The 72,089-nt window shown below is 36.9% G+C and overlaps 4 protein-coding genes across 5 annotated transcripts in view; 2 read left to right on the top strand and 2 right to left on the bottom strand.

Annotated features, from left to right (window-relative positions):
• The first annotated feature begins 20,168 nt into the window (after nt 1-20,168).
• Nucleotides 20,169-25,201, top strand: LOC109168564 (branched-chain-amino-acid aminotransferase 3, chloroplastic-like). Of its 2 annotated transcripts, none has more exons than XM_019317624.1 (10): nt 20,169-20,428; nt 20,556-20,641; nt 20,940-21,117; nt 21,221-21,397; nt 21,484-21,615; nt 22,197-22,295; nt 22,407-22,523; nt 24,109-24,204; nt 24,563-24,675; nt 24,900-25,201. In XM_019317624.1, exons 1-10 carry the CDS (start codon nt 20,288-20,290, stop codon nt 25,015-25,017), a joined length of 1,257 nt encoding a protein of 418 aa, XP_019173169.1. In that variant the 5' UTR covers nt 20,169-20,287; the 3' UTR covers nt 25,018-25,201. The 2 variants fall into 2 exon arrangements, with proteins under 2 accessions (XP_019173169.1, XP_019173170.1); XM_019317625.1 differs by having other exon boundaries at nt 20,943-21,117.
• An 11,436-nt stretch (nt 25,202-36,637) lies between these two features.
• On the bottom strand, nt 36,638-38,518 carry LOC109168460 (1-aminocyclopropane-1-carboxylate synthase 3-like). Its single transcript, XM_019317484.1, has 3 exons — nt 38,209-38,518; nt 37,938-38,098; nt 36,638-37,838 (listed from the first exon to the last, which is right to left on the bottom strand). The coding sequence occupies exons 1-3, from the start codon at nt 38,485-38,487 to the stop codon at nt 36,866-36,868; spliced, it is 1,413 nt and encodes a 470-aa protein (XP_019173029.1). The 5' UTR covers nt 38,488-38,518; the 3' UTR covers nt 36,638-36,865.
• Nucleotides 38,519-68,276: 29,758 nt separating this feature from the next.
• On the top strand, nt 68,277-70,687 carry LOC109168514 (pentatricopeptide repeat-containing protein At3g49710). Its single transcript, XM_019317556.1, has one exon. The coding sequence runs from the start codon at nt 68,387-68,389 to the stop codon at nt 70,547-70,549; it is 2,163 nt and encodes a 720-aa protein (XP_019173101.1). The 5' UTR covers nt 68,277-68,386; the 3' UTR covers nt 70,550-70,687.
• Nucleotides 70,688-71,308: 621 nt separating this feature from the next.
• Nucleotides 71,309-72,089, bottom strand: part of LOC109168517 (uncharacterized protein At3g49720-like) — a 3,687-nt gene continuing 2,906 nt past the window's right edge. Inside the window, exons 6-7 of the mRNA XM_019317558.1 lie at nt 71,951-72,006; nt 71,309-71,667 (exon numbers count right to left, since the gene is read on the bottom strand). Coding sequence (XP_019173103.1) covers nt 71,515-71,667; nt 71,951-72,006 — 209 coding nt within the window. The 3' untranslated portion in view covers nt 71,309-71,514. The remainder of the gene's footprint in view (nt 71,668-71,950; nt 72,007-72,089) is intronic.

Below are 72,089 nucleotides of genomic sequence, written 5' to 3' on the forward strand. Positions count from 1 at the left end.
AAAAGGAAAAAAACCGAGATGTGGTATGAACTAAGAGATTTCACCGGAAATATGGACATGAATCTTGGAGAAGAAAGAAGCTTCGAAGAATGTGTCTTATGGTGGGAAAACGGAGTTCTTCCGGGCAACAATATCAAAGAAGCTTATGGATACTATATGGCCGGACAGCTTACAAAGAAATTTCAGAATGCAAAGTTCAAAGATGATTTCTTCAAGCTCAGAGAACATGTCAAGGAAATCTTGAAGAAAGACTTTGGTGTGAAGAAACCCAGAAGGTAATCTGAAAATTCTCTTAAGCTGATATATTCTCTATTTTCGAACCTCTGTTGCGTTTTTTCTCTAAAAATTCGAAATATCTCAATAATAATTTCCCATGGTCTATTTTGAGTCTTTAATTTTATTTGTTTAATGTAATTAGACTTTTGTGAATTAAAAGACAAGAAATATGTCAAACGCACGACAAAATTAAAAATTGATGATGATCAAAATAAAAAATAATTCAAGATGCGTTTAGGAGCTTGTCTAAAAATTTAATTCACAAGTTTCTTTTGATTGTGTCTAGAAAACCATTTGTTAAACTCATCTTGGCTTTGTCAAATAAAATTGAGCAAAAAGATTATTTTTCAAAGACTTAAAGCCAATGACTGAGTATAGGTTTTGGCATTATCAAAAGGGGGGAAATTGTTAGGAATAAAGTGTAATGGTTTTGATATGCCAAATTTGTATTTGTAGATCTCCCAATTTTATTTCTAGGTCTAGTAGAGTCTTAGACCATGATCGGGAAATTATTTAATTATCAAAAGAGAAAAACAGAGGAAAATTGATGAAAATAGAAGAAGAAGATATAAAGCCGAAAATCAAGAATTTGTCTGGAGAAAATGACAAATTGAAGAAGAAGTTGAATGATATGAATTCACGTCGCTACTACTCAAAGAAGATATCCCAGAAGAATTTTCGTGAAGAAAATTAATATTGGAAGAATGCATGAAATTGACTTAGAGATCAAGCATCTATGGAAAGAAAGAAGTACATCAAATGTGATTGGAGATTTAATCAAAAGCTGTACGGACGAAGTGGATGATGCTTGATATATTATCCGAAATGGCTCAAGTTTGAAATTCATCATCAACAATTTTACAAGGTAAAATTTGAGAAGTCAAATTAAATTAATCTGATGGAGTTGGGCGCTAATTTAAGCTTTGGGCGCCGATTACAAGTGGAAATTGGGTGGCAATTGAGATGCAATTGCACTTGGGAGCCGATTTCATAGAAATTGAAATTGGGAGCTAGTTCGAAGCAATTGAAATTGGGAGCCAGTTTCAGAGAAATTGAGATCAATTGAAATTGGGAGCCAGTTTCAGAGAAATTGAGATCAATTGAAATTGGGAGCCAGTTTCAGAGAAATTGAGATTAATTGAAATTGGGAGCTAGTTCAGAGAAATTGAAATTGGGAGCAAGTTTCAAATGGAATCAATTCAAGTTGGGAGCCAATGAAGAATTGAAATTGGGAGCCAATTCAAGTTGTAGTATGGGATGCAATTCAGATTGGGGACCAATTAAAAGAACTCCAATTCAAGTTGGGAGCCAATGAAGAATTGAAATTGGGAGCCAATTCAAGTTGTAGTATGGGATGCAATTCAGATTGGGAACCAATTAAAAGAAGACATTGAGGAGCAATTGAATTGAGATGAAATTCAAAGAGAAGTCTAATTTCGAAGTCAACATTGAGAAGTAATTGGAGCACCAGGAGATGTTGGGAGCCAATTGCAAGTAAAAGTCAATTGGGAGCCAATTACAAAGGAAAAATTCAATTTGGGTGCCAATTACAAGCCAATTGAAATTGGGTGTCAAGTCAAAGTCAATTGGGAGCCAATTACAAAGGAGAAATTCAATTTGGGTGCCAATTACAAGCCAATTGAAATTGGGTGTCAATTACAAAGGAGAAATTCAAATTGGGTGGAAGTTCAAAGCCAGTTTGAAGTCTGAGAACACCCAGGCGTGAGAATGAAGAAGATGAAGCAGAACTTACAGTGAAAAATATTCTCACAAGGAAAATACTAGTCTAACTAGTATGGGATTAAAATAAAGATTATTTTTTGAATCCCAGAGATACAAGGACCACTTCAGAGCTAATCAGAGAAGCCATTCTACACCAAAACTGAGACCCAGATATTTCCATTCAACGTTAAACCAGAGGAATATCAGATGAAGTTTGGGAGCTCATTTACATGGAGATGAAACTCCATCAACGGCTAGCTTATCTCTTTCTGACATTTTTGCAGAAGATAAGATAAGATCTCTGACAAAAGATACAAGATTTCAAAAATGAGAGCATCTCTTTCCAACGGACAGATTCTCATTACCAGCTATAAAATGATGAAGATATGAAGACTTGAAGAAGGGGAACTTACGAACAAGAGAGCAGAAAATTCGAATCCATCAAAGGATCGAATAGAGCAATTAAGCTTAAAAGAGCTAAAATCTTCAAGTGTGAGAAAAAGAACTCAGAGAGCTTCAAGAGAAAAATATTCTGAGAGTTCTTAAACAGAGCAAAGCAGAGCAAAATATCAAGTGCTTTACTTGATATATTCAGAGAGAAAACACTCAGAGCTGTCAAGAGAAATCTTTCCAGAGTGTTTATCTTCATCAAAGAGACCTGCGCATCATTGAAGATCATCTACAGAGTCTCAGAAGTTGGAAGCAAGACAACACTTGTTTTGGAGCAAAACAAGAGAAGGGAGGAAAGTAGCACGGAGCTGTGAAATCCTGGATTGTCACACGGAGCTGTGAGATCCGAAGCAGCAGTGTCGGAGGCACTGGGCGTGATTGGTGTGGGCTTGGTGATCAAAGCACCAGATCACGGGATACGTTTCTACCGGAGTGTGGAAGACGGGGGGAAAGTAACGCGGAGTCGTGAAATCCTGGGATAGTAGCGCGGCGACGTGAAACCCGAAGCAGCAGTGTGGTGTCACTGGGCGTGATTAGTGCGGGCTTTGTGATCAAAGCACTAGATCACGGAAATTCATTGTATCTTGGAACCAAGGAGTGGTAGATATAGTGAATTGGCTCTTGGAGAAAAGAGCAAGTGGAGTAGGAGGATTACACCACCTCGCGAACCACTATAATTGTCTTGTGTTCTTTACTGCTTTCTTTACATACTGCTCTTTACATATTCGCTCTCACGAAGATATACTGCTCACACAATCTCACACACACTTTATGTTTAATTATTTCCGCTGTGCACCATACTCTAACAATCTAGTTATGAGTTTTGGTTTATCTCTGTCTTAGCAATTGTTGTGCTGTGCGAAAAAGTTTGAAAGTCTATTCACCCCCCCCCCCCTCTAGACTTTCACCTTACCTCTTTTGGGACCAACACCGCTTCATCATCCGGACGTTTTGTCAAGTGGGCATTAATGCTGACGCAATATGCAATAGACTACCGACCGCGCCCGGCGATCAAAGGCCAGGCTTTGGCCAATTTTTTGGTTGAGTGCATCGCTCGGGATATCCAACCTCCAGTTGAAGAAGATCCTGAAGCGGCTTGGTGGACGTTGGCTACTGATGGTTCAAGTAGCAAGAAGGGAGCGGGCGGAGGAGTTGTGATCAAGAGCCGGGAGGGATTTAAGGTGTACTATGCCCTGATGTATCAATTTTTCCCGACCAATAATGAGGCAGAGTACGAAGCATTCGTCAACGGGTTACAATGCGCTCGGGATTTGGGGGCTGAGTATATCCGGGCACAGACCGACTCAGTGTTGGTGGTCGGGCAGGTTCTCGGTTATTACGAGATCAATGGAGAACGGCTACAAACCTATCGCGAAGGGAGCGGGCAGAGGAGTTGTGATCACGAGCCCGGAGGGATTTAAGGTGTACTATGCCCTGATGTATCAATTTTTCCCGACCAATAATGAGGCAGAGTACGAAGCATTCGTCAACGAGTTACAATGCGCTCGGGATTTGGGGGTTGAGTATATCCGGGCACAGACCGACTCAGCGTTGGTGGTCGGGCAGGTCCTCAGTGATTACGAGATCAATGGAGAACGGCTACAAGCCTATCGCGATTTTGCGATAGAGAAATTGAATTTCTTACGGGCATATACTATCCGTCATGTTCCCCGACTGGATAATGCTAATGTAGACATCCTGTCGAAGCTAGCACAAGACGCACCCGAGCATATGTCCAAAATTGCTCGGATTTTAGTGATCCCGAGGCACAGTATTCACCGCTTACCGGTCGCCCCTATTCAACCGGCTGAGGAAACATGGATTTCCGATTTGATGGAATACTTGCAGCATGACCGGTTGCCGAATAATCCACAAAGGGAGCGAAAGGCGAAATTGAGGGCACCGAGATTTCAGGTGCAGGAGGGACGGTTATATCGACGATCGTATGGGGGCCCTTTGTCACGATGTTTGAATTCATTTGAAGCGGATCTGGTTATGAACGAGTTGCACTCGGGCATATGTTCGTCGCATCAAGGGGGTCGACCGTTGGCTCGACGTATCATGGTGATTGGGTACTATTGGCCGTCCATTCAGGTAGATTGCGAAAAGCTTGCTAAGAGCTGTGAAACATGCCAATTGTACGCTCGCATGCCTGGTTGACTGGCAACCTTTTATCAACCGGTCACGACCGCCATCCCGTTCGCTCGTTGGGGGGTGGATATCTTGGGGCCCTTTCCGCAGCTGTTCGGGCGACGGCGTTTTGTCATTGTGGCTGATGGTAAATATGTTACCGGATAATATTATTTTGTATAACGGATTGTAACAATAGTTGTATTGCCTTAGTGTCTCAGTATAGAAAATACAGTGTGCCCTTTGTTAACTGAGGAGAGCCCCATTTATACTAAAGTCCTAACGGTAACAACATGGGACATAAATGGGGAGCCTAAGCCTTTAATTCACTCTCATCAATGGTGGCTGCAATGGCAGTAAAGGTGGCACCTGTTGGAATTCTGTCCGTTGGAGTTTTGCCCGTTGGGTTTCCATGTGGTGCCGGGTCAAATATGGCGCCGGGTCAGATGCCCACTTTTGATCATGGTCGGGTGCCAGCCCTATTATCCTGTCACCAGTCCCCCCTACTCCTGAGTCAACGGATGTGTTTGAGTTGACTTGGGAGTAAGGCTGAATCTATCTTGATAATGTGTAGAATCCTGATTGATTTAGGATATGTGATTTTATTTTCCAAATCATTGATTACCTAAGATTTGTGCCTTCCAAATCCTTCTCTGCCTGAGCACATCTCTATCAGCTCCAGTCACCCTCTGTAAGTATCTACGGTTTATCGCTACAATTTATTTATATACATACATGTCTGCCTTGGCCGAGGCGATATGGCCGAGGCGCATTTTGTTTTTTTTTTTTTTGTTTTTTCATTGTTTTTTTTTTTGTGGCGTTGCCAGCGGCGCCCCAGCCCGGCCGAGGCACCTTGCCTCAGCCATTAGCCGAGGCGAGTGCCTCGTCCTGCGGCTGAGGCACATTGCCTCAGCCATTAGCCGAGGCGTGCGCCTCGGCCAGACCACGCGCCTCGGCCCTTTTTATTTTTTTTTTTTACAACGCGGCGTCGACTGACTTTTGGTTGAGGCGTCGCCTCAGCCGCTGGCCGAGGCACCGCGCCCCGGCCATTGGCCGAGGCAGACTTTGGGCTGAGGCACCGTCTCAGCCATTGGCAGAGGCGCGTGGCCTCGGCCCGTTTTTTTCTTTTTTCTTTAATCTCTTGTAGAGTGTAGTGACGACCGTGGTTGATCGAAGGTGGTATTGAGAACCTTTTTATTTGAGCAAAGTAATCTGGGCAGACCATGATTACAAAATATTATAACTTTGAGAAAATAACTTTGAGCCAAGTAACCTGGGCGGACCATGATTACTAAATACTGTTTACAGGTCTGGGCGGACCACAACTACAAAGTATTACTGATAATATCTAATTAAATGTTCTGAGTTCCATACCCGATCGATCATTCTTGCAGATGGTATGGACTTGCAGATACTTTCTGCCAATCTTTTTGCATGCTTTTACGTAACAACTGTGGGTTGCTCGCTGGTCTCCTCTGACGACTCCTATCCCATTCGGAGTAGGGAACTTCATACACAAGTGTTCCACCGACACTATGGCCTTGAGGTCCTCCAGTGCCGTCCTCCCCAATATGATGTTGTGCGCACAAGTGAGTCTTACCACGATGAATTCCACGTCAAGTTTGCGAATGTTAGGGCTCGTGCCTATCTCCACTGGTAAGACCACTGACCCCTCCGTCTCCACTGAATCACCCATAAATCCAGAGAATGGGGTACGTACCTCTTTGAGCTGGTTCCTAGGTATCCCTAACTTAGTGAAGGCATCGTAATACATCACATTGACTGAGCTTCCCGTGTCAACTAAGATGCGGCAGACAATGACATCGTTAACGTCCATCTTAATCACCAGGGCGTCACGATGGGGTAACGGGCCCCTAGGAGGTCATCATCAGAGAAGGTGATGGCCTCCTGTCCCTGTTTCTTTCCTCTGAGAAGACTCACCACTTCTTCCACGTATAACTGTCGGCTCCACTTCTTTTTTTCCGTGGGCGTGTCGCCCCTGCGAGTCCACCATAGATAAAGTGTATGGTGTGCTTCTTTTGTCGTTTGGGCGCCACCTCGGTTTCTTTCTCGCTATCATTTTGCTCAGATATTTGGTCGTGTTCTCTTTTTTTTTTTTTTTTGGCGTTCGAGGTGGATGGCTCGGTGCCATCTTCATTCCTCCAGACATTTTTTGGTGGATTGTGTTGCGGCTGTTGCTGCTGCTTGGATCGCTTGACGAAATGTCAGAAGTAGCTCTGCTGGATGAGTTCTTCTATTTCTCTCTTCAAAACGTGACACTCATCCGTATCGTGGCCGGTTTGCCTATGAAACCTGCAGTACTTTGTTTGGTCTGCCTTTGGGGAGACCTTCATGCACTCCTCGGGGAATTCTACCATTCCCATCTCCTTAGCTTGCTTTAGAATGACACTCACGGGATGGGTAAGAGGAGTTAAATTACGTAAGGGGACCAGGCGAGGTCGTTCGTGGTCTCGGTCTTTCCCTGCGGTCGGGTGGTTCGAGAGTGGTGCCTGGCTGGGCGGATCAGCTTTCCCAGGCTTCCCACCTTTCCTACCATCCTCTTCGTCCTTCTTCTTCCTGTCGACGTCCTCTGCTTCGGCATAGCGGCTAGCCGTCCTCATCAGATCTTCGTAAGAGCGGGGGTGGTGGGCATTCAGCTGCTTGTGGAAATACCCTGATCTTAAGGCATGGATAAATATCGGGATCGCCGCCTTGGAGTCGAAGTCGTAGACATTATTGACTTCCTTTTTCCATTTGGTCAGGAAGTCTTTGAGGCTCTCGCCTCTATCTTGCTTTACTACACAGAGGTGAGAGAATGGTTTCTTACGTTGTATGCTACCGGAGAAGTATGTCAGGAAACTCTTGGACAACTCACCAAAGTTTTGGATCGACCCATCCGGGATGGTGTTAAACTAGTCTTGGGTCGCTCCATCCAGGGTGGACAAGAACACTCAGCACATGATGGCGTCCCCTGCCCCGATCATTACCATAGCAGCCTTGTACCTCGTCATGTGGACACGTGGGTCAGTGGCCCCTGTGTACTCCTTGATGGCGGGCAACCTAAAGTCCCTCGACAAAGGTAGGTCCATGATGCTTGGGGAGAATGGTGCTGTCATCCGTACCTCGGGTTCAGGCGACTGTTCCCGTGCCTCCACCCTTCTTGCTAACTCCTCGATTGTTCTCTGTAGCCTCTCGACCAGAGCCGACTCGTCAGGGTGCCAGCGCAGGGCCGGCTGTCGCTCCTCCATGTGTCGGCGTGGAGCTAGTTCATCGACGTGCCGTCCATCTGAGTGTCGACGCGGAGCTGGTTTCTCGACGTTCCGTCCATCCAAGTGTTGGTGTGAAACCCGCTCATCAGCGCGTCGCTCCTCTAAGTGTCGACATAAGGCCGACTCATCAACGTGTCGGCGTGGGGTCGACTCCCGAGACTCACCCACCTCCTCTGTGGGTGATCTCTCGACTTCTCTGTTTTCATGTTGGCGAGGGCCTCTGGTAGAGGACCCCTCAGCCCGTAATCCTAATCTCTACTGCACGGGCGCCCTCTGTCCCAATCGTTCTGGTGCATATTGGGAAGGGCCTGGTTGTCATCTGTCCGGTCCACTTCTTTGGGTCTCTACCCCTATTTCCTAGGGCCGCTGCGGGGGCACTTGGCCTTGCAGTCCCACCGCCACCTGATTTAGCGCCGCCGTCACTGCTTGCTGAATGGTCACCTGGATGTTCACGACTTGGTTCACCCCTCCATTGTTGAGTTGGTCTAGAAGGTCCCCTCCATTGTTGAGTTGTTCTCAGAGGTCCCCTCCGCGATTGTTGGTGAGTTGGTCCCGGAGGTCGCCTGAGGCATTGCCATTGTTCACGTTGCGGGAACGGTGGGAGCTGCGGGACACCATTCTTTCAAGCTTGCTGTTGAAAGAGGAATGAGTTGTGTGTGTCGTCACCTGCTTGAGTGTGGGACTCAGGCTCTCAATGAAAGCACCAATGATGGTAAATATGTTACCGGATAATATTATTTTGTGTAACGGATTGTAAAAATAGTTGTATTACCTTAATGTCTCAGTATAGAAAATACAGTCTGCCCTTTGTTAACTGAGGAGAGCCCCATTTATACTAAAGTCATAACGGTAACAACATGGGACATAAATGGGGACTCTAAGCCTTTAATTCACTCTCATCAATGGTGGCTTCAATGGTGGCTTCAATGGTGACTTCAATGGTGGCTTCAATGGCAGTAAAGGTGGCACCTGTTGGAATTTTGTTCGTTGGAGTTTTGCCCGTTGGGTTTCCATGTGGTGTCGGGTCAAATATGGCGCCAGGTCAGATGCCCACTTATGATCCGGGTCGGGTGCCAGCCTTATTATCCTGTCAGTGGCGATCGACTATTTCTCCAAGTGGATTGAAGCCGAACCCTTGGCCACGGTCACTTCTCAGCAATGTGCCAGATTCTTGTGGCGGAATTTTATCTCACGGTTCGGCGTTCCCGTTCACTTGATAAGTGATAACGGTCGACAGTTTGTGAGCCAGTATTTTCAAAACTTCTTGGCGACGATCGGGACAACTTCGATCCGATCATCGGTAGCTTACCCGCAGGGAAATGGCCAAGTGGAAAATGTCAACCGCACTATCTTGGAAGGGCTGAAGAAGAAGTTGCACTCAGCTGGTCGTAGTTGGGCCGAGGAACTCCCATATGTGCTCTGGACATACCGCACAACCCCTAGAGAGGCAACGATGGAAACGCCATTCGCTCTAGTTTATGGCGCTGAGGCGCGTCTACCGATCGAGGCGTGGATCCCGATGGCTAGAGAACGGTCATTCAACGCGGAAGAGAAAATTGCGGCTCGGCGCATGGCCGAATATCAAAAGAGGGTGAAAAGCACTAAAGACGTACGAGTTCACCCGAGATACTTCCAGGTAGGGGATTACGTGCTACGACGACGGGAAGCAAGTCAACCCCTGGAAGGCGAAAAATTAGCTCAGAATTGGGAAGGGCCGTATGTAATCACAGCAGTCGTTCGCCCGGGTACTTACCGATTGGAAACAACAACCGGGAAAGCGATTTATGGCACTTGGAATTTTGAGAATTTAGTCCTATTTCTACACTGATGTAACTTCGGATGGGGTGGGGGCTCCACCTGCGAGTAGACATGCTCATCTTTTGTTGTATATATGTATAATATGTATTAGAATGTCCGTCTGTGAACGGGAATAAATTTGTAATGTCGATCAATGATTGCTCGCTCGTCTTTGCACGGCGGCTCGACCGACTATCAATATATGTAAATAGCAAATAGTTTGGTTAAATTCCAAGCTATTCTGATCGTGGTTTCATCTGATCAAGATTCAACATCAACGATTCAGTCGGGCAAAAGCCCACCGACCACAATGTCGCTAAAACTTGCCCGAGTATCCCGGGATCAAAAATACGGTTATAACCGTTATAGGTTCACCTCTACCTTGGGACCAACCAATAGGGGTAAAAGCCCTATGGATTCTAACATCCTCTACATTTCGTCCGGGCGAATTCTAACGTCCGGGGAAACGCTCATCTTCGGCGGACGGTCGTGTCACGCTAACACTCGAGAGAACAGAACACCCGGGAGAGCTGAGCCCGATCAACCTACCTTAACTACTATCGCACTCATTCGTTCATCATGTGTTCAACAGTGGGGGCTAAGGAGGGTTATTAGGTTGATCGATGGATTAGTAGGTTGGTCGATTGATTACAGATCGATCGATCGCAAAAATTGAAAACTTTCATGTAATTTTCTGTATTCGTGTTATTAGGGTGTCTAGATAATATTTCAGTATAATTCTGTTTGAGTGATTGACTTAGTACTGTCGTAGATCAGTCAGTAGATCAGTGAATAGTCTTGGTGCGGAAATTAAATCAAACAGAAGTAAAAGACACAAAATATTGTTTACCCAGTTCGATACAGTGTGTATCTACGTCTGGGGGACGATCACCGTTGCGTCCAATCCACTAACTCATAATCCAATGTACAAAGGTAGAGAAAAAACGATCTCACCCAAGTGCCCCACACAAGGTCAGTACCCAGTCTACAAAGGTTTAGTGGATTGTTGAAGTCGAAGAGCCGCGCATCCAGAAGTCCAATGAAATCCCTTCAATGGAGAGCTAATTCTGATGCAGTCCGCTTCAGTGACGCACTCCCACGTTGTTCCCACAACTGAGTGATCTTCGCGTCCACTGGTTTAAGCATGATTGATTCTTCTCAAGTTCATCTTCTTAAGCACCATGAACTGTATTTCTTGAGAAGGAATGGAATAGCCAGAGCTGTGTATTCTTTTATTATTGAGAGTGTTGGCTTCAAAAGCATTCAACCCTAACTTGTGAAGGCTTGTATGCATAAATACTTCTTGTCTTTTATTCTCTCCAAAAATAGCTCTGGTTGTAAAAGGTAGGACTTGTATAGCTAATCAATCTTGATTCTTTAAGGAGATTTCGTCCATACCTAAGGAGAGATGATTTAATGATATTCTTTCTTGAAATATCACCTCAAAACCGCGTTTGCCAGCTCATACGCGTCTTCAATAGATGATCTCCAACGGTTTTAATTCTGAGACGCTCTGTCGGAATATCTGATCAAACAGAACTTCAGTCTTCAAACTCTGACAGACTCTAAAACAGAAAACCTATCTAATTTGCCATAATAATTTTGCCAATTACATGTTGGGGTTTTAGACTCAAAACACTAACAAACTCCCCCTTTGGCTATTATTTGGAAAAACAACTTAATAAAAACGAAAGTCATGATTTAAAGCAATTAAACCAAAGATATACCCTTTCTAAACACGCTAAGCAGCACACAACCTACTAGAACAATTAAAGCAACAACCCCCCCCCCCCCAACACTTCACACACACTCCTCTTGAATATCAATTACCAACACTTCACACACACTCCCCTGAATATCAACCACTCCCCCTGAGACCACTACTCACCCTTTTTGCGAAATGATAGACAAAGAAGCATTAGGCTGACGGAGGATCTCCACACTCAGCCAGTAACACAGAAGTATGATTACATATCACTTCAGATTTTCTGACCCAGATCTGTCTCTTGAAAGGAGTAATGAATTTATTTCTAAATTTTTCCTCTCTTTGATCCTTATAGAAGTAGTAACACTCTGGTCTGGTGTGACCTCTAATCAGGCAATAATGACATGTAGGGGTATCGTTTCTGAATTTGAAATACTTGCCTTTCATCTTGGAGTGAAGAGATTGAAATTTAGTGAAGACTGGTTCAGGCTCAGTAGTGGAAGTAGAAGTGTTTCCTTTCACGAACACAGGAGCAGACCTAAACGACTGACCCTTTTCATAACCAAGACCAGTTCTACTGTTAGACTTTCTACCTGAGTCTAAAATCTTGTCCAAAGTAGAAGTAGTATCCATAATCTTGATGTTTTTCTTCAAATCTTCCAGTTCCTTTACCCGCTTTCCTTCTCTAGATCTGATATGAGTAATAAGATCATCTTTCATAACCATATCAGCATTTAGTTTCTTCAACTGTTCCTCACGCTGTCTAAGATTTTCATTCAAATTTTTGTTGACCTTCACCAATTGTTCCCAGCTAGAAACAAGCTTAGCAAACTCCTTTTCTAACTAAGTATGTCTTTCTTCAAAATCGTCTAAAGACATGTAGGCTTCATCATCCTCATCGCAATCTGAGTGAACTTCTGATGCAGTGAAGAGTGCAACAGAGTTCCTAGTATTTTCATCAAACACTTGGTCTACACTTTCCTCTTTGTCACCACTTAGGGTTAAAGCAGACATGTATTTCTTCCTCTTTAGGTATGTTGCACATTCTGCCTGAGTATGACCAAATCCTTCACATTCCCAACATTGAATTGACCAATTTAGGGCTTTACTTGTACTGTTTGATGCATTCTTGGACTGACCAAACTTCAAAACTGAAGGAGTTGACTCAAATTTCTGATTTGTTGAGTTTCCACCCTTGGATTGTTTCCTGTTAAACTGTCTAAGGCCTTTTTGATTGAATCCCTTTGAAATCTTCTTAACCATCTTCATGAGCAAAGCTAGGGATTCATCATCAACATCTTCAGTGTTAGATTCTTGATCAGCGTCAGTAATGAACGCCACTGATTTTCTTTTTTTTCTGACTGACCTAGGGTTATCATCAGTCAGCACTTGAAGTTCGTAAGTGTGTAGACTACCCATTAGTTCACCAAGACTCTTCTTCTCCCAGCCTTGATTCTCTTGAATTGCTGTAACCTTCATACGAAACCTCTTGGGCAGTGAGCGAAGAACTTTCTTGACCACCCTTTCTTCAGAGAATGGTTCGCCAAGAACGGATGCCCTATTCATTAAATCTTGTATCTGACTATGGAAATCTGAGATAACCTCTTCTTCATTCTTCTTCAGGGCTTGGAATTCTGAAAGAACCATTTGTAATTTTGACTGCTTTACATCATCAGTTCCTTCATATCGAGTTTGCAAGATCTCCCACGCCTTCTTGGCTTCTTTCACACCAGTGACTTGGGTGAATACAAACTCATATAATGATCCCACAATTGAATTCAATGCTTTGCTATTGTAACCTGAGAGAGTTAATTCATCAATTGACCATTCCTCTACTGGTTTACGGACTGTCGTACCCATCGGTCCGTCTTTTGTAGGGGGTGTCCAACCAGTAATCACAGCATACCAGACTCTAGCTCCCTGGGCTTGAAGATAGATTTCCATTCTGGCTTTCCAGAAAGAGTAATTATTACCATCCAACAGAGGTGGCCTATCCATCTGTCACAAAAGACTCAAACAACAGTTTGTCCACCAGAAAAGTAAAAGCACACGAAAGTACAGAAATATAGTTCCCTTTCGGATCAAGTCACTTTAAAAGCTCTGATACCACATGTAATTTTCTGTATTCGTGTTATTAGGGTGTCTAGATAATATTTCAGTATGATTTTGTTTGAGTGATTGACTTAGCACTGTCGTAAATCAGTCAGTAGATCAATGAATAGTCTTGGTGCGGAAATTAAATCAAACAGAAGTAAAAGACACAAAATATTGTTTACCCAGTTCGATACAGTGTGTATCTACGTCTGGGGGACGATCACCGTTGCGTCCAATCCACTAACTCATAATCCAATGTACAAAGGTAGAGAAAAAACGATCTCACCCAAGTGCCCCACACAAGGTCAGTACCCAGTCTACAAAGGTTTAGTGGATTGTTGAAGTCGAAGAGCCGCGCATCCAGAAGTCCAATGAAATCCCTTCAATGGAGAGCTAATTCTGATGCAGTCCGCTTCAGTGACGCACTCCCACGTTGTTCCCACAACTGAGTGATCTTCGCGTCCACTGGTTTAAGCATGATTGATTCTTCTCAAGTTCATCTTCTTAAGCACCATGAACTGTATTTCTTGAGAAGGAATGGAATAGCCAGAGCTGTGTATTCTTTTATTATTGAGAGTGTTGGCTTCAAAAGCATTCAACCCTAACTTGTGAAGGCTTGTATGCATAAATACTTCTTGTCTTTTATTCTCTCCAAAAATAGCTCTGGTTGTAAAAGGTAGGACTTGTATAGCTAATCAATCTTGATTCTTTAAGGAGATTTCGTCCATACCTAAGGAGAGATGATTTAATGATATTCTTTCTTGAAATATCACCTCAAAACCGCGTTTGCCAACTCATACGCGTCTTCAATAGATGATCTCCAACGGTTTTAATTCTGAGACGCTCTATCGGAATATCTGATCAATCAGAACTTCAGTCTTCAAACTCTAACAGACTCTAAAACAGAAAACCTATCTAATTTGCCATAATAATTTTTCCAATTACATGTTGGGGTTTTAGACTCAAAACACTAACAGTTCATAATGGGCGAAGTATAAAAGAAGCAAACATTTTCATTCAAAAGGAAAAGTTGCCCTGCACAAACGTGACCGGGCTCCCGACTGAAATAAGTTTAACAAAAAACTTAAATTTTTTTTACAGAATTGGTCAGAGCTACACGACCATTCCTACGTCCTTGTCGCCGGCGTTGGTGCTGGGTTCCGCTGGGGCGTCCGGGGTAGATGACTCGGTAAAAGGCATCAGGCCCGGATCGGGGACCTCGTCCGGGAGAGTTGTCAGCACGGCCTTCAGATCATCGCCTTCGATGACCTCTTCCATGATGGACCGGGTCTCTTCCCTCGTGGCCCACTGGACGGACTTGTAGGCCCAGTGCCCGAACGACTATATCTTCTCCTCCCCGAGCTTGGTCTTCATCAGCTCACGGAAGAGTTTCTCGGTCGTAGGCTCATCGCGGCACAAGAACTTCGCTAAGCTTCCGAGATTACCCAACCGGGTCTTTAGCTCGTCCGCCTCCCTCAGCGCAACCCGGGAGGCCTTTTCCGTGATCGCCTGGGCTTCTTTGGCCGCCTTCAGATTTTCTTGAAGGTCGGCATTTTCCTTCTTGCGCCGCTCGGCGACTTTCTTCAGGGCCTCGGTCTCATTGGCCTGCAACGCCCGGTACTGAAGACTCTGGATCGCTCAGGATACCTACAAAAGTAACACGTTAGCCCGATCGGTTAAAGTTAAGGAAATAAAGGATAAGGAGGTAGTAAAACGAACCTCGATCAAGTCTTGGGCACCCCGCTCGGCTATCTGCGCCGGCGTCCATTTGCTCTTGTCTTCCCCGACTGGCTGTAGATTGGTCAGCTGGGTGAGGAGAGCCTCTTCCCCGCTCGAGACGACCCCGGTCGGAGGGCCTTGCTTGCGACGGCGCTTAAGAGCGCCCGTCTCCTCGACGTCCTTCTCGGACGCTGGCTCTTTGCCCTTTCGCCCGGCAACTCGGGGGGCCAGCAAATAGTAGTGGTATCGCTCGGGAGAGCGACGGATGTGCCGATTGGTTGAGCGGTCGGGACGTCAGCGTCGGCGACCTTTTGCCCGGCCGATGCCTCGGCCTCAGCTTTCTTTTTTGAGTTTTTTCCGAGCGTTAGTTTAGCTCGGGGGGCTTGCAGGTCGCGGGTGGTTGGGAATCGACTCATCTCTGCAAACATCAAACACAAGGTTAAAATAATTACAATCAATCGATAAGAAATGGCTGGGAAAGTATGGTTAGTGTTAGACCTTCATCGGCCGGCTCGGCCTGAGGCGTCGCTACGGCGACTGATACACCCGTCGGCCGGGGTTTGTATTTTCACTCTTGATCATATCGAGGTGGCGGCAACCGGGCGTTGTCGTAAGCTTCCCGTGTCCGGAAGATCTTGTACTCATAGAACTCGCATGAGATCCTGAAGGTTGCTACGCGGAGTGCCCGGGTCTCGGTTGGTTGCACTTGTTTTCTGTAATGCGTACTCCAAGTCCGATCGACCGAGAGGATCCAGGGGTCGTACTTGACGGAGAATATCCTATTCTTCCATCCCCTATTGTTTCCCGGGAGGTCATCGATCGAGCAAAGGTGGTGTCTTGACTGGATCACCAAGAACCCGCCCCCCTACTTGGCTGCTAACGGCTTGACCGTGTAGATGTAGTTGAAGAGCTCCATCGAGCATGTGACGTTGTGCCGAGAGCAGATCTGTGGAAAGCATGCCAAGATCCGATGGGCGTTCGGGCATATCTGGGCGGGCAGGACCTAGTAATACCCTAGGAAGGCGGTCAGGAGGGCGGTGAACGGGAACGTGATCGGGGCTTGCAACGAATCGTAGTGCATCCCGATCCATTTCCCCTGGTGACGTTTCTTAATCCCTCCTAAACTTCTACGGGTATCGAATTTTACTCAGTCGCTTATCCTTGCCGAGATTTTTGCCGCTTCGTTGGTCGTCAGTAGGCATTCCTGCTGATCAACAATCTCGCTGTTGAGGAAGATGAACTCTGGCTCGGCGGCTGCGGCTGTGGTTGGTTCTTCGTCGACCGGGTCAGGTGTAACTTCCCGATCATGGGAAGGAGCAGGGGCCCCATGATCTGCCCCGATAGTTCTCGTAGGTGTCTCTCGAGCGTCCTCGGTCGGAGTTTCACGACCGCTCGTTGAGGTGTTGCTGCTGCTTGAACTGCCCAACCCCGATGAGCTCTCTGAGCTAGAAGAGCTTTGTGGATTGGGGATTTTACTCGGTCGTTGGACGACTTCAACGACTTCAGGCGAAGATTCCTCGATCTCTATTTCCTCGCTTATTTCTTCGACCGCGTCGTCGTAATCCGCTCCTGAGATGTTCTGGCAATCCGAGTTTGACATATTCCCTTCACAAAGGAGATGGTCGGTTCAACGGAACGGGTCGGTTACTTTGGTCGGGGTCAGTAAGTTATCAGGGCCGGTCGTTATGCGAAGAACAAAGGGAAGAATTTAATAGAAGAAATAAAAGGCGAGAAAGAAGTGGCTTACCAGTTTAGTGAAGCTGATCGGGAGGAAAAGGTTGCTGCTCGGTTGATCTGCTATGCTAATTGCTCGGGAAGCTCCGGTCAATTCTCACGGGGTGGTAAACGTTAAAATGAACCTCAAAGAGGCCTATTTATAGGAAAACTTTTGGCGAGAAACTACCCACTTGCACGATTTGACCGTTGCAGACCCCGAGGCGCCTGCAGATCGACACGTGGCAGGGGGAATGACAGCTGGTCGGTCGGGATTGAAGCCCGAGTGACAAGGACTTTCCATCCCGTCCCGTTTTCTCCCGAGCGGTCCAAAACGCCCCGGGCTGGGGGGCTCTTGGTAGGTATATCCCGACCGACATAGGTTTGGTTCATTTTATTGTTTATGTAGGATCTTTAGGTCGGGTGTCGTTCAAGACAAGGCGGTCGGACCCGACTGCTGGGTTTCCCGACCGGTGTTATTTCCCGGTTATCGTGCCTTTACCTTATGAAGAGACAGGGATGTTGAAGAGAGGCACGTGGCAATGTTATGCGTTGACAGAGAGGGCTCGTCGGATGAAGACTCGTGGAGGCTACGTGGGTTACATGCCGGTAGGCCGGAAGTTTGTCTCCGGCCAAAGGCTATAAGTACCTACGGCGGCTACAGTGAGGGGGACTTTTGGACGATCAATAGGTTATTTACAGAGCTACCCGACCGCAGTCAGTCGGCCCTCGGGGGACTTTTGGACGATCAATAGGGGGACTTTTGGACGATCAATAGGACTACTGTTGATCAATAAAATCCCCTTTTACTATTATTATTCATTCTCAATCAGTACTTTGACCGCATTACGTGGATATTTGTACTATCAAATATTTTAATATTGAGCATGAATTTTCGCGAATCGCGCGTACAAAATGCTAGTATAAATATATATATATATATATATATATATATATATATATGTAGTTTCTATGGTGTTCCATCATGGTGTAATGTAATATAAAATTTATAATGTGACAAGCTGGTTCATACTTCATAAAATAGGTATAAAAAAAAAACAAGAATGGCATTTGATTATTATTTTTTTATAGGGAAAAGGGTCAAAATAGGCTCTTGAACTTTACTTAAAAGTGTAATTAGGCATTTAAATGTTTAAAAAAGTGTAATTAAACACTCAAATTTATCATTTTAGTGTATCTAGACTCAATAATCGGTAATTTACATGAAATAACTTATTATTAAGATTTCGGCAACAAATTCGACGATAAAAAAATTTCGACAACTCTTTGAATTTAAAAAAAAAAAAAAAAAATCGGCAACCGTGACCGGTCGTTTTTTTCACTAGAGAAGACGGCCAATAGTCTCATTCTCCAATGGAGAAGGCGACCAAATAGTGGAGAAAACGACCAGACTAATGTCACCTTCTCCACCGAAGACGACGACCAGTCGGTCGTCCGGTTGTCTTCTCTGGTGGAGAAGATCAAAAAAGGTGTTGGCAATTTTATTTTATTTTTTTTTACAGTCATGAACAGTGACCAACAACCAGAATTTTACCAGTAACTTGTTGGTTACCGGTAAATTAGACTTAATTGATTCATTTTAACAAGTTTGAGTGTTTAATTGCATTTTTTAAAATTCAATGGTTTAATTGCACTTTCGAGTAATGTTAAGAGTCCCCTTTCCCTTTTTTATATTAGTTAAGTTTTTAAATTTGATGGATTATGTGTGAAATAAAATGGAGATACGTGTAAATAACGTGTTTATTATTATTTCTATTGGAGTATTGGCTACTATTTGCAATGGACCATTTCTAACCAATTTTTTTAAAAAATAAAAAATTTGTAATAGATCTACTCACCTTGAGTCAGCTATCACTACTATAGCTGATCTGTGGATCTAGGGACCAACAACCGGACCATGGGCACCAGAATAAATGGTTAATTTCACTATGCCCCTGTATTTAACGGTGAGTAGCATTTTGCCCCTCTATACTTTGCACTATTTTTTTACCCATCAACTTATGTGTATAAAACACCTTTTACCTATACGTTAGTTTATAAAACACCTCATAGCTCCTCTATATAATTTTGGAAATTAACATGAAAAAAATTCATAATATTTTGTTATATCAAATAATTGTAACAAGTAACCACATGTATAGTATGATCTAATAGGATATTATTAATATTTTTAATAACTTTTACTTCATTTATTCTAAGTTTTTTGTGAAGTTCAATTGCGTTTTTTCAAAACTAGCATGAAAATCAATTGTAAATTTTAAGAATAAACTAAAAATTCAATTTAAAATAAAAAAAAAAACTATAAATTAAAAGAGACTTTATAAAGAAAATGTTTATGCACACAAGTACATTTACATCAAATAGTATATAATATATTGTAAATTATAACAAAAGAAGTATGGTTTTGTAAAAATGTAATCTCTCTCTCTCACACACACACACACACACACACACACACACACACACACATATATATATATATATATATATATATATATATATATATTTAGTTTAAAAGTATTACTAATTACTATGTTTGCCAAATATTGATCTTCCATATAACACTACAAAAGAGATGAGCAACTCTATATCTAAATTAACGTGGATCGTAGGTGTTTTGGGGGCAACTCCCAACCAAGTTGGTTAGATAGTAAAGTTTGAAGTTTGACTTTACGTGACAATTGTTTATTATCTTTCTTGGTTTGAGTCGGTCAATTTCGGACAACTAAATTGATTTACGTCATTGTGCTCTTTTGTAAGTTAGAGTCACAAGACCCTATTCACTTTAGAGCATACTTCAAAAAGAAACTACGAGCTTTATGGTAAATCAAAGTTGAGGGGATCAAAATGCCTATTAGGTAAATTCATGGGGTAAAACATTTAATAATTCCAAACTTCAAGGGGCAAAGAAAAATTAGAAAAAAAAAAAAAGAAACGAAAAGAAAAAAAAAAAAGAAAAAAAAAACCACAGGACACGTTATTACCAGCCACTGGTTTCTATCATTAGAAATTCTGAATATTCATTCAAATAAAACAACTTCGTACTGTTATTTTTTAATTAAATATTACATATTATATTAAATAATGTAATTCGTAATTATATTTGTTAATTATAAATTAAAAAATCTCATAACAAGTTCCCATAACAAGATATTTAAAATTAAATAATATAAATTTTGTACGGGAAATTTGATAGAAATAGAAATAATATTATTATGAATTACGAGTTATAGTAATATTATAAAAATATTAGGGTAACGCACGGTTTCCACGCATGGTCTGACGTAGCAGTAAGTTATAACAGTAAGGTGTATAAAACGTTTCTCCGGCGGCTCTGCTCCAAAGGTCAAAGAAGAAGCTAAAGCTCAGACGGCGGACGAAGAGAGGAGAAATGGAGAGCGCCGCCGTTTTCGCAGGACTTCAGCCTACTCCTGCTCATCACCACCGTCTTCCTCGACCGTCAAGAGGTTCTGTTCAGCTACCTTCTGTTTCCTTGAGCGACAAAAAGCTATGTTGTCCTCTCCCTCTCAAGGTATTCTGATTCGTGTCCTGGATTCTCTGTTTTGTTTCATTTCAGTTTATTTACTAGCGTGTGAGTGTGCGGAGAGTGAGTTTGTGTGCAATGGAGTGTCTAATTTGATAATGAGAGTTGTTTGCAGCTTCAAAATCAGCTACATTTCGGTTTCGACGGTAATACCAGCAGCAATAATAATCGTAATGCTCCGCGAGTGGTCTCTCCCATGAGGTTTGTGCTTCTCACCCCTGGAATCGGTTTCGTTTTCCAGTAATCGTTCTTGTCTTTGGTTCATATGAGATAGATTTGCTTAAATGGTGTGCTCATAGATTTACTACATTCACGATTGTATGAATTACTAACAGTTGAAAGTTCCTGGTTAAGATTGTTAAACTTCTTCAGTTCTTCTCACTTAAATTGGCTCAATTGTGAAAGCTTTTCTCAGAATTGTTGTTAATAATAAAATTAATTTATCCTTCTCTCCAAAAATTATCAAATTATTGATGGCTTTTATTTTCCTATATAACAGCAATGTAACAAACGAAGTAGTCGACCTTGACTGGGACAACCTCGGGTTCGGCTTTATGCCTACTGATTATATGTATATCATGAAATGTTCTCAAGGTAAAACCTTTACTAAAGGTGAATTACAGCGTTTTGGGAACATCGAATTGAGCCCATCAGCAGGGATATTAAATTATGGCCAGGTTAATTATTTGACCTTTGTTTGCAGCTACATTCTAACATAACTTCTGAAGTCAATAATCCAAGACATTTTGAGGGATAATTATTTCCTTGATTATATTGCAGGGGTTGTTTGAGGGGTTAAAAGCCTACAGAAAACAAGATGGCCACATTTTGTTGTTCCGGCCTGAGGAAAATGCTTTGCGCATGCAGATGGGTGCAGAACGTATGTGCATGCCTTCACCAACAGTTGAACAGTTTCTGGAAGCAGTGAAAGCTACCGTGTTAGCAAATGAGAGATGGGTATAACTCTACTTCAATCTTTTTTGTGGAATCACTTCCACTTATTATATTAAAATATTGGAGTTTGATTAATTCTATTGTTTCAGATTCCTCCAGCAGGGAAAGGATCACTGTACATAAGGCCATTGCTTATGGGGAGTGGAGCTGTCCTTGGTCTTGCCCCAGCTCCTGAATATACTTTTATAATTTATGTATCCCCTGTGGGTAACTACTTCAAGGTATATTTGTCTTAACTTTGTATCTTAGGCTTTAATTTCAGAATGCTTTATTTCTATACTTGCTTATAATTTAGTATCATCTGCTTTTAATGTGTGTTTACCTTTCATGCATTAGTTGCCTTTAGGTCTTTTCTTATGTGTACAAGGAAATTGTTTCCTATTTCTTAATTGCTTTAGCCATCATTTATTTGTATTTTTGTAAAGTAAATGTAGCATTTTGCATTTTACGGAGTATTTTCTTTCCTTTTCTGTATATGCTATTGTTTGGCTTTGTTAACTAGTCACCATGTGCTGCAAACCTGCCATGGGGAATAAACTACATTCATTGAGGTTTCTTTAACTAATTGAGATTGGAGAAAGTAGCTCACTCTCATTTTCTTTGGTCTTTGAGATTGTACAATGTTGATGAATGGAAGTTAAAATGTTAATGATAATAGTACCTTCCAAAAGCTTTTAGTATTTGTTATCTGTTAGTATCTTGATGCATACCGGTTTATTTATATTTAGGTCCTTTGGCAGGACTTTGAAGATTACCTTTCTAAATGTTTACCCTGATTATGCTTTTTTTGATATAATGGCAGGAAGGTTTAGCACCAATTAATCTGGTGGTTGAGACTGAAATGCATCGTGCGACCCCTGGGGGTACTGGAAGTGTCAAGACTATAGGAAATTATGCTGCAGTAAGTTATTTCATGGAAACATTGCAAGCAAGAGTATTCTGCATATTTTACTTCTTACTGTTTGAATACCAAACTCACATGGACTATTTTCCTTGTGATTGTAATTCATAGGTCTTGAAGGCACAGAGTGCTGCTAAAGCAAAAGGCTATTCTGATGTTCTGTACCTTGATAGTGTTCACAACAAATATCTGGAAGAAGTTTCTTCTTGCAATGTTTTTATGGTGAAGGTAAATAATTGCAGTAAGAAGTTTTATTTTCTTTTGTTTTACTTAGGGTGATTGGATTGATGTAATTGATGCAAGAAGTTTGATACAAGTGTTGCTGCAGTAGTTGTTGTTATTAATTTTTTATTATTATTATTATTATTATTATTATTATTATTATTATTATTATTATTATTGTAGTAGTAGTAGTAGTGGGATGACCACTTCCTAGGTAGTTAGAGGCTTAGAGCACTTTAAGGTAGTGGGTAGTTTTTATCTTTTATAAATAGATGCCTAGGTATTTGAAGAAGGGGGACATTTGGGAAATTTGTATTTTGGCTTCCTATTAAATGGAAGATTGGGGGAGAAGAAGCACTCCAAAAAAAAACGCTTCATTTGGGGAGAAGAAGCACTCCAAAAAAACCGCTTCATTTGGGGAGAAGAAGCACTCCAGAAAAGCTTCATTTTTATTCCTAAGTTTCTAAGCCTGTGACGTGATCCTAGATATCTTGGCCTATAACATTTGGAGTCCAAAAAAAGTTTCATTTGGGGAGAAGAAGCACTCCAAAAAACCGCTCCATTTGGGGAGAAGAAACACTCTAAAAAAACGCTTCATTTGGGGAGAAGAAGCACTCCAGAAAAGCTTCGTTTTTATTCCTAAGTTTCTAAGCCTGTGACGTGATCTTAGATATCCTGGCCTATAACATTTGTATCAGAGCCAGTCGTCATGGGTGACACAACGTTGGCCGACTCTGTTACTGCGATTCGTGGGGTGGTCCAAACGCTTCACGCAGTGCTGGCTGACCAGGCTGAATTACATGCAATGTTTCGACAATTTCTGGCCGGAAAGAAGCCAATTTTCACCTCCAGCAGCCACGCAGCACCACCGACGAACTCCGAGACAGCTCCAGCGCCGTCAAGGCCAGGGGGCAGTCCGCATCAGTCTCTGCCTTGCGAACTCCAGCTGCTGCGTCGTTTCCAGCCAGTGTTGCCTTGAAGGCAACAACAACAAAAAAAAAAAAAAGAAAAAAAAAAAAAGAAGAAAAAAAAGTAGAACTGTGTACCATCACATTGAACATTGAGGACAATGTGATTTTGATGGGCGGGGAAATGATACAAGTGTTGCTGCAGTAGTTATTATTATTATTATTATTATTGTAGTAGTAGTAGTGGGATGACCACTTCCTAGGTAGTTAGAGCACTTTAAGGTAGTGGGTAGTTTTTATCTTTTATAAATAGATGCCTAGGTGTTTGAATAGGGGACATCTGGGAAATTTGTATTTTGGCTTCCTATTAAATGGAAGATTGGGGGAGAAGAAGCACTCCAAAAAAAACGCTTCATTTGGGGAGAAGCACTCCAGAAAAGCTTCGTTTTTATTCCTAAGTTTCTAAGCCTGTGATGTGATCCTAGATATCCTGGCCTATAACAAAGTTTCTAATTTAGTACTCTTCTCACTTTCATGTTCAAGTTGTATTTGTTTGTGTTACTTTATCTTCTGCTCCTTGTATCTTTACTAGCTGAGTATAGTCTGTGACTAATATATCACATGCTTCATTTCCTTGTTCATTATTATTTAAATGCATTAATATTGAACCTGTACCCCCTCAGGGTAATATGATAGCAACTCCTGCAATAAAAGGGACCATCTTGCCTGGTATTACCCGGAAAAGCATAATTGATGTTGCAGTCAACCAAGGTTTCCAGGTACCTTATATTTTTCTGATTTAACCTACTTGTGCAAAAGATCTTTTTCCTTTTCATGTCTTGGTCACCTGCATATCACTGGGTTTAAAAATCTGCTAATTTGATTTTTGGTGCCAAGATGCAATAGTTTGCTCCCTTTAGCGTGTTACTTGTGCATAGCTTGAATATACGGTGAAGTTTCTCCATTCCTTAGTTACCTAGGCAAGACAGAACAAAGTAGTTTGATCATATTAGATAGCTAGGTGTGGCTCGTAGTGCAAATGGATGAGAACCTTTAAACATAGTTGCAAGTTGCAACTTTGAATATAACTGCATTTGAGCATTTTTAAAAATTTCTTGTGATTGTTTATAATTGAAGGTTGAGGAACGAGCAGTCTCAGTGGATGAATTGCTTGATGCTGATGAAGTGTTCTGTACGGGAACAGCTGTGGTTGTATCACCAGTCGGAAGCATAACCCATTTAGGGAAAAAGTGAGAATTTCTTATCCCAATTTAGAATGGATTTGATTAATTGCACAAAATTTCTATATTTGACTATTACTTACAGAACTGGACTGGTGTCTCACCCCACTATATAAAGTGTATATCATTCAATCCACTAGATTTCATTACTACAGCTCATGAGACCACGTGAAATTGTGAATGCAATAAGCGGGGAAATTGCACTTTGCTCACTTTATTCTATGTATCTGCAGGGTGACATATGGGAGCAATGGAGTTGGTCTTGTTTCACAACAGCTGTACTCCACACTTACTCAACTTCAGATGGGGATTACAGAGGATAAGATGGGGTGGGTTGTTGAAGTGAAGTAATCTTGAACTCATGAGATACCTAGTAGTTATTACCTTCTTTTTCAAGAAGTTTGAACTCAGAAGATATTAGCAACTAGTGATCCGCTTGTCGGACTTTGTGTTCTTGTTTGTTTACAGATTCATTCCATTGTGTACAGAATCTGCCTTTTTCTATATTGTTTCCGGGGAAACACCTTGCTTTGAATTGTGCCTTTTTCTCTCTCTCTAGCTCGCTCTTGGTAAAGAGAGAGGGTAATTAACTTCGAACTAGATTCAATTACTTAATGAGTTGGTTTGAGCTTGATTTTGACCGAACTCAAGTTAAATTTTGATCAAACAACTCAACTCATTTATACCTTTAGGGGGGGTTTGGTCATTTTTGCAAGGAAAAAGTTTTTCCTTAAATGAGGAAAATGAAATTTTCTCCATTTGGTTCATAGAAAATTGAGGAAAAAGTTTTTTCGAAGGGAGGGGGTTGTATTTTTTTTCCATAGAACTTGGGAACAAAAAGTGAGTTGACATAACTATTTTGTTCTTGTGATTCATACTTTTATTATCATTATTATTGTGTAGAGACATATATATTTTTATACTCATTATTCCTTACCATTCAAAATTCAATCAAACAATAAAATTAATTTTCATAGTAATTGTTTTTTTTTTTTAATGAAATTTCAATTTCATTTTTCCTCAAATATTTTTCACAAATCAAACAGGTTAGTCTGTGTTTTCCTCCTGTGTTTTTATAGGTAAAAAGGAATGTAGTTGTCACGTGTCAATGGAAGTCATAACATAAATAATCATTTCATCGTAAAGTTGTGTGTTAGGAAGAAGGCTAACATAAATATATATATTTGGTCCTGAATGAATGCGTATGTGTGAGGCTAGAAATGGTTTATGGAACATTGGCACCTTTTAGGAACACAGTATTTGCATCCTATGGGACATGGGGACATCCAGACCTATACATGGATGGGCTAGAGGAAAAGGGCCTTAGCCATGTCAAGCCCACAACACACCAACACAAGTTGGGACATACCCCTCTACCCGCCCTAACAAAAAAAATTTATAAGCATTTGTATTGTACTCAGGAATATGTCTCGGTGTCACATGTATTTGAACTTTTGATTTAATTTACATTCTCGATTTGGAAAAAATTTATAAGCATACCCACTAAAACACAATTTATAAATCCCGCTGGAATAACTCAAGTGGTTATCTAATCAATATGTAATCTTGTTTCCACTAGCAAGTTAGGTAGAGATTCGATCATCACGGAATATTTGAGGAGTGATTGGGAAACTGAGGATTTCAACTCTTGTGCGTAGATGTGTACAAACGGCAATTAAAGATGGAGAATGCCTCCTGCTTGACGGCAAAAAACAAGAAGGGAAGAAACAATTTTATCCGATGGATTTTCAAGTGTTTTGTCTTGCCTGGTAGCTCACACTCACACAACAACAATTGATGATGGAGGAAGCCCAGCCCGGCCCGCACCCATTCACTTCACTTCACTTCTATTCCAAAGTATGGGCAGTAGGGACAAAGTGTCATGTTAGAATGTTCCATCCTTGTCCTCCCTTCCCTTCCTCCAATCCCTTCATTATCCCAATAAAACACGCGCAAATATAAATTATAAATTAAAAAAAAAAAAAAAAAAAAATCAATCCCAACATTGAAGGATTATGTGCAGATGTTTCTCTGTTCCATTGTGTGTCATGTGCTGCCATGGCTCCTCATGTGAACACCATATGCCTCCCCATACCTCAATCATTCTTTAATTTGTCACGTCCTGCCATAAATTCCGACGTCTAGTGCCAAACTCCTAATTTCACCCCCTCTCTCTAACCCACAATTAACCATATATAATTAATCCCCCCTCTCATCTCCTCTTCTCTGTACCGTATATCAATTATTATTGTGCATATATGTACCTGCGGGGACTAATCATATCATGTAGCCTAACATCATATCATCGTACGATACTAATAATAATTATTATACGACGTAGTAGCAGCCAGCACTCAGCAGTAGTTACGTTGTTACGTTTACAATCACTTCCTTTCTTGTCAATGTCCGCTGTCTTATCGATCGCAATATAATTATTGCGTTAATGCGGGTTTTAGCCGTGGCGTTTTACACTCACAACAAACGTAACGCCTTCATTAATCCAAGGCTTTTCAATTCGCGTCCCGCCCTGTCTAAACATGTCGCCATGCAATGCCAATTCTTTGATATGCTTCTTCCCAACAAACTTTAATTTGCTTTATCCACATATATATTTATTCATTTATTTTTTTGAGTCATCTGATGAGAAAAATCCGCAGTCACTAGAGTCATAATATTATATTATGACTCTAAGTCAACAAATGATAATAGAAAGATAAATCAGTCTAGGTTATTCATAGTTCACTGACTCAAATCAATTCAGGACAGCTAATGCTGGAATTGAACTTGTAGCTTTGTGGTTACCAAGTCAACAACCAATTTAGTTGGGTTAAACATGCAATCATTATTCGAACGTGTGCACATGGTAAACCTCACATTATGACTCGAGACAACAAATGACCACAAAGAGGTAAACCAACCTAAGTTGTCATATAACTGACAAGCTCAGATCAAGAAGGTTAATTAATAGGTCACTCACATTAGAAGTCAAACTTGTAACGTTGTGGTTACCAAGTCAGTAGTCTAACTAACTTGGTTGGGGTTGCTACATATTTACTTATTGTGTGTATATAAATGCTAATATTATTTTATCCTACGTATAGTACGTACTACATTTTCATCTTGTTTATCTTTATTATGTATATATAAAAGAAAAGACACATTTTGGAACGTATACAGACCAACTCCGATCCTTTAGGGTTGGGTTGGAAGGACGCCGATCGACCAATATTGGTTCAAGAGGGGTCTATTCTAATGTAACCATTAAGTTCAGTCTATATTGAAGATGTAACATATATGAATCAACTCTAATCTCTTTTGGGGTGGGTAGGGAGGATGCGAATAGGCAAATGTTGGATATCATGTTACTAACTACTTTTTTTTACTAAGTGGCTTGTAGTCCATTGGTATTGGGTTGCTCCCTTAGGTGGGAGGTGATAGCCTAGGTTTGAACTTCAGTTGAGGCAAGTAATGTGTTTATGTAGGGTATCCCCTTTCCTTATAATAAAAAAATTAAAAAAAAAAAAACTAATTTTTTTTGTGTGTGTACTAATTAATGTTTTTGAGTGCTAATGACTCTGTTACTTTCTCAATCTACTAAAGCACAAAGAGTTAATACCGCCTCCAGTGAAACTCAAACCCGCAACCTCCTATATTTATATTTAAATTTTTAGTGTAATTGAACCAACGTGCATTACAGACTTATAGTATAACCAAGTAACATCGACTCAATCTTAAATTCTAACAAGTTAGCAAAAGAATTAGTATTAAAAAAAAAAAAGAAAAAGAAAGAAAGATATACAAAGAACCTAATCTAATAAACCATTATAAAAGTTTATTTTCAATTAAAGTGGGTAAAGAGTTATGTTATTATAATTTTATCAAGAAAATAGTTGTTGCAAGAAATTTAGTACTTTAGAGAATTTTTCAATAATTTTTTTGAATCAATTAAGAAAATAAAAATTGGAAATCATATATATCAACCTTTGTCAGAACTTATCCGCGGAGTAGTCATTGTTTATGTTCAAAAAATTAATCTTTTATTAGTTTAAGAATATAATTACCGGCCATAATCTTCAACTTGTTGAACGAATAGTTTGTACAATTATTTTATGTCAACTTAATAATAATAATAATAATAATAATAATAATAATAATAATAATAATAATAATAATAATAATAATAATAATAATAATAATGTACCAAAAATAACAGTCCAAATCTTTGTAAGTCAGTTCCTAACAGCGGCTCGACCTACCCACTTCCAATATAAATAAAATAAATAAACAAAATAAAAATGTTGCTAAGGCACATGCAACTATGCAAGCAGTCAACAAGAACATGGAAATTATTATAATAAAATAATATTCTTATGATAATGTTTATGCAACAAATGTTTAAACCGTAATTAGAGCATCCACACTAAGGGGAGATTGTGGAGTTATTTCAGAAGAAATAATTTGGATTGAGTTATTCACTAGTGTGGGATGGAGTTATTAGATGAAATAATCATCCTGCAAATTACAAAATAATGTCAGAAAATAAAGGAAAAGAAAAAGTGAAAGAAAGAAACGCTGTGCGCGTTTCGCGCACAGCGTGGCCATAACCTGGCGCGTGCAGTGCACGTGCCAGGTGGCGCGTCAGGCGCGCCAGTCGACGCGACTGGCGCGCCTGACTTAACTTTTTTTTTTTTTTTTTTTTTTTTTATTCTGTTTTGTTTTATTTTATTTATTTTTTCTCTCCCCTCCCACCTTCTCTTTCCTAATCACTCTTACATTATCCCCACATTCTTCCCAACTAATGTGGATGCTCTTATGGGATAATAGATCTGAACTAGTCCAAATAAATAATTACAGTCTAGCTAGGTTAGACACATTGTGACATTGATCCGATGTATGTCTTGCGTTAGTTCTTGACTCTTAGAGTAGTAGCCCACTAGTTCACAAGAATCAATTAGAGATGTAGTCTGGACCTAATTTTAAGGATCTAACAAAGAGTAAATAGTTTAGGACATTTTAGAATACCAAGGAACAACTAAAACTCATTAATAATTATATTATATATATTACTATAATAGTCATGTCTAGATAGTGGGGTGTGTGCACTTTAATGGCTGATAAGTTACCTACCAAAGATAGTCTCATCAAAAGACTTTTGACTCCATAATTGTAAATTACATTACAAGAAATAAATGCGTTGTTTATCAAAGTCGAAAAATGGAAGATTTTATATAAAAAAATAGAAAATAGGAGAGATAGAAAAATGAAAAACGAAAACTTGTTTATTAAATTTACTCATCCAAATTCATATTCCATCTCCATGCTCCACTTTTCTTAAGAATTTTGGAGAACTCATAAACAAACTTCTCCAAATCTCCAAATGGAGAAATGAGAAGGGTGAATAATATGTATTGACCTTGAGGTTCTAGGTTTGAATCTTGTTGGCGCCTCTTTTTCAGAGTATTATGAAAATTAGACATGAAAATGGAGAAGAAAAAAAGTAAACGATCCAAAACCTCTTCTATTATTTCTTTTGATCTTTTACCAGCAAATTACATATCATTGTGTAGTATAATAATATTCAGTTCATAACATTAATATATACACTATGATCTGAACATTTTATTTTATTACTATATATGAGACATGTATTTTTATTTTTGGGAAAATGGCACTTTTTTTCCTTGTGTTGTTTACATATAGTATATTTTTCCCCTGTGTTGTTTATGTAACCACTTTATCCCCCTCAATTGTTTTTGAAGTGGGTATTTCCCCCCTCTCCGTTAAATAAGTGTTAAGGCTGTTAAATATGAGGGTAAAAATGACATTTCACTTCTTCTTCTTATTATTATTATTATTATTATTATTATTATTATTATTATTATTATTATTATTATTATTATTATTATATAATAAACTATGTTAACATTTCTTTAAATTAATACTCCGTATAATTTAACTTTTTTTATTTTTAATTTTTTAAAAATATTATTAAACACAAAAAAATTAATTTAACAATTTTGGTAGGGAATATCCCGACCGACATAGCTTCACCACGACCGAGAAGCCTTTGTCCTTTTCTCTTTGTCTTTGCAGGTAACAGGTCGGGCTCCTTGAGAAGAACCCGGTCGGGGGCCGACCGGGAGTTGCCCGAGCGACGGTGTCGACTGCCGAGCGGTAGCCCTTTGGCGAGAGAGCTGACGAAAGACACGTGGCGATTGTCTACGACGACAGACAGGGCACCCGGGAGAGCGACACGTGGTGGCTACGTGGAGGGCATGCCGGACGGCTGGAATCTTGTCCCCGGCATAGCGGCTATAAATACCCATGGTAGCTACAGTGTAAGGGACTTTTGGACGATCGAGAGGTTGTTGTTAGAGAATCCCGACCGCAGTCAGTCGGTACTCAGAGCAACCAAGTAGATTGTACTTAGGGCCTTTACCGTGATCAATAAAGACATTTACTTGCTTTACTTGGTCTCGTGTTGTTATATATTGCTTACGTATAATTAGCAGTATCAAATTTAAAAAATTAACGAAGTAACTAAAAAAGAGTTAAATTAATTAATAAATTATAAATAAGATAAGTAAGATGAGACAGAGAAAATAAACACTATCATAAAAAATAAAAAAAAAATATGATTTAAGCACATAATAATAATAATAATAATAATAATAATAATAATAATAATAATAATAATAAGAAGTGAAATGCCATTTTTACCCTATATTTAACAGCCCTAACACTTATTTAACGGAGAGGGAGAAAAATAGCCACTTCAAAAACAATTAAGGGGAATAAAGTGATTACATAAACAACATAGGAGGAAAATATGCTATATGTAAACAACACAGGGGAAAAAAGTGCCATTTTCCCTTTATTTTTTTTTTTTTTGAAAGGTATGAGACATGTATTTATGTATACTTAGAGTGAAAAGTATTTGTCCTATACTAAATATATGAATGATGAACAAAGACTGTTAGCCGCGTATCATGGAAAACTCATAAGAAATTATAACTCCAACATCATTGAATTTCATAATTGATGTATGTCGAAAATCTTTTGTAATAATTATTGTAAGATTCCAGTTGCCACGATTATCATCGACACATTATGGATGAAGTTTTTTGTTTTAAAGATACTTCGATCTATGCGATTTGCTTGCATGTGTATGTGTATCGTCAATGATTTCTTCCACTTCTATTTTAAGGACAATTGCTTACTGTACTCCATCTCCATGTCAAATATATTTACCCCTAAATTATTAATTAGCTAGTTGTATCGAGTAAAACTTTGTTTGGCAGAACTTATTTAAGCTCTATAAATTTGAAAAGATAAAATTGTATTTTCGCTACTAATTTGGTTTAATATTAAGCGCTTAATCCTAACAACGGAATCATAGCTAGTCACACGATAAGTGAATTGAATGCGGAATATTAAAATCGGCGCTCCTAGACCGTTCCACTTTCACTACTAGGCGCCCAAAAATCGGCTGGCCGCCTAGGCGGCGAAATCAGCCTAACCAGCCAACTCGACCGAGTCGATCAATTTCTTCCGATGTCGTCTAGTCCAGCCGTCCGTAGACTAGTTTGATACTTTGAATCTTTGAATGATGGAAGTATTTGAGTATTTCATATTTGAGTATTTTTATTTTTTAATATTATTTTGATATTATGACTTATGAATTATCATTATTTCATTTATTTGGATGTGTTATTTGATTGAATGTTGAAAACAACCTCATTAAAATTATCAAACTGCAAGTCTCCCACTATTTTTTTGGCGCGTGGTGCTGCCCGGGCGCTCGACTAGCGCCTAGCGCCTACTGCAACCATGTTGTCAAGTATAATCTTCGACATAATAATCACTTAATCCTAACAATTGATATCAAATCAATTCACGTGCATGATAAAATAACACCTTTAATTCGCTATTAAGTATAGATTTCGACACAATGCTAAGTTTTTTTTTTTTTTTTTTTTTATTTTTATTTTTATTTTTTTTTATCTTTACAGTCTTACAAAAGATGAGATTACAATACTAAAGGAAATATGAAACGTAAATCACTCCTAGCTACCTAACAGGTTAGCTTAGTCAACTAATCCAACACCACACAATAATTAACTATAATAATAACAAATATAATAAGGAAATAATAACATTATTAACAGCTTTCGACACAATGGTAAGTTTTTTATCTTTACAGTCTTACAAATTTTAATCTATATATATATTTTTTCCATAAATTCAGGCACATTATAAACCACACAATTTTAATAACATTGCAACTATAATGATTTTAGGAGGTGTCATATTTCTTTTTAAAAATTATTTCTTGCATATATTATTGAATTCATACTTCAATCAATTAACTAATCTTTTATTTATTTATTTATGAACTTTTATTTTGGCCCTACCATTTGCTCTTTACACATGACATCTTCATGAGATTTGATAGTCAACGGGGAGGAACAAAATCTTATATGTTCAAGATTCAAATATTCTGGAGTTACAAGACAATATGGAACTGAATCTGACTTCTTTTATATTCAACCACCTTTTTTATAATATATTTTATTTTTAAAATTTTAAAATTTTAAATTTTAATTAATAATTCCTTAAAAAATTTCTACCTGCAATAACTGTCAGATGATTAGCAATAATGAGGATGGCTAACCATAGTTTCCGCCCTGGCCGACTTGCCCTATCACTAATTAAACAAATGATTAATGGATCTTAAATATTAATTTTGTGATTAATAATAACAAAATGTGTTATTATAATAACAAAACAAAAGTGAACTCTTGACCTTTAACGTAATTAAGTATATGATTAAGTATTAATCCAATTGTATTACGTTGTTTCCCTCGACCTATACCATTTGCGTGGTTGGTGGCAGCTTATGTTAATCCAAATAATGATGTTCCTTAAGAAAGATTGAAAAAAAATAATAATAATAATAAAGTGATGAATTGTAAGTTGATTGGTAATGTGGTCAAACTAAAAACTTCCAACATCAAGTAATCATATGGGGTTTTATTTAATGAATTTGGTGTCAACTTATTGTTGGATATATATTAGAAGGGTTGGTTAGCTTCTGCAACTCACTGTATTTTATCTATGATGTCGAATTTGAGACCTTATATAGAATATAATATTTTTTCACCTCAAAATTTACATACAAGTGGATAATTCAGGTCTAATCTCTGTGGTTCATGTTCAGTTGAGAGTTACCATGATTTACATTCAGGTCTAATCTCTGTGGTTCATGTTCAGTTGAGAATTACCATAATTTACATCCTCCCAGATGCTCTGTCGGGCCGGGGTGTGGGGGCACTTAAGGTTGTTCAACCTTTTGGAAAGAAGGATAATTCGTATTGATGGGGATATACGATGCATATATGATATTTACTAATTACTTTCAAGCTCAATGTCCTTGTTTGGTAAATGGTTGTTAGCTGTTAGCTGATTGTGTTAATTAGAGGGTATAACTAGATGATAACATTAGTTGTTGTAGAAAAGTGTTTGGTAAATTAACTGTTAGCTGATAACCGTTTGGTATAATTTCTTTTCTGAAAAAGCTAATTGAAAAAGTTATTTGGAGTAGCTTTTTGAATTTTAACATTTTGAAGTTGCAAAAAGGTAATTAACCAAACAGTTATATTGATATTTTAACTAAATCAAACAATTAATAGTGGTCAAATAAGTCAAAATTGGCATATAGGCCAATTTTTTACTAAACAAGGCCAATATATAGTATGCTTACCGACCTGCTAAACTAGCTAGAAGGTGAATCCTACCCTAACAAACAAGCAACACCTGAAACGTTCTCTCAGCTGTGGTACACATCCACATCTCCTTAGCACTCAAATGGCCACATGTAGCACGACCGATCTGACTGATCACCTATATATGAGAGCGCCACATACATGTCCTTTATCACTGAGAATTTTGGTATGTGTTCTCTGCCTCAATGCCATAAAAGTCGGCTTGCTTTGTAGAAGAGGGGATTCCAGCGAAAAACATATCCTTAATACTTCCCAACCTGCGAAGAAAGTAGTATAGAAGCTAACTCGCTTTATTTGAAGAAAATGAGATTCCAACAGAAAAATATATCCTTAATTAGTATATATATAAAATTTTATCTTCTACCATTATATGCTTCGACTTTAGAAAATAATAAGAAATACTCCGTAATAAATTTTATTAACTCTGATTGGAATGATGCTCAAACCTAAAACTTTATTTATAAAAAATAATATTGATACTATCAAACCGCAGTATATTAAAACATATAAAAGCAACCTTTTGTCATAGTTGATATGATAATATATGATTTCATGAGTTGTTGGAGAACGGTGGCGTTGCAGAGAGAATTTTGTACCAAACTAAATTAAATAGCTAGTCCATCTACCATCAAGATGGGCATTGTAATGGTTTTTTGGCCCGCATGGGTAGCTCAACTGGTTATAGAGGTGAAACTTTGGAATAATGACCAGGGATCGAGACTCACCAGCGGCAGTGTGAGAGCAACCTCTCAAAGTGAGGGGGCTCCTTGTGCGCAATGAGCACCGGTCTAGCCTCTGTGGTTCATGTTCAGTTAAGCCACCATGATTTACATCCTCCCAAATACTCTGTCGGGCCGGGGTGTGGGGGCCCTTAGGGTTGGGGTTCAGCCTTTGGAATAATTGTAATGGTTTTTTGTTATTACAAGCCACAACATAATGGCCATTATGGTCTATTAACTTGCATCACTTTGATTTAATATACATTATATTTACCTAGTTTTCAATGGTAAGAAAAAAAATCACTTTTAAACTAAAGTACCTAAAATTTCACCTCTTTTTTGAAAAGTTCACCCTATTGTTTATATTTAATTTGGGTATTGTTATGAGACACATCTACTAAATTTTGAACCTGTTGGAGTGTTGGTCCCTGAGACTTACAAAAAAAATGACATTTTGAATTAAAAGTGATTTTTTTTTATTAGTATGACACCGATATCTTCTCCAAAATAAAACTAATTTGGCCTAAGCCAATCTTCTTGCATTACAATTACATTAGTAACTTGGTTCTTAACTGCCCCAAATGGCAAGGTTGAAATATTTTTTAATAGTTAATGAGTAAGAATAAAACAAATCAAAATTGAGAAGAAAAAGTGAAAATGACAATACAATTGGTCGATCAAAAATAAAATATATGGAGTAATAAACTATTGAAAAAGCCAACAAAATTATTTGGAAACTCGGCCTATATTTAAGTCCAACTTCATTAATTAATTTTTCTTACTTGCATCATATATATGAGATTAATATTTATCTTGACTATAACTCTTTTTTTTTTTTTTTTTTTTTTTTTTTAGATGATGCTATTTAGGGTGTAAGTGCTTTAATTATATTTGTGTATCATACCATGAGAAACATTGCGTTTAGAAGGCATAAAGAACAAAATAGCTCCAAGATTATCTTAGTGTTTTGACTTGGCCTAATAGATCAAGTCGGTCGATGTAAAAATTAAATACTAATCTCCCTTTTCAATGACCTTTCCACGACTCTATCTTGCCCATAAATCTCGCGCCATTTGTTACTGATACATAGTTAACAAAGTAATTAATTAACCATTTATTTGGTAATTTTTTTTAATTTTTATTTTTTTACTTTTTCAAATATTTTCTGCCCAACGAATCTAAGCCTATTGACTATTCATTTGGAATGATAACTGAGATGCCAACACACTATATGGTAGTTGGCATAATTTTCTATTATTATAACTATAAACTATAAATTACAACTCAAACTCTATAGAAATGAGTAGGGCCCACGATCATGTGATGTATAATTAATAATGAACATTACAAGGATATGAAATGAGTATTTTGACTGTGAAGTGTGAACACTAGTACAATACAAGAATTTTTCAAAGTATAGTATAGTATATGTGTATATATTATTACAATATCAGAAACTTTAAAGTGAAAGTAAAAAAAAAAAAAAAGAAGAGTAAAATCCACTTCTCGTCCACATGGACTGAGTGCATCATAGTGTGAACGCATAAAGATTTTTGAAAGGAAAAAAAAAAATGTTACAAAAGAATTTTGGTGACTCAAAGCCCAAGTATTGAGTAAAAAGTCAACACTCAAGAAATTGAGTTTAAAAAAATCAAGGATTCACGCAGGCGGGAGGCGGCGGCCGCCGTGGCCAGACTACCGTTCTCTCTGGCGGTCGTTGAACGATAGCCGGAAAACCCATTTGCTGAACCCTTTCTTCTTTGACTTGTTTGAATGCTGAGGGCTGTGGACCGTCTGATCCTCGTCGGCCGGTTTTAAATCAACGAACGACTTTATCCGTTGCATTGCCAGGTGGAGCGTTTCCTCCGACATGTTGGCGAAGCAAACTCGGAACCAGCCGGGCTCCGTACAATGGCAGGAAGATCCGGGGGAGATGTTTAGGCCGACGTCGTACACGATTTTCTTCCATAATTCGATTTCGGCGTCGAACGTTTTCTCGGCGAGGAGATGTCTCATGTCGACCCAACAGAACAAGGCGGCGTTACTTTCCAGGCATCCGATGCCGGCGTCCTTGAGGCCTTTCACCATCATTGCGTGCCGTTTCTTGAGCCGTTTCTGGTTCTCCGACACGTATTTCCTCGTGAACTTCTTGTCCGACAGCATGGCGGCCAGGAGGTACTGCGTTTGGGACGAAACTAAACCGAAGCTCGACATTTTGGTCGCGGCGGCGACCACCATCTCGTCGTTGGAGTAAATCGCGCCGACGCGGAAACCCGGGAGGCCCAGATCCTTGGACAGGCTGAACACGAGGTGGACGCGGTCCCAGACGTCGGCGTTGAAGTGGTTTCTCCGTTCGGTTAGAACCTCCATGGCGCTGACGAACGCCGGGGAGTCAAAAACGGTGCCGGAGTAGATCTCGTCGCTGATGAGATGGATGCGTTTTTCGTCGATGAATGTGAGGAGGAGATTCAGTTCCTGTCGGGTCAAGGTTGTTCCCAATGGATTCGAAGGATTGGTCACCAGAACGCCCTTCACTTTAAGGTTGCGTTTCTTTGCTTCCTCGTACGCTTCTTCCAGCGCAGACTCTGTGATTCTGAACCCATTTGAACTGTAACACTGTATCGGCACAATCTCCACTCCAGTTCTCCACTTAAGATCTCTATCGAATCTGCATAATCATTAACCACAAATTTAATCATCCACATTTCTTGGCTAAAATTTTTCAATTCAACAGTCTGACCAGCTTGGCTGGAGTTATTCAACTTACCCTGGGTAATATGGAGTTGGGAGCAAGAAAGCGTCGCCGGGGTTGGCGAGGCAAAACATGAGAGTTTCATTAGCGGAAGTTGCGCCGGCGGTGAGGACGAGCTTGCTGGAGTCGAAGGACACCTTGTTTCCTCGGATTTCCGACATGAACTGAACCATAGCCTGGGAGAATTAAAGCAAACAACGTAAGATAATGTAACTCGGCCTGCCAGAACGCCAAAAACCATTAATTATTCTGATTCCCTATATATATATATATATATGGTACTCACGTTCTTGAAAGAAGGGAGGCCGTGATAATCCTGGAACAATGCGAGCTGTCGGAAAACGGATTCCCCGTCGTTCTTGAACGCCGCCGCGTCGGGGTTCTGAGCCAACCACGACTCCAGAAGATCGAACGAAAGCTGGTTCTCCGCCAGCCCCATTTGGATGATCCCTTTCGGATTCCGGGCCTCATCGTACGGATTCTTCTCGTACTCCTGCCACCCCAGGAAGTACGATGAATCCTGTCCGTGTGAATTGCATGCTGCTTTCTCTGAAAGAAGCTTCATTTTCGATCACCTTAATTAGCTTCTGTAAGTAATGCCTCGATCACTTAATCTCTGTAGGTGTCTATATATATTTATATCTCGCCGGAAAACGCTTATATATCGCCGGAAGGGGAAAATTTAGAGAGAGAGAGAGAAAGAGAGAGGATGTTGTGGGTTGTGGTAGAAGGAAGGAATGTATTGAATGAATAGGATGTTGTGTTGTTCTCAGCTGGCATATCCTCGGCCTATATATAGGAGTTTGGCAGTCAAGTAATGACGCGTCAGGATTGGCCCGGAAAGATTTTATTTTTGTCCGGATCATTAATGGAGGGGAGGGATTTCTAATTTATAAAAAATTCGTTATAATTAACGGTTAGAGAGTTAGGTAAATTAAATTATTGAATTATCATTAACGCATTCCATACTTAATTTCAACTAATTAATAATAACTAAATAAACAAAGAAATATCGTCTTTAATATTAGATTTAATCCTACGACTCCATATGCTTAACCATTTTGGGAACATGGTGTTAATTATGCACTCTAATTAATAACCTGGCGCGAGATGCATGGGCAATCAACGTGCCTTTTATATGATTCAGTCAACATTGTATATTTCAAAATTTCTTTTAAGGAAAACAACGTTTTTGACCCCTCAACTATTTTACTTTTACAAATTTAGCCCGTCAATTGATTTGAGCAAATCTAACTCTTTAATTGTTCATAATGTAGCACATTTGGTCCCTCATGTTATATAATTAGAATTGTTTTTAATAATTTATATAATTTATTTATTCAAAATTAAAAATATTTTTATTATAAATAAATACATAATATAAACAATTCATTATTAAAAAAAAAAAAAAAAACAGTCGTGGCTGTCCGGAAGGATGGCCACGGCTGTCTAAGGAAAACGGCCATTGCCGTCTTCTAGATTTGGAACGAGGGCTACGGCCTTCGCTGCCGCCCTCGTTCCATTCCCCTCCGTCTGGAACGAGGGCAGTGGCCATGGCCGTAGCCCTCGTTCCAGATCTAGAAGATGGCCGTCTTCCTTCGTCGATCATGGCCGTCTTCCTTAGACGGTCGTGGCCGTCCTGCCGGACATCCACGACTGCCTGTGAAGAAGACAGCCACCGGCTGTCTGGCGCGGACAGCTGGTGGCTGTTTTTTTTTTTTTTTTTTAATAAAGAATTGTTTATATTAAGTATTTATTTATAATAAAAAAAATTTAATTTTGAATAAATAAATTATATAAATTATTAAAAACAATTCTAATTATATAACATGAGGGACCAAATGTGCTACATTATGAACAATTAAAGGGTTAAGTTTGCTCAAATCAATTGTCAGGGTCTAAATTTATAAAAGTAAAATAATTGAGGGGTCAAAAGCTTCATTTTCCCTTTCTTTTTATCTTTTACAATTTTTTAACATAAATAAATAATACAACCTTCATCATCAAATATGATTTATAATAATGCAATTCTCATTTATTGAGCGAAAAATAGAAAAGAAATCATTATTGATGGTTGGGTAAATTGGCATGGTCGCCTGGCTAGAGAGGTCTTGTTCAACATCAATTGGTTGTATTCGGTCGACTAGTCGATCGACTTTAGGCAATTGGATGGGCTAGCAGAATGACGTAGCGGTTATGAATTAAATTTAATTTTCTGTTATATTTTTCTCTCATTAATGAATGTTTGTTTAAATGTGACAATTATGCTAATAAATTTGATCCTTGTGTAATAATTAGTAGCACTTATGACTATTATGAATTCATAGGTTCGATTTTCTAGCAATTCTAAAGCAATAAAAGTACTATACTTTTGTGTTTTCGAAATTAAACCTAACACTTATTGCATTTCCCCGTTTAGTAAACTTTTTGAGTGATTGACTGATTGTGTTGTATGTAAAACCAAATTATAATAAAACAAAATTAGTTATTACTAAGATGAAAATCTGAGAATTGATCATAAATGAATATATAAATATTTTAAACTTTATAATAGTTATTAATAAGAATCAAAATTAATGATGGGTTGATTTGATATGTATAGGGTGGTCCATCTGCAAGTATAAGGTGGCACAATGCATGTGGGAGTAATATAGATGTAAGTAAAACCAATGGGGAATAAATCATAGTTAATGTCCGTGAGTTTGTACGGCGTTACGACGGAGTTTGCAGATATTATACGGAGGAGGAGGACATTGGCGTAAAACATAACGGAGAAAAGTTAAGTTGGTTGTGCGTGACCATACCGACAGCAAATCTGTAAGACACAGCGGTCGAAATAGGACCGGACCGGACTGGTAACCATGCAGCGGTCCGTGTTTTCCCCGACTGCGTCGGCCCCAGATCTGGTTTTCATGTCGGACGCGGCGGCTCCACCCGGCCATCCCTATATTCAGCTGTTTTGAGTTGGGTTACAGTTAGGTTTTGTGTCATCTTAATAACACTCCGATTTTACTTAATCTATGTAACGTCCCAACTTACATATAGATATGTATCTTGAGATGTCATTCTATGTTTATGCTCCCTTTTTCATTTACAGAGAAACCTGCAATCATTATTGAAAAGTACAATTTGGTTGAAGTTCGTGTTGCAATTAAGTTTAATTATTTTTCCGCAGAACCTCCCCTACAGTATAGTCACCGCAGTAGAGTTTAACCACCAAGTTCGGGATGGATTGGTGTGGTTCCTCTACGCCTAGGACACCGGAAGATCGAATCATGAACGAAGAAAGGCATGAGAGAAAAGCATATTGGCTAGTGATTATGAGGCCCCAATTCTTGACTGGAGGGGACACCAAAGGCCTCTGCCCTTCCATCCCTTGGATAGATGCCATTCCATCCCTTGGTAGAGAGGGAGAGCAGAAGTTTTGGTTTTTTATGTTGTCAAAGAGTTGAACAATGAAAATAGATGGCGAGTGTCTGATCGAATTGATCAGGTCATGTAGGAACAAGACCACAGACTACAAGGAGATAATAAGTTAGTCTAAATTGTTCATAGTTAATCAATTCAAACTGAGAATGTTGATAGACAACTCAAACCGCGAGACCCGGCTAAGCTCTCCTCATTATCATTTATTAATTATTATATTTTAATTTTACTTATAAAATATTTATCCTTCTAATTATCTTTTAACCTAAGAATGAATTAAAACTCTTTATGTTTATTAGCTATTTATAAGTTGGTAAATTCCACCATGAGTTAACAAAGAAATTGTATATACTTATTAATCAAATATGGAGTATAAAAATAATTAACCAACTAACTAATGTCACGTAGAATGACCATTTTCAAAAGACAACTATAGATACAAATTTGATAATAAAAAATATCATCGGATAAGATTCAAAATTAATGATCAAAGTGGTAAAATTACTATTGTTGATGGACTATTTCTATCTTGAGACATTGGTAAATAAATGAAAAAAAAAAAAAAAGAATAAAATGATGCATATATAATACCGCGTAATATTTATTTTATGTTTGGTGGAAATTCAGTTCCAACACTACGCGTGCAGTGGAAGTTAACAAAAATTGTTAAATTTATGAAAAACAATTGAAGTCGCCAACGGTATTAGCAAACTGATTTTAATAAAAGAATGTCGAAGCTATTCTAGTCCAACCGGCCGGATGTTTTTATCATAATCAAAATCATATCCCCTGGGCGGTAAAAAAAAAAAAAGAAAGAAAGGGGACAATGATTCATCATACATGTCAACAAAACTTACTTTCGGGTCGTTAGGTGATCAATACAATCAGAATAAAATATTTATACAGTTTCAAAATCTATTCTTCTCTTTTTGAGTGACAAGGAAATTCACAATCTATCACTATTTGAGAATGTATATTACCTATTTATGTGTAGTGGTAGACTGCACTAAAAAAATAATATACGACAAGGTTCGATCGAAAAAGTATTGACAAGACTTAAACTTGTAACTTTCTAGTACAAAAATTACTATACATGTTCTCGACCCTCCTTTGAAAACAGTTTCAAAATCTATTCTTTAATGTTGAAAAGATTGGGTCTTTACCCACTTTTACAAATAATAAAATAATAAAAGACCATAATATATACTTTTTGATATTATCATTTTTAATTAATATATATTTACAATTCTTTAAATTTAGGGCTTTTTTTTTTTTTAATAAGTATGACTGTATTAAATAAAGTGTACACAAATTCATATTTATATCCATTTAACTTGTATGTAAGATGGGATTAGGTGAATCAAATCCTGAATTAAAATAAAAATAAAACAATAATAATTGCCAAATTAATCACATAATTGGCATTAGCTAGTATTAGTGCTGGTCAGTGCTGGCTTTACTATATTAGTGATATTAGGTGAGTGATAGTGGCGCTCTCGGGTTTGGGACTCCCACATAGAAATTAAGGAGACAGCTCATGATAGATGGTTGCCATGTTTGATGAAGCATCATTTGATCTCTATGTTCTTATTTAAGACAAAGATTTGTTGATGTTTTATGGATAACTAACCTTTTTTTTTTTTTTTTCCTTTTAATAACGTAACCACCCAAAGTGAGATCGAAATCTCACGATGTTAGTATATATATGCCACAATATACGGGGTTGAAGGATGCCTAAATAATTTTTTATAAGGTATTCTAAAGAGGAGGTGGTGAGTTTGCAAGAATTTGTAAACCCTGACTCGATCATGTCAAATGGATAAAGCAATAAGAAGAGTGATGATGATATACGAAGTGTATACGTACTTCCCAATTCTATTCGACCTCAGTAGTGCACCCTTGGCTTGTCAGATGAGGAAATCGGCTCCATCTGGGCAGACCAACCACTCGTGAGGCATCCTCTCAACCGTCTCATCAGTTCGAGTTGACTCAGTATGGACACGTAGCGTGACAAACCTGAGTAAACTATGGGTAAGCACCACATACCTTCTTTGGAGGGAATCCCGGCATGTGTCCCCTCATCCAACATTGCAAAAGCAGGCTCAACCCTCATAGAAGGGGACTTGTGGACCAATACTATCTTAGTATGTACTACTCGACTTATTAAGAGTTGTCCAACATGAAAATTCCAACAAATCTTTGTGTACTAAAAACACTATATTCACTGAATATAATCTTTTAACTCATTTTATATATTTGGGCTCCAAATATATCCAAATCGTACTAAAAAATCATATTGAAGGGTAATTTACACCAGCATAAATCAATTGCATTGTTCTCCTCCTAACAAAACATTGAAGACAATACTAAACATTTTGATATATATATATATATATATATATATATATATATATATATATATTGGGTAATAGGAAAAATCTATAATTACTCTTCAAGAGTCTAAATTAAAAAATTTTACTCTTATATATTAATTTGCAAATTACACATGGAAGATAAATTGCACTTGAACGTCTGAAATATTTTTATTAAAATGATGTATTTAATGCAGTAGTTTGAAATAGGGCCAATGACGGTTGTTACGATTCAAGAATGGAAAGATTTTCTCAATCGTCCTATGTTCCTATCCATGAAACTCGAGAACTGCATACGTCAAATTGACATATATATGTTGGTTGTCTTGGCCAGGAATCGAGATATGATGTTTTATAACCCAAAAAAAATGAAAAATAAAAAGATAAATTGTATATATTGTACGTACGTGATAGCAAAGCTAGCAGTCATAGACTCATAGCTGTGTCGCCACCTACTGATTAATTAACAAGGCAACAAAATGTCGTGGTTAGCTGCACATAATTACTAGACAATTAATTAGCATGCTATTATGTCACCTAAATCAACGATTAAGAGAGCTTATATGACACTTCCCTCCCAAACTTGTACCTACTCTACCGAACCATGGGACACACTAAGGTCACTACCTCCTAAATTTTGCATTGCTCCTATGATTTGATTGATTCATTCATACCGTACTCCTTATTACATTTATACTATAGTGAAAGATACTCCATCTATCATATTTTGCATGTCATGTTTAGTACCGAGTATTTATTGGTCAAACGAATTCTTTCTTCATGACTTATTTTATTTAGTAATTTTAAATTATTTTTAAATTTGATTTTTTTTTTGTATTTAATAGTACTTTTAATGTTGTTTCGAAATATATAAATTTTATATACCAATACTAAATTTATTATGATTATGAAAAACTGAATTAAAAATAACTTCAGTCAAGTTTCGTTAACCAAATGAGACAAACAAAATGGGGCAAAAGGAATACTATTTTTATGTTGTGTATCGTAATTATTGGTTAGCCTGACATAAATTGGTCCTTCCACTATGTTAGAGGGTAAAATTGAAGTTGATAAAAGTTGGCAAAGGCCTTCTCTGTAATTCAGTTTTGTTTTCTTCCTCCTCTGTTCAATGAAGACACTTTCTAAAACTCTCCAATAGCCTCTTCGTCATGGTATCAGAGCGACGATCGGGTACCTACGCCGCCGCCGTCTACGACGTCGGAGATACGAGTCAAGGACCGCGACCAGCATCACTAATCACACACTCTCCTGCTCGCAGCACTCCCATAACAGCTTCGCAGCGGAATTTATTCACACAGAGAAATCAAGGTCTAGAGGATCTGGAAAATCCATTGTTTCTCAGCATTAATGACAATCCTTGCTCTGTTTTAGTCAATAATCCTCTAACTGGAAGCTCGAACTACAGATTGTGGTGTATATCTATGAGAATTGCACTCGAAGTGAAGAATAAATGGAGCGTGGTCGACAAAACTATTGGCGCGCCAGCTAGAGATCAACTTGAGTTTGCTGCATAGAGAAGGTGCAATTTGATGGTGTGTTCATGGATCTTCAAGGAAGTTCATCCATCGATTGCACAGAGCATCATGCATATGGATAAGGTGAGGGATGTATGGGGAGACCTGAGGAGAAGATTTTCTCAACGCGATCCTCATCGCATCTCGGCGTTACAGATTGAAATATACACCTTAAAGTAGGGCAACATGTGCGTCAATGATTATTACACCAGAAGTAGAACTCTTTGGGAAGAGATGAACAACCTTAGGCCTCTTCCTATGTGTAAGTGTGATCCGAGATGTGCTTGTGATGTTATCGACCAAATAAGAGACGAACGCGAGGTTGATCAAGTAATAAGATTTCTCCAAGGTCTCAATGAGGATTATAGTAGCCTGAGATCCGATGTTCTTGTAATGGATCCACTGCCGGAAGTCTACAAGGTATTCGTGATGGCAAAAAAACTTGAAAGGCAATTAAATTTAGAGAAGCTAAGCTTGAACAACATAGAAATAAGCCATGCTAATGCAGTTCACAACCTTCAGCCACAAGCAGATGAAACTGTAGCGACAATAAACACCTATAATGCAAGAAGAAATGCAGGCAGCAATAACACCAAGAGAGCCAAGTGTACCTTCTGTGGAATGACCAGACACACCACAGAAAAGTGTTACAAGAAACACGGCTATCCCCCCGGATGGGTACCAGGCTACAAATCCAAGAATAAGCTACAAACTATGACAACAGCCACTAGCAGTACAACAGCTACTAACAGCATGACAGATCTTGGAGTCACTCTCGAACAGCTGTAGAAACTTATGGCGGTTCTCCAATCTCAAATGGGACAATGCTCCACTCCTAACACTACTGCAGCAGTCTCATTGGTTCCAAGTTTCACTAAGGCAGAAACCATAAATGAAAGCAAGTATATCACCTCTCATATTATTTTTCTTTCTCTATGTGCTTCTACTTGAATACTTGACTCTGGGGCAACTGATCACATTGTTTGTTCCTTGGACTTCTTTAATTAGTATCGAGTGGCTGATGGAACAGAGGTAAACCTACCAGCTGGAAAACGTGTGGCTGTTAAACACACAGGAAACATAAAGATTGGAAATAGTCTAACATCTTGCTATGTCTTGTATTAGTCCTGAAATTTGGTACCAAAGATTGGGCCATTTTCCAATAAACAAAATGCATTTAATAAATGATTGATAAGTGTCAAAAGATGATTGTTTTTAAGGGCATTTTAAAGGAGTTTTATGCATGTTTTAGCATTAAAGTCTTGTGTTTAAGAGTAATTTATCTTAGAAACACGGTTTAGCACGGAAATACCTTCCCAATTATATATATATATATATATATATATATATATATATATATATATATATATATAAATGTTTTTAGGTGTTTTTGGACGGAAAAGTGGCAAAAGAGGTTAAAAACATCAAAGCCAAGAAAAGAGCGCATCCAAGGACCAAACACGCCACAGTAACGCGCGAGAAGAGGAGAAAAGGGGAATTATTTCCCATTTACGTTCGGCCTCACGGCGTTATGGTGGCATAAGAAGGATGAGGCAAAGCAGCTTGGAGGGAGAGTTATTTCCAGTTTACGCAGAGGCTCACGACGTAAAAGGCAGCGTGACCAAGTAAGTCGAAGCAGTTACATCATTTTAGAGAGAAGTTTTTAGAGAGATTTCATATTAAGGTGCCGAAGGAAATTTCAGATTATAAAGGCCAAAAATCTGATTCATTAGGGGAGTTTTTAGAGTTTTGGAGAGGTTTTTTGGAAGAGTTACACCATTTTAGAGAGAGGTTTTTAGAGAGATTTTAGATCTAGAGTAGTTTACATTTTCCCTCACTAGGTTTTAGCAAAAAACTACTTGATTTTGCAAGAAGATTTGGAGATTTGAAGCAATTTGTGGTTTGGATCTTCATTACCTCCTTGTCATTGAAGAGATCTAGCTTGCATTTGGGTAAAATCTATCCCTTATTCTTCTTTGCTTATATTATCTTTTTGCCTATTTTGCAATTGCTTGATCTTGATCTTAATGATGGTTGGCTAAAATTCTAGGGATTGGGATTGTTGTGTAAATTGTTATTGTGTTGATGGGTTTGATTTGATTTCCTATATTGTGGTGATTGATTGTTGATGTTATGAATGTCTTGTTGTTGAGGATGATCTTTGTAGCTTCCTCGGAGTGGGACTCAACTCCTTGGATGATGTTGGATTCCTAGATTTAGGCAAGAGATTGCTAAATCTAGGTAGGCTTCTTAATCCTCTACATTCCCCGCCCTAGATCCGAGAGGATAATGGTCTGGGAAGGAATGTAGGCAAGGTGTTCGAGAATTTGACCCATAGAAAATATGAACACCTGGGTGTCATAATTCGCTATGGGAGGCGTTTAAACCGAAATGGCGACGCATTAGCAATGTTTCTCTTGACTTTTAACTCAACATTCGAATCACCACAACCTCTCAATTGCGGGAATAACAAATCACACAATGCAATTGAAGCATAATCCTAATCCGTTATTCTCTTATTTGTCTTCTATTTCTTCAAAGCTATTTATCCCTTGTTTCTTAACAATCAACTATTTGCTCAACCTTACTTGAATCAAGTCACTCAAAGTCAAATCAACCTCACCATACCTTTTGCCCAAACTTCCAAGTTGTCATTCCTTGAGTACGATACTCGGGGTGGTTCTCACTCCCCGTTTTATTCGACCTACATTCCCATACACGACCCTTACACACTTAATTTTTTTGACAACGCTTATAAAGGAGAATCGTAAACAAAAAGACGTTTGTCAGTGATATTCGCATGCGTTCAAGTAAGACTTTAGCATGTGATGTTGTCATCTTTCCAAGCATAAGTGTTTTCCTTTTCCCTTGATTGTTGTCACTTCTACAAATGCATGTTTTGATCTAGTGTATGCAGATATATAGGGTCCATTTACAGTTTCTTCAATGAAGGGTGAGCGGTATTTTTTGACTTTGGTTGATGATCACTCAAGGTTCACATGGATACATCTTATGAGGAACAAATCTGAGGTGAGGGCTCTATTCAAGGGCTTCTATAATTTGATACACACACAGTTTGGTGCTTCCATTAAGGTTATGCGCAGTGATAATGGTCCAGAATTTAGTATGTTAGATTTCTTCCATGAAAAATGCATTATCCACCAAAAATCTTGTGTAGACACTCCGTAGCAAAATGCTATTGTCGAATGAAAGCATCAACACATACTTGCTATTGCTAGGACCCTACGGTTTCAGGCTCAGTTTCCTCTTGAGTTCTGGGGGTATTGCCGAGATTGCCGGAAGTCAAGCACGCTTAACCACAGAGTTCTATGGTACATGGTTGCCATATCATACTTAAAACCAATTGGTGATAGGTAGGTGGACATTAATTATTTAACCACATCTCTCCATGGTAAGCCACATCGCCACATCTCGAATCGAGCAGGGGCTGAACTCGGCCAACCCGCCCGACGCCCAACAGGTATATCTTATATGACATTCAACAAAAATCCACATTTGGGTCTCGAGATGTAACATTCTATGAGAAACCAATTTCCTTCGGCCAAGGAACACTGTCTAGATAAACCAAGACCAGAATAGTTTTCTCCCTACTTACCTAACATCCCTATTTCCACTCTTGTACTCTATGAGCAGATTGGGTCGAGACAACCAGATGATGATCCACCTTCTGTTAACAATGAGCCTTGCATGGGGGCAGGTGACAATTCAACACTGGAAGATACTATTGAAGAAAATCACAGCTCACAAAATGATAATGTAGAAGAAGCACATGTGTTGCCCACACAACCCAAACGCTCTAACAGAATTCGACAGGCCCCAAGTCGATTACTAGATTATTACTACGATGTTGTTGTGAGACATGACTCGACACCCCATCCAGTATCAAAGGTAATATCCTTGAATCACCTTGCTCTTACTCACAAGGTTTTCTCCATGGTAGTCACGAATGTTAGTGAACCACGAACCTACAATATGAATGTTGGAAAGAGGCCATGAGTGCAGAAATTAAAGCTCTTCAAGATAATAAACTACTTTGCCTCTTGGTAAGACTCCCATAGGATGCAAATGGGTCTACAAAGTTAAGATCAAGGCAGATGGCACAATAGAGAGGTACAAAGCAAGATTGGTAGCCAAGGGCTACACTCAGCAACTTGGACTTGACTATATTGAGACATTCTCTCCAGTGGCTCGTCTCACTACCATTCGCTCCTTCCTTGCCGTATCCCCCTCCAATGCTTGGCATATCCATTAGTTAGACATAAACAACGCTTTCTTGCATGGCAACCTACAGGAGGAAGTTTACATGGTGTTACCTCTTGGATTTCAAGCTATCCAACCAAATCAAGTGTGCCGGCTACTGCGTTCACTCTACGATTTGAAACAAGCTAGCCGACAGTGGAACGCCAAGTTAACTACTGCCTTGATACACATTGGTTTCGCTCAATCCAAGTCTGACCCTTTGCTATTCACTAAAGGTTGTGGTACGACGTTCATTGCCTCTTAGTCTATGTTGACGACATCTTGGTTACCAGTGGAGATATTAATCTCATCCGGGAGCTGAAAACATTCCTTGATAATGCCTTCAAGATAAAGGATCTAAGTAGTTTGGGTTATTTCCTAGGTATTGAAGCCACAATGTGTGAGTCTGGATTAAATCTATATTAGCGCAAATACGCTCCAGACATCTTAAACGAAGCTGGGTTCATTGATTGTAAGCTTGTAAGCACTCCGATGGTTCCTAGTTATCAATTAATGCACGGGGATGGTGAAGCTCTTCATGATGCCGGTACCTACAGAAGGTTGGTGGGGCGACTGCTTTATCTCACGGCTACAAGGCCTAATATTAGCTATGTCGTCCAACAATTAAGCCAATTCATTGATGCCCCAACTGACAAGCATCTGGTGGCTGCTCACCGTGTTCTACGGTACATCAAGGGAGCCCCTGGTTAAGGTCTCTTCTATCCAGCCAATAACACTATACATCTAAATTCTTTTTTTAGAATTTGATTGGGCATCATGCATGGAGACACGCAAGTCTGTTACCGGTTACTGTGTGTTCTTTGGCTCTGCTCTCATTGGAAATTGAAGAAGCAAGCTATTGTGTCGAAGTCTTCTGCAGAGGCGGAGTATCGAGCTTTGGCCACTACTGTCTACGAAATTCAGTGGCTTAATTCCTTGCTTGCAGATTTGCATGTGCAGATGACAAGGGCAGCTACTTTGTTCTGTGACAGTAAGTCGGTCGTGGCCATAGCTGAAAATCATGTGTTCTATGAACGCACTGAGCATATCAAAATCGATTGCCATGTCGTTCGTGAGAAAGTCTCTTAAGGGCTCATCAAGCTTCTCTCTATATCATCATCTAATCAAGTTGCTAATGGATTTACTAAACCTCTTCATGTTTCTCCCTTTCATATGTTTGTGTCTAAGTTGGGCATTCAAGACTTACACGCGCCAACTTACCGGGAAGGCGGGGGGGGGGGGGGTGTTAGAGGGTAAAAATGAAGCTGATAAAAGTTGAGCGTATTATTGTACTTTCTCCTTCTTTTTTCGGTTATAACCGTGAGCTGTATGAGTTGGCAAAGGCCTTCTCTGTAATTCAGTTTTGTTTTCTTCCTCCTCTGTTCAATGAAGACACTTTCTAGACAGTAGCCTCTTCGTCACACTACTCTAGCTCAAAACAAGTGAATGCAATCTCATGCATGACCTCCTCCCCGAGCACTCCTGATCGGTTCGGTACTTCGATCCATTTGGTCTATTGGACCAAGCTGGTTTCATAGTTTTATTGTACGTTTAGGTTATTGGACTAATTAAGTTGTCTTAGAACTTTCTCATTGAGGAGTTTTTGTTGATTTTTTCATGAATTTTTAATGATATAAAAGAGAGAGGAGGGAGAAAGGGAGGTTCAGTTTAATGGGGTTTTTTGTTAGACATTTAAAAAATAATAATAATGAAGTCACGTGTGGGCGTGTCAGGTGGTCGCCAACTGCCTTTTTTTTTTTCTCCTCGTTTTCACTTTGACGAAAAAAAAGGGTAAAAAGTTCAAATAAAAAACTGAACCAATAATCTTGATCTTATAACCCACCTGTTAAATATTTAATTATTTTTAAAATATCATACCCTTTTAAATTTTTATGGGCAGAATACATATAATATTACTCTTATATATTAATAAGCCAATAAGTATAATAATACATGTATAATCATTCAAATTGATGAATACACTAATAACACAATCATAATCTTTTTTTTATGCATTAATAACATTCAATTATAAATAATAACAATATTTTTAATTAATGGGGTTGGAATATAATACAAAACATGCATATATGGCAGTCCAAATAATATTGACTGCACAATTTACTTTAACATCTAGAATACTCCATGCATCTTAATTAACACTATAGTATGAGCTGCATGTTAGGTTTATTATGATTGAATGGTTTTTGTATTATTGAAGAAATTAAGGGAATGTCTACGTACGATGTCTAGTGGTGATTTTATTTGGTGGGCACTATGATATAGTTATATAGTACTTTATTATAAAAACTCTGTATCATTATATTATGATATACTGTTTTTTTTTTCCATGGTATACTTCATAGGTAGTGATAATGTTAATTACGGTTGGTAGTAGGATATGATAGAATTAACGTTGAATGAAATCAAGACTATATAATTATTGGGTGCAAACTCTAATACAAAATTTGTTAGACCTTAAGCCATGAGGCTCTTAATAAGTCAGGAAGGTATTAATCAATTTTTTTTATGGGCCCGCCTTTACAGAGGCACTTGTGGGTTTTTATAGTAACGCTTGTGGGAGCACATGCAACAAATCTCGCCGGTTGAAGTACGTGGTGTCTGAACACTAGGCAGCCCGGTCAATCATGTCACATGTCTTTACAAAGTGACTAAAGTTGATAAGATAGTTGAGAGGACATCGTGCAAGTTGTTGGCCTAATAAAGTAGTGCAGACTTCTAGGCTTGAGAGGTCGGGAATAGTGCTGCAGCAGGTCAAAAAAGGTCAGGAGAAATACGGTCAGATATTCACTCTGTAATCTCGATCTATCGGGCAGTGTGCATACATATCTTAGAGTGAATACAATCAGAAAATTCTACATTGACATGTCTTACAAAGGTGATTGATGCAAGATATATTTCAAAGATAATTTAATAATTTTACTGGAGACGACGAAAGATTTTATTTGTCACATATCTAATAATATTATAAGCGTAGAGTATTGTCAAGCTAAATTAATTATGCATGAAATGATAGTGGGCCACATGGATTGTTGATGGAGAAGGGTGATTAGGGCATGTGAAACCCTTGTTTAAGTGCCCCCACCACAACCCATAAAACATAAACATAGAGATAGAGATAGGGGATATAGCTATATGTGTGTATAGGTCAAGTAGTTGCAGATAGACAAGGCTCCAATGGTGACAAGTAACATGATAAATCACATTAAATCCATTCCTCGCAGGCAGATCGACTTAGGTTACTAGGACTCTAGGAGACAATGCCCATGCAAGGACCATTTGCTTCCCTTCCTCAACAACGTAGGACCATCACGTACCCTAAAAAAACAATGAAATGATGTTTTGTGACATTTAGATATATATATATATATATATCATGATATGTGTATGCATGATTCCAAATGGACTTGATCACTTCAAAGGTCAACGAAAGTTGCGTACCAACTTGTTGATGGATATATATTATTTATTTCGTTGTAACATGCAGATTGCTCAAGCTTGAATTAGAAAAACATAATTGTTTTATGTGCTTACCTAGCTCCTATAAATAGCATTTATAATCTTAGTCTTTCAAGTACATATGTTTATGAGTTATTACTCGTAACAGCGCATAACACACAAAAATACATACATGTAAGAGATACGTCGTATAATGTATCATTAAATGAAAGGGTGCGTTTGACTTGCACAAGGAATCCGAACGAGAATCAAATACTTGGTAATGGTAATGGTAATGGTAATGGGTTTTGGTGAAAGTATTTTACATGTTTGGTAGAAAGGTGGAATTTGAATGATTACTAATATTAGTGTTTGATTATGTATGACCCTAAATGGCCGGGAGTAAAGTTTTTAAAAATACAAAAATAAAAAACTAAGGCAATTGACCCTAATATAATGACATCAAAAGCACAAAAAAAAAAAAAAACAAAAAACAAAAAACAAAAAAAAAACAAAAAAAAGAAAACAAAAAAAAAAACAAACAAAAAACAAAAACAAAAACAAAAACAAAAATTTAAAAGCATTAATTTAAACTTAGGTTGTGTTTGGTTCACACATGAAAATCGGAATGGGAATCAAATACTTAGGGTGTATTTGGTTCATGGGTTTAGCTATCAGGAATAGGAATCAAAGTTATTGTTATTGTTTGGTTGACAGGTTTCTAGAACACTACTATGGGTTTGGTTACCCCTTAATTAGAAAACTCATTCCCTAATAAAATAAGAGTTTCATTCCATTATTCTCCCTCCTAATTGGTAATTTAATTTTTAAGTTTGGACTAGTGCTTTTAGATTTTGTTTTTTTTTTTTTTTTTTTTTGTTCATATTGGTGCTTTGTATGTCTTTATATTAGAATAAATTGTCTTGATTTTTTATTCTTGTATTTTTAAAACCTTTATTCCCATTATAGGATCATACATAACCAAATAGCAATATTGGTAATCATTCCAATTCCACCCTACTACCAAACATGCAAAATACTTTCACCAAAACTCATTGTCATTACCAAGGATTTGATTCCCGGCCATTTCGATTCCAATTCCCATGTGCGAACCAAACACACCCTTAGTAATGGTAATATGTTTTGGTGAAAGTATTTTGCATGTTTGATAGTATGGTGGAATTGGAATGATTACCAATATTGATGTTTGGTTGTGTATGACCCTATAATGAGAATAAATGTTTTAAAAATACAAAAATAAAAAATTCAAGGCAATTGTTCATAATATAATGACGTTCAAAACATCAATATGATTTAAAAAAAAAAAAACAAAAATCTAAAAGTATTAATCCAAACTTAAAAATTAAATTACCAATAAGATGAAAAGATACTCCTCTTTAATTAGGGAATGAGGTTTTTAATTAGAGGAGTAATCAAAACCTATAATTGTGTTTTAAAAAATTGTCAATCAAACACTAACTATGATTTTGATTCATATTCCTAATGTGTGTAAACCCTTAAACCAAACACACATTTAAAAATTAAGGGTCCGTTTGGAAAGCAGGAAAATGACTTCTGGAAAATGTTTTCTGGAAAATGAGTCATTTTCCAGAAAACATTTTCTTTTCCGGTGTTTGGATGCACAACAGAAAACTGTCTTTGTGTGTTTGGTTTATTTTCCGGAAAATGAGTAAAATTGTATAATTAAATATTTTAATATTTTAGCGAACAGGAACAAGCTAGAATTCAATTAATCAATCCAAAAGATGATTAATCAAGCTTTAGCAAATAGAAATCGACGAGAGCTGTGCAATCTTGGCCGACCTTCTCGAAGTTCTCTTCAATCAAAACAACGATGACGTCGGCCAAGGCCGCCGAGAAGAACAGAGCTGCGATGCCAGATTTGGTTTCCGTGATAGCGAGAAGAACAGAGTTACAATGCCAGATCTGGTTTCCGCAATGGCGAGAAGAATAGAGCTACGATGCCAGATCTGATTTCCGCGATAGCTTGTTTTCAGCAGCCGGAAAATGACTTCCCCCAAAAAATGGGGGAAGTTGTTTTTCGGAAAAACAAGCTCATTTTCCTTTGACCAAACTTTATTTTCCGTTGACTTAAATTTTCCTTTGCTTACCAAACACATGAAACCCAGAAAATGATTTCCAGAAATCATTTTCCGGGTTTCCAAACACACCCTAAATAAATTACCAATAAGATAAAATAATAATACACGTTTTGGATTAGAAATGAGATTTTTAATTAAAGCCTGATTTTCAATGTGAATATGTAGGAGCCTGATTTTCGTGGATATAATGACCGGTGTGTCACGATCAATGCATCGTGATCCATTTGATCTACCGTGAAAATTTAAATTTGTTTGAAGAATCCTATATTAAAACACATATTTATTGTTGTTGAATGTTATTATGAATTAATATACTAATGACGTAAGATTTGATAGTAACACAACTTTAAATTAAATAAAATGAGTTAATTTCACTAGAGGTACTTGTTTTTTGTGATAATTTTAAATTTTGTCTTAAATTATTATTTTTGTCATTTAACATCCTAAACTATTATTTTTTGGACATTTTTAGTCCTCATGACTTTTTCTGTTTTTAGTAAGTGTATTTTTGTCATTTATATTTTTCTTTTGTTATTTTTCTGGTTTCAACCGGTTTAATTGGTTTAAGACTTTACTAAAAATTGATAGAAAAATATAGTTACTAAAAATTATAGGTTACCTAAAGTCCTAAACCAATTAAACCGGTTGAAACCAGAAAAATAAAAAAAAAATAAAAAAAAATAAAAATAAAAAACAAATGCTGATACGCACAAGGAATCTGCCCACTTTGGACATAATTCCCGCACTGCCGCCGCCGAGGTTCAAACCTTGGTCTCTTCTCCTAAATACTACCCACTAAACCATTGAGCTAAGCCCGTGCGGGTTAAATAGGTAATTCTAAGTTTACAAATGCAAGATAATATAGTCAAGATTGATTATAATTGTCAATAAAATAATTGTATAGGTATGGTTGAAACCAAATACGGGACATAAGGGAGAACAAATAAAAATTAGGGCATAAAATATTAAATATATACTAATATTATTTGAGGAGATTCCGACATTAGTATTTGTGGTTAAGTTCTATTAAGACTTTAATATTAAAATTAGATTAATGGTATAGTTATAATTTTATATTAGACTTTAATATTAGAATTAGACTAACAGTGAATTAACGGAAAAGTTAAATGGATAATCATATAATTAAGGATAAATTAGAAAATCTTACAAGAAAAAAAATTAAAACCTGAACAATATGAACCATTCATTTGATTTAATAATTTGACGTTCATTTTTCTACCCAATGTTAATAATTAAATAAATTCGCTGGTCAAATCCGCTAACGCTAACCGTTAACTGCTGATTGTCAAACAAGGACATTGCGAGGTAGTTCTCACTTCAATTTGTTGTGTGATTTGAATACTCTCTTTGTCACAAAATCTCTCAAGTAGTTAATATGGTTGGCTTTATTAATTATATTTTTTTAATTTTTTCATGGTATTAATAAAATACTTGGTAAATAAATATATAGCATTATTTTGTATTATAGCTTTGATATTTAATTAGAAAAATAGTGCACAAAAAAAGATAATAGATAATGTAGTGAATATAATCAATTGATGAATTTGAATGTAAAAATTTTTACATTTGAGAAAAATAAAGACAATATAACTAATGAAAATATTTCTTTTAATTAATTTATTGATAATTAATAATTTTTTTTTCACTGAGTAAAGACATTGTAAGGACAATGTAGCGAATATAATCAATTAATAAATTTGAATATAAAGAATTTTTATATTGAAGAAAAATAAAGGCAATATAACTAATAAAATTATTTCTCTTATTTTTTTTTTTTGAAACAATTATTTCTCTTATTTAATTTATTGATAATGAATATTTTTTTTTTGAATAAAGGCATTGTGGACACATAATTCTAAATTAAAGAAATGCATATGTATTATTTTTTGTTGTAACTACTAAATTATTATTTATATAATTTAATAAGAGTAAAATAGAGTACTAATTATGCCAACTTTGATTGGGATGAGGTTCGAACTTAAGACTTTTTTTATTGAAATCAATGAGTAAGTTAACGGTGAACTAACGGCAATTCTTAAAATTTTAACGAAATTAGTAACGGTGTGTGGGTATTTTAGGAAATTTTAGTGTAAAATTTAAATCTGATCAATCTTTTAATCAATCTGAGCCATTCATTTGATTAAAATCTATGACTGCCATTTTTTCTACCCATTATAGGCCTAACTCTCTTGGGCTATTATTATTATTATTATTATTATTATTATTACTAGTTTTTTACGCGCGTTGCGCGATTGAGATAATGCCCAATGTTTTATATATATATATATATATATATATATATATATATAAAAGTACTTTAAAGTATATCAATGTAAGATTATATTGGAATTGTTCATGCATAGTTGTTAATTGAATGTTGAATTTGAGTATTTAAATATGTATTTTAAGTTTACAAATACAAGATAATATAGTCAAGATTGATTATAATTGTCAATAAAATAATTGTATAGGTATGGTTGAAACCAAATACGGGACATAAGGGATAGTAAATAAAAATTAGGGCATAAAACATTAAATATATACTAATATTGAAGAGCTAACTGCTGATTGTCAAACAAGAACATTGCGAGGTAGTTTCCCACTTCAACTTGTTGTGTGATTTGAATACTCTTTTTGTCAATAAATCGCCCAAGTAGTTAATACGATTGGCTTAATTATATTTTTTATTTTTTTAAAATATTTTTTAAAATAATAATAATAATAATAATAATAATAATAATAATAATAATTATTATTATTATTATTATTATTATTATTATTATTATTATTATTATTATTATGTATACCTTAGGTCATTTTACATGTTAATCTAAACAGTTAATTTTTTTCAAATATCTTTTTACCAACCGTTGATATAATTTGCTGGTCAAATCCGCTAATATAATCTGCTAACGCTAACCGCTAACTGCTGATTATCAAACAAGGACATTGCGAGGTAGTTCTCACGTCAATTTGTTGTGTGATTTGAATACTCTCTTTGTCAATAAATCCCTCATATAGTTAATATGATTGGTTTTATTAATTATATTTTTTAAATATTCATGATATTAATAAAATACTTGGTAAATAAATATATAGCATTATTTTGTATTATAACTTTGATATTTAATTAAAAAAATAGTGCACAGAAAAGATAATAGACAATGTAGTGAATATAAACAATTGATGATTTTGAATGTAAAGAATTTTTACATTGAAGAAATATAAAGACAATAACTAACTAATAAAATTATTTGTCTTAATTAATTTATTGATAATGAATATTTTGTTTTTTTAATAAAGACATTGTAGGGATAGTGAATATAATCAATTGATGAATTTGAATGTAAAGAATTTTTATATTGGGGAAAAATAAAGACAATATAACTAATGAAATTATTTCTCTTATTTAATTCATTGATAATGAATATTTTTTTTTTTCGAAAAAAAAGACATTGTAGACACATAATTCTAAATTAAAGAAATGCATATGTAGCATTATTTTGTATTATAACTTTGATATTTAATTAAAAAAATAGTGCACAGAAAAGATAATAGACAATGTAGTGAATATAATCAATTGATGAATTTGAATGTAAAGAATTTTTACATTGAAGAAATATAAAGACAATAACTAACTAATAAAATTATTTCTCTTAATTAATTTATTGATAATGAATATATTTTTTTTTAATAAAGACATTGTAGGGATAGTGAATATAATCAATTGATGAATTTGAATGTAAAGAATTTTTATATTTGGGAAAAATAAAGACAATATAACTAATGAAATTATTTCTCTTATTTAATTCATTGATAATGAATTTTATTTTTTTTTGAAAAAAAAGACATTGTAGACACATAATTCTAAATTAAAGAAATGCATATGTATTAATTTTTGTTGTAGCTACTGAATTATTATTTAATTTAATAATTTAATAAGAGTAAAATAGAGTACTAATTATGCCAACGTTGATTGGGATGGGTTCGAACCTAAGACCTTTCTTATTGAAATTAATGAGTAAGTTAACGGTGAACTAACGGAAATTAACGAAAAAAATAATATTTAACAGAAAAATTAACGGATAATCATATTCATTAAGGATAAATTAGGAAATCTTAAGGAAAAATTAAAATCTAATCAATTTGAGCCATTCATTTGATTAAAAAATTTGACCGCCATTTTTTCTACCGATTATAGGCGTAACTCTCTTGGGCTCTTATTAGTATATATATATATATATATATATATATATATATATATATATATATATATATATATATATATATATCTACAATACTAATAAAAGCCCAAGAGAGTTAGGCCTATAATGGGTAGAAAAAATGGCGGTCACAGATTTTAATCAAATGTATGGCTCAGATTGATTAAAAGATTGATCAGATTTAAATTTTACACTAAAATTTCCTAAAATACCCACACATCGTTACTAATTTCGTTAAAATTTTAAGAATTGTCGTTAGTTCACCGTTAACTTACTCATTGATTTCAATAAAAAAAGGTCTTAGGTTCGAACATCATCCCAATCAAAGTTGGCATAATTAGTACTCTATTTTACTCTTATTAAATTATATAAATAATAATTTAGTAGTTACAACGAAAAATAATACATATGCATTTCTTTAATTTAGAATTATGTGTCCACAATGTCTTTATTCAAAAAAAAATTATTCATTATCAATAAATTAAATAAGAGAAATAATTTTATTAGTTATATTGTCTTTATTTTTCTTCAATATAAAAATTCTTTATATTCAAATTTATTAATTGATTATATTCGCTACATTATCCTTACAATGTCTTTATTCAGTGAAAAAAATTATTAATTATCAATAAATTAATTAAAAGAAATATTTTCATTAGTTATATTGTCTTTATTTTTCTCAAATGTAAAAATTTTTACATTCAAATTCATCAATTGATTATATTCACTACATTATCTATTATCTTTTTTGTGCACTATTTTTATAATTAAATATCAAAGTTATAATACAAAATAATGCTATATATTTATTTACCAAGTATTTTATTAATACCATGAAAAAATTAAAAAAAATATAATTAATAAAGCCAAGCATATTAACTACTTGAGAGATTTTGTGACAAAGAGAGTATTCAAATCACACAACAAATTGCATTCAAAAAAAAAAAAAATCACACAACAAATTGAAGTGAGAACTACCTCGCAATGTCCTTGTTTGACAATAAGCAGTTAGCGGTTAGCGTTAGCGGATTATACTAGCGGATTTGACCATCGAATTTATTTAATTATTAACATTGGGTAGAAAAAATGACCGCCAAATTATTAAATCAAATGAATGGTTCATATTGTTCAAGTTTTAATTTTTTTCTTTTAAGATTTTATAATTTATCCTTAATTATATGATTATCCATTTAACTTTTCCGTTAATTCATCGTTAGTCTAATTCTAATATTAAAGTCTAATATAGAATTATAACTACACCATTAATCTAATTCTAATATTAAAGTCTTAATAGAACTTAACCACAAATCCTAATGTCGGAATCTCCTCAAACAATATTAGTATATATTTAATATTTTATGCCCTAATTTTTATTTGTTTTCCCTTATGTCCCGTATTTGGTTTCAACCATACCTATACAATTATTTTATTGACAATTATAATCAATCTTGACTATATTATCTTGCATTTGTAAACTTAGAATTACCTATTTAACCCGCACGGGCTTAGCTCAATGGTTTAGTGGGTAGTATTTGGGAGAAGAGACCAAGGTTTGAACCTCGGCAGCGGCAATGCGAGAATTATGTCCAAAGTGGGCAGATTCCTTGTGCGTATCAGCATTTGGCCCTGTCTGCTGAACTATTGAGTCACCGTGATTTATAACTTTCCACAATGCTCTGTCGGGTCGGAGTGTGGGGGGCCTTGGGTTGGGGACTCAACCTTTGGGAGAAGAATTACCTATTTAAATACGCAAATTCAACCTTCAATTATCTATGCATGAACAATTTCAATATAATCCTGCCTTAATATACTTTAAAGTACTTATTTAAAAAAAAATGCATTGGGCATTATCCCAATAGCGCAATGCACGTAAAAAACTAGTGTATATATATATATATATATATATATATATATATATATATATATATATATATATATATATATATATAGTAGTAGACTAGTTTTACACGTGCATTATATTGCACAACTGATTTAATGTTCAATGTATGTATTTAAATAAGTAATTCAAAGTATATCAATGCAAGATTATATATGAGAAGTTATTGGCATTAAAATTAATGTTTAATTTGCACTTTTCTAAAACCAATTATCTAAATACTTATTGTAGTTGGTATGATATTAGGTAGTATGTAAATACCACTTTTGGATGGACTTATCAAGTTTTGTTAATTTGGTTTTGGATAGGTTTGTCATTGTCTTCGTATTCATTGCTTGTCTGTTTCTTTTTTGTCGGTATTGTCTCATGTGCAATTCGATTACTAGTGTTAGTTTGCACAAAAAAAAAAAAAAAAAAAACATATTTCGTCTATTTAGTTTTGCTAGCTACATTACAAAAAATAGATGCATGGAATCCCTAATTTGATTTTCTTATACTAATATTTATAAAATTGACTCCGTCATTTTTTTAGCCATTGATCATCCTAGATGAATGGACCAAATTAGTCCAAAGTTCCAAACTTATCACGACAAACCTAGTTCACATTTGATTATGATTTATAACATATTTATAGTATATGTTCAACAATTATGTCAACTTTGATTGGGATGAGATTCGAACCTAAGACCTTTCTTATGGGAATCAATGAGTAAGTTAAGAATAATAAATAGTTAACAGAATATTTCGTTACTAAAGTTTACACTGGCGGAATGCGGGATATTTAGAAAAAATAAATGATATAATAAAGGGTAAAGTAAGAAAAATAATAAAAAAATATTTAAAAACAAAATAATGTTAACCATTCATTTTAACAAACAATTGTACCAACATTTTGTAGTTCTCATTATAGGTCTAACTTTATTAACTCTAAGATTGATTTTTATTGGATAAAATCACCCTTAAACTATTAAACTTACATTATTATATATTAAATGCTATTATAATTATATTTAATCATTCATCATATCTAAAATTCTCATTCTTACTATAATAATTATCATTTCTTAAATTATCAAATATACTTTTTAATACAGTATATTATTTTAAAAAAAAAAATATTTCAATATAATCATGATTTTAATATTAAGTACTAATATTATACATTTATTTTTATCCATCCTGCATAGAAAATAAATAAATAAAAACTAATAATAAAATCAAAGTCAATTGCATTAGGCCCATGCATGCAAGGACGTCAATATTAACTATACTAGCAATTAATTGAATGTCCTTCTCTGCCCCATGCTCGCTGTGAGTAGTGACCGGGAATGAGGGGTTGGTTGATGTTAAAGTTTTGTATTCCATTTTTTTTCAGTCCTGTCAATGCGACACCACCTTGATTCAATCATGTGATCACCTATTTAAAATAGTAACAGGGGTATCATTACATTATATAGTAGTTGATTTTTTGTACTCCTTTTAGTTTTGAGTCTTTTATGTAATTATTTTGCCACCATGTTATTTGGTTATTGTATGTATCACATTTTGAAAAAAAAAAATAACTTAATTGATTCTTGACAACACTTTTTCAGACTAGTTCGTTGTAAAAAGTTTTTTTAATACAATTTACCTCTCAAATGTAATTTACAAGTTATTATATAGAAATAGTGTCGATACATTACATATTCTCGAGCAGTAGTTACGAATTTTTCCCTTGATTAAAAAAAATGATAAGAAAAAAAAAAACATGTAGCAATGAAATTAAGAAGCAACACATACAGAAGTTGTTTGAAACAGTGCGGGCGTCCAGCGAAGCCTGATAGCGAAAATCGATAATTTATTTATCTATCTTCTTTCATCTTCGATCTGTCCACTCCTATCATCATTTCAATAGCGATCTCAGGAATTCAATTCATCATTAAATTTAAATGAAGAATGTGGACCGGACCATTTTAATGTCGTATATGGATGGCTGTCAATTAATTAGCAACATACTTGTAGTCATACAACGTTTTTTGTCACTTCTAAACCTTAATTACTACCTCCAATAATCAATCCAGTGCTATAACAACTGTCAAGACGAAACACTTTAATTTGATATCAAAATCAAACAGTCTAACTATCAGTTTGGACTTTCGCAGTGCATGATTTGGGAAACAAAGAATGTGAAATGTATAATTGGATGAGTAGAGAGAGGGGCATGGGAGGGACAGACCCCATAAACCTGTGCATGTTTGTTTTAGGAGAATTTGATGTTCATAATGATATATGTGTGTTTGATCTCCCAGGTGGGAGGCACGTTGCAGTTCACCTTGTGAGAGTTGGGCTAACTGACAGGTGACAACTAAGTATGGGGGCCCAAATTTAAGGAGCTTGGAGGCCCATTACTGGTCTCACTTTATGACTTATTCTCCTCAGTTCTAAGAGGAATTCCTAACTATTCCCTCTCCGCCATGTTATTGTGTTCGCTTCTAATCCTTCTATGATATGGAAGCCATCAAGACTTGGCCCCGCCTTGGCTCACCACCACCATCATCCCATACCTTAGGTCCGGGTTGACCTCGACAAAGACGCTTCAGTATTTGATAGTTATATTGAACTCTGACTTAGAGCGTGTTTGGTTCGTACATGGGAATTGGAATTGAAATGAGAATCAAATATTTGTAAATGATAATGAGTTTTGGTGAAAATGTTGTGTATGTTTGGTAGTAAAGTGAAATTGAAATGATATTACGAATATTGATGTTTAGTGGCGTATGACCATATAATGGGGTTAATTATATCGTGGACCAGGGTCTACCTTGTATTGTACATCGATCATGGTTCAAAAATAATCTTTAGTTGATATATTCTGTACCTACAGCTATCATATTATGTGTGATTCTATTTTTTTTTTGTGTCAACCACACATTGTGGTCCGGATCTTTCTCTGTCCATTTATTTGGTGTCAATCACACATTGTGGTCCGGATCTTTCTCTGTCCATTTAACGGTCCAGGTCCACCCGGTTCGCTCCGAGAGGCACAAAAGTTGGCCCAAAGAAAATCATCACTTGTGGGAATTGAACCCAGGTTATCCCAGAATTCTCCTCCATAAAGAGAGCTCATTTGCCACTTGAGCTACCCTGTTGGGTTATATTATGTGTGATTCTGTATCTATAGTTGACATATTCTGTACCTGCAGTTGATAATTTATGTACCTGTAGCTATCATATTATGTGTCAGCAATTATCAGGAATCGGTCTAGGCGCCTCTAGACCGTGGCGACTTCTCTCCTAGGCGCCCGGATAGCGCCTAACTCGGCCGATTTGGCCGCCTAGCGTCTAAGTTAGTCGAGTTAACTCGTCCATTTCGGTCGAGTTAACCCGATCAGCTCGGCCTATTTTTTTATTATATATATATATATATATATATATATATATATATATATATATATATATATATATATATATATGTGTGTGTGTGTGTGTGTGTGTGTGTGTGTGTGTGTGTGTGCATACATATATATAATATGACATATATACACTCGTAGACTAGTTTGATACTTTGAATTTTTGGATGATTGAAGTATTTGAGTATTTCATATTTGTGTATTTTTAATTTTTAATATTGTTTTAATGTTTTTTTTTTTTTTGAAAACCATTGTTTTGATGTTATGACTTATGAATTATCATTAATTCATTTATTTGGATGTGTTATTTGATTAAATGTTGAAAACAACCTCATTAAAATTGTCAAACTGCAAGTCTACCACTGTTTTTTTGGCGCCCGCCTAGGCGCTAGGCGCTGTCCGGGCGTCCGACTAGCGCCTAGCGCCTACTGCAACCATGGCAATTATTAAGTTATTTGTTTACATGTACATAAACTGTTAATTGTAAATACATAATGTGTTAACGGAAAGTACATAATTTTTGTATCAGGGTTCACAATGCAATATGAACCCTGGTCCATTGTATAACAATTGCTATAATGAGAATAAAGATTTTAAAAATACAAAAAACAAAAAAAAACAAAAAAAAACAAAAAAAACAAAAAAAAAAAAACAAAATACAAAAAACAAAAAAAAAAACAAAACAAAACAAAAAATCAAAGCAATTGATCCTAATATAATAGCATCCAAAGCATCAATATGAACAAAAAAAAAAAATCAAAACAAAAATCTAAAAGCATTAATCCAAACTTAAAAGTTAGATTACTTATAAGATGGAATAATGCATTTTTACTTACGGAATAAAAATTTTAATTAAAGGGGGGTAATCAAATCTTATAGTTGTGTTTTAAAAAATTATTAATCAAACACTGACTATGATTTTGATTTTCATTCCAATGTGCAAAGCCATGAATCAAACACACCCTTATTTAAAAAAAAAAAAAAAAAAAAAAAATTGTTTGTAAGACTTGAATTCAAAATCTGAAAAAGCTGAAAGCGAAGTTGAAGTTGTCAAGGGGTGTGTTTTGTTGACGGGTTTTGCTCACATGAATGAGTATAAAAGTGATTGTTATTGACCTTGTTTGGTTAATGGCGGATCCGCCAAATTTTTGGCGGATCCACCATTTTGACATTTTGACGAAAGTCAAAACACCAAAAACCATGTTTGGTTACTCAGCGGTTTGGAGCAACGATTTGCTCCAAACGCTACTAGGAGCAGCGTTTGGGGTTGGCATTTTGGGGAAGGAAAATCCTTCCCGGAAACACCCTCCATTTTATTTTATTTATTATAAAAAAAATAAAAAAATTAAACTAATTCGTAAGAAGCCTGAGGCTTCTTTAAATAAAGAAGCCTCAGGCTTCTCTTCTCTTGCCCATCCGACTTCTCTTGCCCATCCGATGTGGGATGGGCAAGAGAAATTAATTGGCGTTGAGCTCCCTTTTATAAGGGAGCTCAACGCCATTTATTTTATAAACTTTCGATGTGTGTTTCTTATCCTACATCATTTTTGTTTTTTTAATTATTATTATTATTTCAAAAATTATTATTATTATTATTATTATTATTATTATTATTATTATTATTATTATTATACCATTTTGGTTATTTTACATTTTAACCGCTAATCTAAACAGTTAATTTTATCAAACATCTTTTTACAAATCGCTGATACAATCTGCTGGTCAAACTCGCTAATAAAATCTGCTATTTGTTAACCGCTAATACAATCCGCAAACGCTAACCGCTAACCGCTGATTGCCAAATAAAGGCCATTGTAATGTTTGGTTATCAGCTTATCCGCCATTTTTTAGCGGATTTGATCATCTTTTTTGTCAAACCGCTAAAGAAGACGTTTGGTTAATGACTTTTTCACTTAGCGAAATGCTGTCCAATCCGCTAAAATTGACACGCTGCTGGGAGCAGCGTTTAGCATTAGTTTTTCTCCATTTATTTTCTAAATTTCAATTTTGCCCTTGCTTCTCTTTTTTTTTTTTTTTTTTTTTTTTTTTTTTTCATATACGCTGACTTGTGGTATGCTTCATTCCATTCATCTAAAATGCAACTTTGCATTCCTATAATTAAATTTAATTGTTACATTTTTTTTAATTTGGTGGCATACACTCACACTTATTTTATTCAATTTCAAATGTATTGTTCATTTGAATTATTAATTTTTATATGGTTATAAATTATTATAATATTATTACCAATACCAATAAAAAAATACACTAATGTCCTTATGGGTTATTTTACATGTTAACCGCTAATCTAAACAGCTAATTTTACCAAACATTTTTTTTTTTTTTATAAAACGCTGATACAATCTGCTGGTCAAACCCGCTAATCTAATCCGCTATTTGTTAACCGCTGATTGCCAAACAAGGCTTTTGGTTTATAGGTTTTTAGAACACTATTATGGATTTCGAATACTTCATTAATTAAAAAACGCATACCCAAATAAAATAAGGAGTAAATACTCAAAATAGTCCCTCGACTATAGCTAAATTCACAAATTGGTCCTCGACTTTCAATTTCAACCAATTAAGTCCTTAACTTTGCAATTTTGACACAATTTAGTCCACCATCTATTTGACCGTTTGTTGACCGTGATTGACGATCTCCAGAAGAACTTTCAGCTCTCGTCGGAGCACGTGGAGGCCTCTAGGATGACGTTGCACTGGTTCGAAAACATGTCGTCTTCTTCGCTCTGGTACGAACTCAACTACACTGAATCCAAAGGGAGAATGAAGAACGGCGACCGGATTTGGTAGATTGCTTTCGGCAGTGGATTCGAATGTAACAGTACGGTCTGGAAATGCAACCGGAACCTTAAAAACCGACGATGAACCATGAAATTACATATATATCCTCAAAAATCATAGTCAACAAATGGTCAAATAGACAGAGGACCAAATTGTGTTAAAATTACAAAATTAAGGACTTAATTGGTTGAAATTAAAAGTCGAGGATCAATTTGTGAATTTAGCTATAGTCGAGGGACCATTTTGGGTATTTACTCTAAAATAAGGGTTTCATTCCCTTATTCCTTCTCAAACACTACTGTTAGTAACCATTTTTATTCCACCCTACTACTAAACATGCTCAATACTTTCACCAAAACCCATTACTATTACCAAGTATTTGATTCCCATTTCGATTCTGATTCCTATGTGCGAACTAAACACACCCAAAATGTGAAATCTCATTTGGGCCCTTAGACCCGAGCCCACTAATTTCTCCCACTGGACTTTTGATGTGGTCATGGCCCAAAGTTAAGCCCGAAGTGAATTTGAGGACAAATTATGCCGTGAGCTCGGGTCCAAAACAATGCCGTCTGAACTAAAAAAGAAAAAAACAAAAAACGAAAAAAAACTTCCTTTAACTTGCCGTTTGTCTTCAGAATTCGTTTGTCTATATTCACAATTTTAGATCTCAATATTCACAATTACATAACTATATATTCACAATTTTATAATTAAATATTCACAATTTTAAATCTTAATATAAAAAATAAAAAAAAAATTAACGAAGGAAAGTGTGTCACTAACAGAATCGTTATTTCAAACGCGCGTTTTGGTCCACCTTGCAGGATGGACCCGGGTCCATGGCACTACAATTGGAATTTGAGTACGGCGGGTATTTTTGGACAGGAGAGGCGGAGGATTTATATGATGCATCGCCGTCCGACGGTGGTGCCGGAGAAGCTTTGGGGATATTAGATGAACCAAGTATGGTGGAGCCTGCAACAATTCCGGCACATTTTGAAGACATGCATTGCCGAGAGGGACCTTTCAACCGGAAAGTCTCTCCATGCTATATACATCAAGTCCTTTCTTATCCCGCCGTCTACCTACATTTCCAACCACTTCATCCTCCTCTACTCCAAATGCCGCCGCCTATCCGACGCCCGGACGGCATTCGACTCCACCCCCTTACCGAATGTGTTCTCTTACAACGCCATTGTCGCTGCCTATGCTAAAGAATCCCAGCCGCATGTTGCCCACCAGCTGTTTGATCAAATTCCCCAACCAGACCTCGTCTCTTATAATACCCTCATTTCCGCCTATGCCGACCGTGGAGACACCGTCCCTGCTCTTCAACTGTTTCTTGGTATGAGGAGAATGGGGCTGGACATTGATGCGTTTACGTTGTCGGGGGCAATCACGGCTTCTTGTGATGATAAAAAATTGATTGTTCAGCTTCATTCTTTGGCTGTTTCGGGTGGGTTTGATGCGTATGTTTCTGTAAATAATACGCTCGTTACCTGTTATAGTAAAACTGGCCATTTAGCTGAGGCCAAGAAGGTTTTTGAAGCAATGGGAGAGATTAAAGATGAGGTTTCCTGGAACTCGATGATTGTTGCTTATGGACAGCACCGGGAAGGGTCAAAAGCTCTGGCTTTGTATCAAGCAATGGTGCGGATGGAGTTAAAGGAGGACATGTTTACCTTAGCCAGTGTCTTAACTGCATTTACATCCATGGAGGACTTTCATGGTGGGCTTCAGTTTCATGCTCGGCTAATCAAGATGGGTTTTCATCAGAACCCCCATGTTGGAAGCGGCTTGATTGATTTATACTCAAAATGCAGTGGTGGTATGCTGCATTGCAGAAAGGCGTTTCAAGAAATTCCTGATCCCGACCTAGTTCTCTGGAACACCATGATATCTGGGTACTCGCTGTTTGAGGAGTTCTCCGAAGAGGCTGTTGCTTACTTTAGGCGCCTGCAGCGTGCTGGCCATCGACCTGATGATTGCAGTTTTGTTTGTGTGATCAGTGCATGTTCTAATCTGTCGTCCCCTCTGCAGGGGAAACAGATTCACTCTTTGGCGATCAAATCTTACATTCCAACAAACAGAATCGCGGTGAACAATGCTCTGATTGCAATGTATTCCAAGTGTGGGAGTCTTCAAGATGCCATGAGAATATTTGATAGGATGCCTGAGCATAACAGTGTGTCCTTGAATTCCATGGTTGCAGGCTATGCTCAGCACGGGTGTGGCATGGAATCCCTTGTGCTTTTTGAACAGATGCTTGCAGGGAATATGGCTCCCACAAGCATAACATTCATCTCAGTCCTGTCTGCATGTGCACACACTGGAAAAGTTGAGGAAGGCAAGAAATATTTCAATATGATGACTGAGAAATTCGGGATCGAACCAGAGGCAGGGCATTACTCATGCATGATTGATCTTTTGGGTCGAACCGGCAAGCTGGAGGAAGCAGAAAGCCTTATTGAAACCATGCCATACAGTCCTGGAACTATTGGCTGGGGCTCATTGCTTAGGGCTTGTAGAACACATGGTAACATAGAGCTAGCAGTGAAAGCAGCCAATCATTGTCTTCAGCTGGACCCTTCAAATGCAGCTCCATATGTCATGCTTGCAAATATGCACGCCAGTTCAGGGAGATGGGAAGAAGTAGCAGCCATCAGAAAGCAAATGCGAGACAAGGGAGTGAAAAAGAAGCCGGGATGTAGCTGGATTGAGGTAGATAAGAGGATACACGTATTTGTAGCTGAAGATATTTCGCACCCGATGATAAAGGAAATCTATGTGTTCTGGGAAGAGATGTTAGAGAAGATGAAGCAGGCAGGGTATGTGCCAGATGTGAGGTGGGCTCTCATCAGAGACGATGGGGTTCAAGAAGAAGAGAAGGAGAGATGTTTAAGGCATCACAGCGAAAAGTTGGCTGTTGCCTTTGGGCTGTTGTCAACAAAAGATGGCATGCCTATACTTGTCATCAAGAACTTGAGAATATGCGGCGACTGTCACAACGCAATCAAACTCATTTCTGCTATAACAAGAAGAGAGATCACTGTGAGAGATTGCCACAGGTTCCACTGTTTCAAGGATGGGCAATGTTCTTGTGGGGATTTCTGGTGATAAATTTCTAAATTTCTGGCGTTTTAATCATTGTGTCAACATTCTTCAGCCAAGAACATGGTTAGAGAAAGAGATTATGGTGTTTCGCAAATAGCTATCAGTTGATAACTTATTCCATTAACTGATAGTATTAGCTGATTGTAAAATGTGTTTGGTAAAATTAGTTATTAACTGATAGCTCTGATTGCATGTAAAATGGGACATATATTATGATATTTACTTAGGCCAAAAGTTAATTTAGATAAATGTCAGGCTTTAGGCAGTTCTGATTTTACAAATGTGAATTTCAATAAAAATTGAATAAATATAAACATTACAATAACCAATAACAATTAAAACATTCATGAATGCAAAGAAGAACAAATTACACTTTTGGTCATGTGACTATAGAGAGTGTGTTAATTTGGGTACGTGACTTTTAAAACTAACAATTTAGTCCTTTAACTATCATTTTTTTAGCAAATTTGGTCCTCCCGGCCAAATTGCCAGTGGAATTTGGCCGGAAAGACGTTGACTTTTTAAATCAAATATTGGTGGGGGTAATTCGGTCTTTTTAATTGTTGAACCGAATTACCCCCACCAATATTTGATTTAAAAAGTTGAACGTCTTTCCAGCCAAATTCTACCGGCAATTTGGCCAGGAGGACCAAATCTGCTAAAAAAAATGATAGTTAAATGACTAAATTGTTAGTTTTAAAAGTCACTTACCCAAATTAACACACCCTCTATAGTCACAGGACCAAAAGTGTAATTTGCTCATGCAAAGAATTCAGGCATCTTTCTTTGTCAAACTTCTATTCTATGATTATTGACTGTTCATATGAACGAAATATAATCATCTCGTGTACAATATTGAATTAACTTAAAAGCAAGGCACACTTGTGTGGCCAGTAATGAATATTAAAATCTGTTGCTAAAAAAGAAACAATAATGAAAAGATGATAAGCATCTGTAAATATTTTATATCAATGGTATGATTTCACATGGAAAATTTGACACCTTGGCACGTACCCACTCTTAGTGGCAACCTGCTCAAACTTTTTAGTTGCTGCTTCATTCTCCTCCAAGCTGGTCTGAGCAAAGAAGTGTACCCACCAGGATGAACTCCGCATTTTTGCCTTCACACAAAGCAATTAAATTCATAAACCCCTATACTTTTTTTGTTTATTTGGCTATGAAATTAACATAGGAATCATCAACAAGAAACCATATGCATTCAGTATGATAAGTAGATAAAATGTATAAAATCACGTTGTGATATAATCTGGAGTCACTGATGACATGATGTGTCCCAGAAGACTAAAGTTTTATGAGGTATAAACTAATCAAAAGGCAATGGAGAAGTGAGAAGTCCATTTAGTATTGATCTGCATGAAATCCAACAAACAAGAAGAAACTTACAGGACGCCCAAACTTGGATAGCTCTGCAATTTTCACTCTAGATTGGCCTGGATAACCTGGTTAATTAAGAAAACAAAAGATTCAATCAAAAACAACCATAGTAACTTCAGTTTATCATATCATGTGTATTTTGGCGGCA

This window comes from Ipomoea nil, unplaced genomic scaffold (assembly GCF_001879475.1).
Source record: "Ipomoea nil cultivar Tokyo-kokei standard unplaced genomic scaffold, Asagao_1.1 scaffold3199, whole genome shotgun sequence".
Lineage (NCBI taxonomy): Eukaryota > Viridiplantae > Streptophyta > Magnoliopsida > Solanales > Convolvulaceae > Ipomoea > Ipomoea nil.

Excerpts from the sequence above, each read along its gene's own strand:
- LOC109168564 (XM_019317624.1), top strand. The coding sequence starts at position 20,288 with ATGGAGAGCGCCGCCGTTTTCGCAGGACTTCAGCCTACTCCTGCTCAT. Across the intron at positions 22,524-24,108 it reads GCAATGTTTTTATGGTGAAG|GGTAATATGATAGCAACTCC; the intron begins GTAAATAATTGC and ends GTACCCCCTCAG. Across the intron at positions 24,205-24,562 it reads CAGTCAACCAAGGTTTCCAG|GTTGAGGAACGAGCAGTCTC; the intron begins GTACCTTATATT and ends TTATAATTGAAG.
- LOC109168460 (XM_019317484.1), bottom strand. The coding sequence starts at position 38,487 with ATGAAGCTTCTTTCAGAGAAAGCAGCATGCAATTCACACGGACAGGAT. Across the intron at positions 38,099-38,208 it reads GCCTCCCTTCTTTCAAGAAC|GCTATGGTTCAGTTCATGTC; the intron begins GTGAGTACCATA and ends TAATTCTCCCAG. Across the intron at positions 37,839-37,937 it reads CCAACTCCATATTACCCAGG|ATTCGATAGAGATCTTAAGT; the intron begins GTAAGTTGAATA and ends ATGATTATGCAG.
- LOC109168514 (XM_019317556.1), top strand. The coding sequence starts at position 68,387 with ATGAACCAAGTATGGTGGAGCCTGCAACAATTCCGGCACATTTTGAAG.